This window comes from Dipodomys merriami, unplaced genomic scaffold (genome assembly GCF_024711535.1).
Source record: "Dipodomys merriami isolate MVZ:Mamm:240054 unplaced genomic scaffold, mDipMer1.0.p SCAF_4, whole genome shotgun sequence".
In the NCBI taxonomy this organism is placed as follows: Eukaryota; Metazoa; Chordata; class Mammalia; order Rodentia; family Heteromyidae; genus Dipodomys; species Dipodomys merriami.
The window spans coordinates 81,080,680-81,139,609 of record NW_027205603.1 but is presented as its reverse complement, the minus strand read 5'-3'; the positions used below and the strand labels follow the sequence as shown (position 1 = coordinate 81,139,609).

The 58,930-nt window shown below is 43.7% G+C and overlaps 2 protein-coding genes across 3 annotated transcripts; both read left to right on the top strand.

The window, feature by feature from the left end:
* Positions 1-13,665: 13,665 nt before the first annotated feature.
* On the top strand, positions 13,666-40,225 carry Zhx1 (zinc fingers and homeoboxes 1). 2 transcript variants are annotated; one of them, XR_011365701.1, is made up of 5 exons: positions 13,666-14,018; positions 24,973-25,088; positions 31,404-34,255; positions 35,031-35,355; positions 38,398-40,225. XR_011365701.1 is itself a non-coding variant. In XM_069991355.1 (4 exons), exon 3 carries the CDS (start codon positions 31,629-31,631, stop codon positions 34,248-34,250), a length of 2,622 nt encoding a protein of 873 aa, XP_069847456.1. In that variant the 5' UTR covers positions 13,667-14,018; positions 24,973-25,088; positions 31,404-31,628; the 3' UTR covers positions 34,251-34,255; positions 38,398-40,225. The 2 variants fall into 2 exon arrangements, 1 of the variants encoding a protein (XP_069847456.1); XM_069991355.1 differs by lacking the exon at positions 35,031-35,355 and having other exon boundaries at positions 13,667-14,018.
* Positions 40,226-46,425: 6,200 nt separating this feature from the next.
* On the top strand, positions 46,426-57,314 carry CUNH8orf76 (chromosome unknown C8orf76 homolog). Its single transcript, XM_069991840.1, has 6 exons — positions 46,426-46,566; positions 48,227-48,319; positions 49,576-49,719; positions 51,493-51,944; positions 54,038-54,170; positions 57,024-57,314. Exons 1-6 carry the CDS (start codon positions 46,450-46,452, stop codon positions 57,219-57,221), a joined length of 1,137 nt encoding a protein of 378 aa, XP_069847941.1. The 5' UTR covers positions 46,426-46,449; the 3' UTR covers positions 57,222-57,314.
* The last annotated feature ends 1,616 nt before the right edge of the window (positions 57,315-58,930 follow it).

Below are 58,930 nucleotides of genomic sequence, written 5' to 3'. Positions count from 1 at the left end.
AAAATACACACATGCACACACAACCTACCAGAGCCATTTTTCAGAAGAATATCACATTTTATATATGTTTGACTTTTTATCCAGCTGCAGAATTTGTTAAATTTCTGTAGGATTAAAAAGTCAAGCACTTAAAAAGTGATATTTTTATGCATTAGCAATGAGCAATTTGAAAAGTAAGTTAAACACACCATTTCATTTGTAATGCTTTCTCTTGTTATGACAAAATGAAAATAAGATTTTTAGAGGTTTCAGACCATGGCTGACTCCACACTTAGGACTTAAAACAAGGCAGAAACAGGAGGAAGGAGAAGAAGCTGCTTGCCTTATGGCAGCCAGAAAGCAAAGATAAACTCAGAATGGCCATGTCCTCATTTGGAGACTTAGCCACAAAGCTACACTAATGAAAGTAGTGTGGTACAGGCACAAGGACAGACATAAACATCCATGTGCTTTGCACATGCTAAGCAAACCCCCTAAAACGCTTGAGCTATGTCCTCATACAGGAGACAGGTTTTTATTTTTAATTTTTATTGTAAAGGTGATGGTGATGTACAGAGGGGCTACCATTACATTTCTTTTTGAACAGTGTCACCTCTTTCCTCATTTTCTCCCCAGTTTTCTCTCTCCTGACCCCCTTCCCTCACAAGTTGTATAGTTCATACATACAATAAATCAAAAGCAGTGACAGGGAAAAAAGGTAAAATAACAAAAACCCTTTTTCACTTCTTGGAATTCATTTTGATAAACATTTTATTTGATCATACGCACATTAAGCCTTTGTGTTCCTCTCCTGAGAATATCCTCCTTTGGTCTCACAGTATAAATGTTTGGAGTCCTGATTAATTTATTGTGTCTAAGTAGTTTTTTGTCTCACCCTCCATTGTAGATTTGTAGACACATTCTAATTACTACAAATGAGGGAAAACAGGCAACCTCTGTTTCTTTGGTTCTGGCTTATTTTGCTTAATATAATTTTTTCCAAGTCTTAACCATTTCCTTATGGATGGGGCGATATCATTTTTTCTGATGGAAGTGTAAAATTCCATTGTGTATATATACCACTTTTTTTTTTGGGGGGGGGGGGGGTCTGGTCAAGGGCCTGAACTCTGGGCCTGGGAACTATCCCTCAGCTCTTCAGCTCAAGGCTAGTGCTCTACCACCTGCGCCACAGCGTCACTTCTGGCTTTTTTTTCTTTTTGCTTATGTGGTGCTGAGGAATCAAACCCAGGGCCTCAGGCATGCAAGGCAAGCGCTCTACCACTGAGCCACCTTCCCAGCCCTATACCACATTTTCTTAATGCATTCATCCACTGAGGGTCATCTGGGTTGATCCCAATCTTGGCTATGGTGAACAATGCTGCAGTGAACATGGTTGTGCCTGGTAGCCTTAGTGTGGCCTGGGTTGTGGTCAGTTGGATAAATGCCCAGGAGTGGAATTGCTGGGTCATAGGGAAGCTCTATGTTTAGTCTTTTGAGTAACCTTCATACTGTTTTTCAGAGTGGTTGAACAACTACATTTCCATCAACAGTGTAGTGGTCCCTTTTCTCCACATCACCACCAGCATCTATTATTGAGTTTTCTTGATAAGGGCCATTCTAACTGGGATGAGGCGGAATCTCAATATTGTCCTGATTGGCATTTCGTTTATGGATAGAGATGTTGGACATTTCATGTGGGATACAGTATTTTTGATGCTTAAGATCTCTAACAAGCCTTACTTAGTATGCTGCTTATAGGTAATGAAAGCTGGTAAGGATCTACTAGATGCTTGAGCGCACAAGTGTATGATCAAATGTTATTTGACAAGAATTTTCTTTTTTTTTTTTTTAATTGTATTTTATTTTATTTGAGAACATACTGTACAGAGGGGCTACAATTACATGGGCAGGATAATGCATACATTTCTTACCAAGCATTGCAGCCTCCTCCTTTGTTTACCCTTCACTTCCCTTCCCCGCCTCTCCCCTCCCCCCACCCAATTATACCCCCCTCCCCCCCACACACCGACATTGTAAAGCTGGTTTTGACATGACATTTTGTACTTCTCATTTGACAAGAATTTTCTTTGGAAGACCTAGCGAAATAGAGGCCTGGAAAGTCAGAGGGTGGCAAATGAAGGCATTTTTAAAGGAAAGCTTAAGACGTGCTTTTGAAGATGCAGTACACATTAAGGTAATTCCACAATTGAGGACAGGCTCTCAGGGAGCACTAGGGACAATGACAGTAATAGAGAAAAGTTGCCATTTTCAGGCTTATGTTGAATACAGTTGGGAACATCTGGGAGTCGGGCAATATAGGCATGCTGAGGGAGCAGCAGGGAATATAGTCTACAAATCAGATTTTACACATAACCTTTGTATGTGTACAAATGACCCTCCCTTTTCCCTAATCCCTGAAACCTGTGGGGGGTTCTTTATACAACAAGAGGGGAGGTCATTTTAGATAAAATTAAGGATGTTGGGGCTGGGAAGGTGGCTCAGTGGTAGAGTGCTTGCCTTGCATGCATGAGGCCCTGGGTTCCATTCCTTAGCACCACATAAGCAGAAAAAGCTGGAAGTGGTGCTGTGGCTCAAGTGGTAGAGCACTAGCCTTGAGCTGAAGAGCTGAGGAGCAGCGCCCAGGCCCAGAGTTCAGGCACCATGACTGGCAAAAATAAATGAAAAATAAATAAAAATTAAGGATGTTGAGTTGGGAGGTTACCCTGGATTATTCTTTCAGATCCTAAATGCAGTCACATGCACCTTTATAAGAGTTAAGCAGAGGAAGCTTTTACACAGAAGGTAGGGCAAACACAGATTAACATTGTGGCTCCCAAACCCAGAAATGCCAGCAAGAAGCCATCAAAAATGAAGTAAGAAATGATTCTCCCCTGGGTCCTCCAGGGGAGTTCAGCCCTGTAATTGCTGTGATTGGGAACTAATATTGATTTTAGGTTTCTGGTCTCTTGAACTACTGAGAGAATGATTTTCTGTTGTTCAAAACCATTGACTGGTAATTGTGCAACATGCAGTGAAAGCAATGCTGATTAATACAATCTTAACCAGGTACTGGTCAGTGGTTCATGCCTATACTCAAGAAGCTGACATCTGAGGATCATGCTTCAACTGGTCTCCAATTAACCAGCAAAAAAAAACTGGAGGCATGACTCAAATGCCATAAGTCAAAAATCTGGGACAGCACATGAAGCCCTGACTTCAAGCCCCAGTACTACACACACAAAGAACAATGGAATATACCAACAGGAAATCTGGTGGTATTATAAATGTAATAAATTTTCTACCCTCTTGAATTTTTCAGACTAAGGTCCTGAAAGACTTCCTTGATTTCCCAGGCTCAGTATTAACTATGCTGCTGGTGGTAGAGCCATAAGCCACCAACCTGAGAACCAGAACTGTAAGTCTGGTTTCTAAAGCCCAGAGCAGTAGTCCCTCAGCTCTCAGGGTTAGGAGCAATAAGCTGAGTCTACCAGTCTAGCCACTAGGCTTGGTCACTCAAGTGTCTAGACTACCAACCCTGGTAAAGCTTTTATTTTCCTACTCACAATTCCTATATGGATAGGACAGAAGGGCCCTAGGCAGATAGTTGATAAAGCTATGAAAGAATAAGCTTTTGGTTTGAGCTGCTTATAGTTAATTGTTTATATATTGTTACATATTAAGCATCCTAGTGATACTGAAATTCATCTAATAGCAAAAATCTAAGCTTTGCTAGCAAAAAGATTGCAGGAAGGACTACAAGATTGGGGATTCTGCTCTTTACTGGTTCTGGGCACAAGTACAAAACAAATAACTATGCATAAATGGTGATGAAAAGGTACCAGCCATCCATTCAATTGTTAAGAAACAACTGGGTTTTATTTGGCTAAGAGTCTTAGGTTGCAAGTAACAGGAAGCACATTTTTGTAAGGATATGAATTACCTCATGGGTAGTTGGAAAAATCAAAAATCAGTGGAAGAGAACCCTGGCAGGAGTTCTTAAAATAGTTGCCTCTAAGTGTGATTCAGCAAAGCCCAACCATCCAGCCATAGTGTTTTTGAAGTCTCTTCTCCCCACCAAGAAGACTGGATTCTTCCTGATGTCTACCCTAACTGTCCAGAGGCCAGGACTGTATACCATAGACATGACAGTTTGTGATTCACATTGTAACAAAATGTCCCACAACCAACCCAAGCCTTGTCTGTCCTAAGGGAACAAAACCATATGGACTAACGTGAGCCTGTCTTGACATTCATTTTACAAATAAAGGAACTATGGCTTAGATGGAGTCATTTCCTGAAGTCCACACATAAGTAGTTGGAAGTAGGGTTCAAACTAGGTCTGTGAAACCACCACATCCCTTGCAGCTACCTTCCTCCTCTCTGGCATTCCACGTTCACTGTGGGCCAATGGTCATCTGCGAGCATGTGCAGCCTGCCACCTAATGGGCTGATGTGATTCATTTGGCGGTAGGCTGCAAATGATGGGATCCCCACCCCTATGATGCCTGCTGGACAGACAAGAAGCGGTGAATAGTGTCATTAAGCAGTGTTCTGAATTGTAGATTCCCCATTGAAGCAGAAGCCATGTTTGGATTTCCCTGGGTTCTCTCCTGCCTCCCTGCTGCCCTGTAGGGACAGTTACCAAACAAACCACTTACTCTCACGGTCATTTCTTAGAGTTCATTTGAAGGGAAGCCCAACCTATGATCCTCCCTCCCTTTATAAAAATTGAACTGCTTTAATGGCAGCTCTTTTTATTAGGTTTCTCAGTTATTGAACCTCACGAACCACCATTAATTCCTTCAATAGCTTATAGTGATTACATTACCCTTGTTTTTTTGAACTTCTTCCCATTGTAAAGATTTGTTTTATTTTTGCAGAAATGCTGTGTTTTTATTCTGGGGTGTGTGCGTGTGCGTGTGCGTGTGCGTGTGTATGCGTGTTTAAGCAGAAAATTTGGGCTGTGTAATCTTGGTGTGTGTGTGTGTGTGTGTGTGTGTGTGTGTGTGTGTGCGCGTGTTTAAGCAGAAAATTTGTTTGGGCTGTGTAATCTTGGTGTGCAAAGGTTGGAAATGAAATCACTACATTTTGAGCAATTAGCTCTGCCAACATCTAAGCTCTGGCTTAGAGTCAGGGAACAGCACTTAACATGCAGTGAGAGGCTCTTGGAATACTCCCTTCCAAGCACACACCGAATCAAAAAATTTAATTGTCCAAAAGATACAGGACTAAGACACTTCATGGAGCAAAGACAGCCAGACCTGGTATCCTGGACATGTGGACATTGTGATCTGCAAGCATTGATTTCAAAGGCCATTGAACTTCAAATGGCTTGAAGGTTGACTTGGGGCAAGGAAAACAAGGGGTTCATGGCAATAGATAATGTATTCATGAAATAATTTGGAAACTGATTACGTGTGATGAATCCTAATTATAGCTATTTACTGTTGTGAATTATTTAGGAAAATCAGGATCTTCAAAATAAAGACCAGCTTTTGCTTTCATTATTTTAGAAGGAAAATGAGTTACTACCCAATCTCAGGTTCTGCAATTATTTTTCCTCATTCAGTTTCCATGTTTTTATATTTAGGATCACAGCATATGTGTCTTCTCTGTTTCTTCTTTAAAAATGTTTTCCCCAAACTCTTACCCAACCCTACTAGGAAAAAAATGTAAATTACCACCATCACTGAAATGAACCCCCTGGTTTCTTCTAAACCTTCACCCCACAGCTGTGGTGTGAAATGAAATCACTACAATGCCAGCCAGCTGAAAATGTCTATCCAAAAAGAGAGTTTCCTAATATCATTAGACCAAATAACCTTGCAGAAGAAGGGGGGAAAATAACATTTTCTTTCATCTAAAAATAGCAACCTGCAAACACTAAAATGCTAACAGTGGCTAGCAAGGAGAAAACACAGATCGATTCTTTCCTCTATTTTTAAGTTTCTGCAGTGAGTGATAATCTCCTTTGGTAGTAAAACATTTTACAGACGATAAAAATTACTTTCCTAGCTATAAAAATTAATTGTATAGCTACAGAATTTGAAATACCTAGAGGGAGGCTACAAAAAATAGCATTGTGCATCTAAACTGAAGAAAATTTTTGTTGCTCCTCAAGTGTTAAGGCATTTTTCAAGAAAGTTGTTACAAGTCTGCACATCTTTCTGTATAATCACAAGGCTTTTAACCATTGTCTATGCGTGTAAGCATATTACGTGCTATAAACTGCATACCTTTCATCAGCTATAAAACAGGAAAGAAATATGTGTCTATATTACAAATTGAGAAATTATCTCACTGAGGTCCAAGCTAATTAGTCTATATTTTCAGTGTATAACAAAGTGATGACCAAAAAAATGAACACTAACAAATTATTAGGATACATTAGAACCATTTGTATTTGCTGAATCTCTCTCTCTCTCTCTCTCTCTCTCTCTCTCTCTCTCTCTATATATATATATATATATATATACATATATATATATATATATATATATATACACATTCAAGAGTGAGGGAATCAGGGTCCACATCCCTCCCCAAGGAAACATAAGAAAAGCAGTCCAGGGCTGGGAAGATAGCTCAGTGGTAGAGTGCATGCCTTGCAAGCATGAGGCCCTGGGTTCGATTCCTCAGCACCACATAAACAGAAAAAGCTGGAAGTGGCGCTGTGGCTCCAGTGGTAGAGCGCTAGCCTTGAGCTGAAGAGCTGAGGGACAGCGCCCAGACCCAGAGTTCAGGCCCCATGGCCGGCAAAAAAAAAAAAAAAAAGAAAAAAGAAAGAAAGAAAAGGCCAAGCAAGTGCCACAGGCCCCAAGTTCAAGCCCCGAGTGCTGGCACAAAAAATAAAATTAAAAAAAAAAAAAAAGAAAAGCAGTCCAGCCTCACTTCCCACCCATGCAAATGTATCACTTTAGGACTGGAGAGACCCTACAAACACATCATCAACATGGCTCATGTTCTCTGAGAAACAGGATAAGCTATATACTTAAAATGTGACACAACAACTGGATCATCTTCATTTTACAGAGGAGTAAAAGTAGATGGAGATAGGTAAAATACAAAATCTGCCTTTGGTGACACCGTGTGGGAAATTCAATGACAACAATAGCACAGTCAACTTTAGCAGCTGCTCTCAAGAGGTGGAATTTGGGCTAGCTTTATGACTGGCTTAGCCAATAGAATTGTAGCAGAAATGACAGCATGCTAGACCTGAGCTTCAAGAAGTTCTTAAGGCTCTTCCTCGATTTCTTGGAATCCTGTGGCTGCATAAAAATGCACCTGTGCTAGTCTGCTGGAAGATGGAAGACCCTTGAGAAAGTTACCCCTGTGACCCACAGGCAGCCTGCCACTGCAGCAAGGACTACGGCTATCCTAGAGGAGCCAGTTCCTAGATCCACAAATGAAAGTATCTTGGACCAGGCAGCCCTCAGATAATCCACCTGCTAACCACAAATGCAGAAGCAAGTCTAACTAAGACCAGCCAATCATGATTCAGATGAGTAGACCCAGCTGACCTGCTGATGCGTGAGCTAAAGAACTGCTTAGTCTTTTAAGCTGCTGGAGTTGGATTTGTTATGTAGAAAACAGTTTGATAGACTTAACATGTGGCAGAAGAATTGGAGCTTCAACAGTAATACTTAACTTTAATACCAGAGATGTCTTCAGATTCCATCTACACTGTAGTTTGGTTAATGCAATACCTTTTGTCCTAAAAACTGTTTAGAGCATTTTTATTAAGTTGTAGGATTGACCGGGGTGGATTAAAACCCAGCATATTCACCTTGGGCAGGTGAATATGCAAGCCTCAGTAAACAATATCAGCAAACTTCACAAACATAGCAGGAGGATGAATGATACAGGTCACCCAAAGTGCCCTGAGGTTAATGAGTGAGTGGTCTTCAGGGGGTAAGAAATGCTTCTTGAGGGGCTGGGAAGGTGGCTCAGTGGTAGAATGCTTGCCTTGCATGCATGAGGCTGGGTTTGTTTCCTCAACACCACATAAGCAGAAAAAGCCAGAGGTGGCACTGTGCCTCAAATGGTAGAGTGCTAGCCTTGAGCTGAAGAGCTGAGGGACAGCGCCCAGGCCCAGAGTTCAAGCCCCACAACCAGCAAAAAAAAAATGCTTCTTGATTTCCACAGAATTTCCTTCCCAGTGTAGATGCCCATGCTTTAGAATGGATAACTCAGCTCAGAGATACTGACTTATTGTAGGGTGTAACCTTTTGTTAAGTCTACAAGAATGCAATAAGTTTTCTTCCAACTATTGGTTTAGACCAGAATTTCTCAACGTGGTCTGCAGGTCATTTATGGAAAGGTTACCAGGTGCATGTCAAATGCATATTTACCACCTCTTTCCAGATCCACCAAATTGGATCTCTCAGAAGTGGGAAGGGTCTATTTTAAAATAAAGATCCAAGCCAAGTGCAAGGGGCTGACACCTATAATCCTAGTTATTCAGAAGGCTGAGATCTGAGGGTTGTGGTTCAAAGCCAGCCCAAGCAGGAAAGTCCATAAGACTTTTTTCCCCAGTCCTGGGGCTTTAACTCAGGGCCTTTGCTCTGACCTGAGCCTTTCTCTGCTCGAGGGAGCTCTATCACTTGAGCCACAGCGCCACTTCCAGCTTTTTCTGAATAGTTTATTGGAGATAAGAGTCTCATGAACTTTCTTGCCTGGGCTGGCTTTGAACCATGATCCTCAGATCTCAGCCTCCTTAGTAGCTAGGATTATAGGTGTGAGCCACTGGTACCTGGCTCCATGAGACAATTAACCACAGAAAAGTTGGAAATGGCTCTGTGGCTCAAGTGGTATAACACTAGCCTTGAACACAGTGGGCCAGGGACCGCGTCCTGGCCCTGAATTCAAGCCCCAGGCCCAGCACAAAAAATAAAAATAATGTAAAATTCCGCAATAATTTTCAGGTGCATTAAAGTTTAAAGACTACTACTTAGATTTCCTCTGTTAGGCCTTTGAAACAGAGTTAATCATTGTATTTTCCCACTCCAGTATTGCATCCTAGTTGTGTGTTGCCTAGAGTTGTGCAGACTAAAGCTCTAATTAATTAATTAACTAACTAGTTTTCTGGACCTCACAATGTTCATATAGACACTAAACTTTTGAGCAAAAATCGAGTTACATACCAATGAATGAACCAACCTAAGGGCCACCACAATTAAAAGATAAGGTTTATCGAAATCAAACTGTGTATTTCTTGTTTGGAGGTGGTATGGACAACTGCAATCCCAGCTTCTCCCAGCTACTCAGGAGGCAGAAGGCGGAAGAGGGTAAATTTGAGGATAGCTCAGTAATCACTAGCATGGCTGTATCTCAAAACCAAAATACAAAACAATAGAAAAGTATAGCTTAAGCATCAAAGTGCTTGCTAGAGACCCTGGGTTCAATCTCCAGCATTCTCCAAAACAAAAGTTACTCCTTGAATCATATTGGGAAATCAGTTACTCCTTTTTTTTTTTTTTTAAATCCTCGAATCTTTTTTTTTTTTTTTTTTTTTTTTTTTTTTTTTTGTCCAGTCGTGGGGCCTGAACTCTGGGCCTGGGCGCTGTCCCTCAGCTCTTCAGCTCAAGGCTAGCGCACTACCACTTGAGCCACAGCGCCACTTCCGGCTTTTTTCTTTTTACTTATATGGTGCTGAGGAATCGAACCCAGGGCCTCGAGCATGCAAGGCAAGCACTCTACCACTGAGCCACCTTCTCAGCCCTCGAATTTTATATATGTGTTCCTATGGTACATATAGAAAAAGGGGAGGAATGTGAAGAGAGTGTGTTTTACAGGTACCAAGAACATTGATTTTTTTTTTTTTTTTTGGTTGGTCATGGGGCCTGAACTCTGGGCCTGGGCGCTGTCCCTCAGCTCTTCAGCTCAAGGCTAGCACTCTACCACTTGAGCCACAGTGCCACTTCTGACTTTTTTTTTCTTATGTGGTGCTGAAGGAATCAAACCCAGGGCCTCAGGCATGCATGCACTCCACCACTGAGCCACCTTCCCAACCCCAACATTGTTTTTTTGTTGTTGTTGTTATTATCAATAATGTTATTATTTTCACATAGCAAGTGCTAACAGGAATAGGAAAGGACTTGACCTGAAATTGACTTTGAAAGTTTGTTCAGTTGAGCTCCCTTTAGCAGGAACATTTTTGTTCACTGTCTGAAGTAGCCATTAGAGAAAAATGTGGCCCCTTTCCTCGAGGACTAAATTCTCGGCTCCCCTAACTACAGGTAGAAGCCAAAGTGTCTTAGTTTGATGTCTTTTTTGGCTGATCGGTTTCATGGTGTCATATTTTTTTAACTATTTTTTTCTTTTTTGGTACTGGGGATCGAACCCAGGACGTTGCACTTGCTAGGCAAGCACTTTGCCACTGAGCTACATCCCAGCCCAATGGTGTCATATTTTTAAAAGGACTTTTCCACACAAAGTGGGGGGAAGGAAAAATAATCGCAAAAGAAATTTCAACAAAAAGTGCTGTTGGAAGCCTTTCCTCAGATGATGTTGGCACTTAGAACTTTTTACTAAAGCTCTTCATTTCCTGCAAATATTTTTTTTCACAGTTCCAAAGGTGGAAGAGGCTCTGAAAAGCAAAAAGTTCTGTGCTTTTTTTTCCTTTCCTTTTTTTTTTTTTTGCCAAGAGTGGAGCTTAAACTCAGAGCTAAGTCTTCTTACTTAGCTTTTTCACCCAATGTTGGTGCTCTACCACTTGAGCTACTCCTCCGTTTTTGGCTTTTTTTGTGGTTAATTGGAGATAAGAGTGACAGACTTTTCTGCTTGGGCTAGCTTCAATCCATGATCCTCAGATCTCAGCCTTAGTACTTGGGCTCAATAAATGCTGTGCTGTGCTTTTTAAAACCTGTTTACTTCTGTGTCTTAACTGCACTGAAGTTTTCCATACCCGGCTGTGTATGACAAGCTGCAAAGCATACATAATAAAACTAGACTTCTAATTATGCCAATTGATGGGTAAAAACTTACTTCTGGGTCCAAACAGCTGTTAAAATCCATCATATTTACAATTTTTATAAATGAATTTATTTTAATAAAAACAAGTTACTCTGTGAGCATGATCTCTAAACAGATTTATGTGGGCTGACACAATCTGCTATGCTAAACATATATGCATATTGCTTAAGTCTGCAACCTTTTTTTTTTTTTGTAAAGTGGTGTTAACAGTCTTGCTTTGTGCAAGGATATCAAATAATTGGCAGCACTTGGGTTCAGGACACTGTTCTCAGCACTGTGCTATTGAAATTGTTTTCCTGGACAGAGCTGCCTTGTGGGTGTGACCCTAAATTGAGAGGCTTCTGGGTTGCTGGCATTGGGCAGTGAAGCAGGCAAACAGCTTACAGAGAGATGTCTATAAACTGGTGCTAAAGAGGAATTAGAAAAGGAAGTTAGGGAGAGAGGAGCGGGAGGGAGCAGGGAAGATGACAGGAAGAAGGAAGAGAAGGGAGGGAAGAGAAAGGGGAAAGACAGGGAGGGGCGGAGGGAGGGAGGCAGAGAGAGAGGCAATACACACAGACAAACACATAGAAACATAAACAGAAACACAGAAAAAAAACACATACAGAAACTCACAGAGAGAGAAACATGCAGAGAGAAACACATACACATAGAAATACACTGAGAGACACTCCACATTTCCACATCCCTAAGGCCCTCAGTTTCTCCCTTGATGCCTTCTTACCTTTTATTTTGATACATCTTTGATACATTTTTATTTTTATGTTCATGGCTAAGGGACCACTAGCCCATAAGCCGGCAGACAGGAATATAGTCTGGTCTTCTGGGTCCACCAGGTCTACATTGATGATTCAACCAACTGTGCATCAGAAATGTTTGGGGGGAAAATTTTTCCTTTGTACTGAACATGTGTTCACTTTTTTCTTGTTAGTCCCTAAAAAAAAAAAAGTCCTTCAACCAACTATTTACATTCCATTTACTTTTCATTAGGTATCACAATAACCTATACAGATGATTTAAGGTGTATAGGAGGATGCATATAAATTGTATGCAAATACACCATTTTATATATGGGACCTCAAGATCCCTCTTTTTTTTTTTTTTTTTTTTTTTGGTGGTCATGGGGCTTGAACTGGGCCTGGGCGCTGTCCCTCAGTTCTTCAGCTCAAGGCGAGCGCTCTACCACTTGAGCCACAGCGCCACCTCCGGTTTTCTGGTGGTTTATTGGAGATAAGAGTCTGGCGGACTTTCCTGCCTGGGCTGGCTTTGAATCGTGATCCTCAAATCTCAGCCTCCTGAATAGCCAGGATTACAGGCTGAGCCACCTGCGCCCGGCTGATCCCTGTTTTTTGATATCCTGGAGGGTTCTAGAACAATCCCCCTTTTGGGTACCAAGACACTGGACAGCCTTAGCTATGTTTCTATCAGTTGTTTTGTTTTGTTTTTTTTCCCCACAGCACCCGGTATAGTGCTCACAAAGGTGGTGGTTAAGTGAAGGAAAGAACAAATTTCTGTATTCTAGGTGGGCACCACATTGACTGGGGAACACACAGAAATTATATGGGCACAAGTTCCGTCTTCTAGCTCTTTCAGGCATCAGAGTATTTACAATCTGAAACCCTAATCTTTAAATTGCTATTGGTATTAGCCCAGCATTTTATTGCAAAGGCTTTCCTCTCCTTTTTTTTAATCCCTGTGTTAGGAAAGCATTATATTGGCTTCTTGAGATCGCTTGTATAAATAGCTCACCTTATGAATTCAACTCCGGGAGCCTAAAATGCCGTTAAACTTGCGCTGGAAGTGCGGAGTGCTGGGCAGAACTGCGTGTGTGATTAAGCCCGGGCATGCCCAGGTTCTGGCAGTCGCAGGTGCCAGCAACCGACGCGGACTCCAGCCGTCGGACTTTCACTTTAAGCAACTGCATATTTTAGGATTAATGCGGTGGGGGTGGGGGGCGGGCACGGCTGTCACTGCACAAAGGTCCCGGCCGGGGAGGGGTGGGGATTCCGGGACCCTGACCGTGCGTCCAGGACTTCGGAAGGCCAGTCGTTGCCTTGCTTTTGTTTGCATTTTTCGTGCTCACAATGATGTGGGGCTGAAGGGAAGGGGCGGTGGGAGGGAAGATGACGCCGTCCGGGTTTTCGACAGCTGCCCGCGCTGGCGGGACCGGCTGGAGCGCGGGGGTCGGGGGCGCGGGCACGCGGGGAGCGGGGCTTCGTCTCGCAGGGCTGTCCAGAGTGGGGGTAAACTGCACTTCTGGTGTGGGCGGCTGGGGGCGCGGCCGGCGGGGAGCTGCGGCCGGCGGCTCCGGACTGCGGGGATGGGGGTGTGGGGCGCCGGCGCCGGGCAGCCAAAGGAGCGCGGGGGCGTGGCCTCCGGCGGGCGTGGCTCCCGCCGAGGGGTAGGGCTGGGGGAGTCCCGCCTGAGGGAGGTGGGGCTTTGGATAAAAACGGGGGCGGGGCGGGGCGGGGCGGGGGGGTTGAGCGGAAGACAGCACGCCTACCCTGCGACCTGGCGGTGACAGCAGGAGGGCGGAGCGCCAGGAAGGCGAGGCTGTCTTCCAGCCCGACTGGAGAGGGACCAGGCTAAGCGCGGCAGTGGGCGGAGCTATCGGCGGCAAGGGGCGGGACCGCGGCGAGGCAGAGGGGCGTGGCATCGAGGGGCGTGGCTTCTGGTGACAGGGGGCGGGGCGCGTCATCCCGTCCCGCGTCGCGCGGATCCCGGGGAGCGGCCTGGGTCGCATCCTGGGGAAGCAACGGGGTGTGGGAGTGGGGAGCGCGGCGCGGCGCGGCGCGGGGGGCCTGTGGAGGACCCCCGCCTCGGTCGGCTCTGTCTCCTCCCCCTCCGCCCCGGGCCGCCGCTGGGGCTTACGCCACTTCTCACGCTCTTACCGTGGGTCCCCGAGCTCCGTGGGGGCTTGTGGAGCTGCGAGGCCCGTCCGCGGGCCGGCCGAGTGGTTCCGGGTGTAGGGTTCACAGGTCAGAGTTGACTCCCAAAAAAGTGCAGTCGGTTTGAAATGCAAGATGGCGGCGGCGGGTGTCTGAGAGGCGCGGCGGCCCCTGCAGGTAGCGGCGCGAGCGGGCTGGGCGGCGCGGGGCCCCGGCGGCGCGGGCTGGGGTGGGAACCTGCGCCGAGGCCGGCGGCCGGCGCGGGGAGCGAGCGCGCGGCGCGGGCGGCCGGAGGGAGGCGAGCGGGACGCGGACCGGGGGGCTGAGCCCGCCCGCGGCGGCGGGCGGTGGGCGGCCCCGGTGCGGGGCATCCGCGGCGCGGGACCGGGCCTGCCCCGGTGGCGGGGAGACCGACCGCGGGGGACCGACCGCGGTTCCTCGGCGTCCTCCGGCCGGGGGGGGGGGGGGGCGGGTCTGGCTGAGGGCAAAAATCTCAGCTCCTGGCTTTGCGAGGAGATGGAGCAACTTGGGGTTGTGCGGGGGGGGTCGAGGTCCGGGCCTCCGGGGGGGGGCGGCGTCTGGGACTGGGGGTCCCGGGCCGCAGTGCGGGCCTGGGTCTGGGGGGCGTGCGGCCGGCTCGCGGGGTCGCGGTCTCCAGGGTTGGAAGGTCTGCTGGGAGCCGAGCGCTGGTTTGGGGTGCGAGTTCCGGGGGAAGGAGAAGGCTGTGCACCCCCTTTCGGGGCGAGGTCGTGCCCCCACTAGGAGTTGAGTCCTTAAGAACTCTGCGACGATTTTGAGGGAGCCCCGAGTGCTCGGGGGAGAAGTTAGTTCGTGAGGATGGAAATGTCCTCTGCCTTACAAGTAGACCGCTCTGGGGTGTGTGTGTGGTGGGGGGGTAGAAGAGGGCCCAGAAGAATCTCTGAGCCCTGGGGCCCGAAAGAAGCGACCCGTAAAAAGGTCGGACCCACTGGAAGCAGGAAAGACCCACTGATGATTGGGATGAAGGACAAGAAGAGGGTGTGAGAGGATCGTGGTCTCATCGTGATGTCCTTTCCCTGCGGTGTGTCTTTACACCAAAATTGAAGCTAAGGGATTTGACGTCCTTTGTGTCAGTATGTCTCTGATCCCTTCCACGAGTGACAGTAAGGAAAGAGCAAACTCCAAGAAGGCAAAGATCCGGTTTGATTCCCTTAGCCAAGGTTAGTGAGGGATCAAGCCTCCGGGAAGGCTTCAGTGAAACACCCAGGGCCACGAATTAGGAAACTGGGAATGGGGTGATAGGAGAGGAAGGCAGACAGAGCAGATGGCCCACAGCACTTTACCATACTCAGCTCTGCACTTGCAGAAAGAGAGGGAGAGATAGGCAGACAAGAGACAGCGAGAGGGAGAGAGAGACAGAGACAGAGGGAGAGAGATGTAAGCGTGGCTGGTAGGGACTTTGTGATGTGATTAGATGGGATTCCATGTAACTTGAAAGGAAGGAGTAATTCTTTTAGAGATTAACTTGATTTTTTGGGGGGGAAAGGAGAAAAAAGAAATAAATCTCACGATGGGGACATATACAGTGGCTCAGGAATAGGGAGGTTGATCAGCTTCCAGGAAGTAATTAAAGTGACTATGTGTTGGACTGAGGTGTGTGTGTGTGTCTGTGTGTCTGTGTGTTACACACACATAACTGAACCTGTAATTTGAGTTGGTAATTGTTTCTTCGACTTTGTGTTATGTGGTGCTACATACATCATCTTTGTTTCTGAAAATCTTCTTAAGAAGTCGTTTGTTCTTAAACTGGTAGTGAGGATTAGCAAGAATTAGTTTTACCAGGGAGGTAGGCACTACTGTATTTATAAATAATTTTGATTTCTAATGTAGTAATTCCAACTCCTGATTTTAAGTAAAAGAAGAATGAGAGCTGCCAATGACAATAATATGGTAATAGGACATCAAAGCAAAAGGGCTTTCATGAATGATTTTTCCTGTTTTTCTCTCCTTCCTCTAAGCATTTTAAGGTTACACAGATTAATTTTAGGAAGGAGAAAAATACATATTCTTGACTCTTTAATATAAAATGATAGCATCTTTCTTTTTTTGTAGAAGTACCTCCCCATATCTTTACTTAACAAGATTAAAATGAGAAAGCAAATAATCCAGTAACCCATGATAGCTATGATTCCTGCAGATTTCTTGAGCCTCCTTCATTTTCAAAACAGCTTTAGCATCTTCACTGGAAATGAAACCATACAGTTGAAGTATAAACTAGTTCAGAGCTTCATATTTGGAACATTATTATACATGTGTGCCATCCTCTGGCTCCATCAAAGTGCACATTGCTCTAGTTTCATATTCAGTTTTGAACAGATTAGGCTGGGTGAACTAGGGAGGCATGGGTACCAGATGGTTTGCAAATATGCTAAGGCCGAAAACATAAATGTGCCTGTGTGGAAGATGCTCATTAGTTGCTTTATTTCCTTTATAGCTGAGCTAACTAACTGGATTTGCACATTCTTTTTTTTTTTTTAAGGAATAACATTTTCTAGTTATTAGTAAAATTGATAGCATAGACGTAGTTCACTTAGGTTTTCTGTCTTTTGTATCACCTTTCATAATCAGATGGAAAGATGATGTGATGATATATAATAATAAACAAAATGTGATATTTGACACTTAGTTTTCCATAAATTGTAGCTTAATACTTTACATGAAAATGCTATTAAAATAATTAAACTGATCTCAGCTATAGTTGAGGGAATAGCCTTTTTATTTATGCTGCAGCAGTGTAGATTTGGGCTAAGAAGATTGCTTATTGGTTTTTTGTTGTTGTTGTTGGTCCTGGGGTCTGAACCCTGGGCCTGGGTGCTCTACCACTTGAGCCATATTGCCACTTCTGGCTTTTTCTGTTTATGTGGTGCTGAGGAATTGGACCCAGGGCCTCATGCATGCAAGGCAAGCACTCTATCACTGAGGCTTATTGGAATTTTAACAGTATAGAAAGTTCTGTACCCTAAGCTATTTTCTAACTTAATGTCATAGTCAATGCACTTATTCATGGAAGTGTTAGAACTTATTTACTGTACTGTTTGTGGTAATAACCAGGTATTACATTTTTTTTTATCAGCATACATTAGCTATACGAGGGAGGATTTTATTCTGACATTTCCTCTTAACAATGTTTTCCAGTCAGTCCTCCCTCTATTCCTCCCCATTACCCTCTTCCCCTTCCTGATAGAATAGCAACAGGTTCACTGTTCTATTTTCATACATGCGAACCATCTGTTTCTACCATATTCATCCTCACTCACTCTCCTTGTTAACCCAACACCTCCCATTAATACCCAAGCCTCCTCAATGGAGCCTGTTTCTCTTTCCTCATTCCATCCCTCCCTGTTGATCAACAGCTTTCATTGAGGTTCTTTATGCCATTTTCACATGTAGTCACATTGTATCTCAAAATTATTCACCCACTGTGTTTTTCCCTTTCTCTTCCTGGATAGTCCCCTAGACTTACATGTATGTTTATTCATTCAGATATGTACGCGTACCTATGTTTGTTTATGTCTGTGAATACGTCTTTTAGATCTAGCTTCCACAAATGACTCAGGCCTAGTTTTCTTACTTGGCTCTTTCATTCACCTCTAGCACTCTACCCCTTGAGCCACACCTTCCATTTGGCATTTTGCTGGCTAATTGGAAATAGAGTCTGTCATGGTTTTCTACCCTGGCTGGCTGTTACTCATGACTTGGATCTCCGCCTCCTCAGTAGCTGAAATCACAGTCAGGAGCCACCAGTGCTGGGCCCATGTCTTCTCTTTTGAGCTTATCTTATCTTGCTCAGTATATTTTCCCATTCCATCCGTTTTTCTACAGTGACATGGGGTCATTTTCTTTCTCTTTTTTTTTTTGGGGGGGGGTCCAGTTGTGGGGCCTGAACTCTGGGCCTGGGCGCTGTCCCTCAGCTCTTCAGCTCAAGGCTAGCGCTCTGCCGCTTGAGCCACAGCGCCACTTCCAGCTTTTTTCTTTTTTGCTATGTGGTGCTGAGGAATTGAATCCAGGGCCTCATGCATGCCAGGCAAGCGCTCTACCACTGAGCCACCTTCCCAGCCCGGGGTCATTTTCTTATGTCTATGTAATAAGCACACTTTTTTTTTTTTTTTTTTTTTTTTTTTGCCAGTACTTGGGTTTGAACTCAAGGCCTGTGCTTGCATGGCTAGTATTATTACCATTTGAGCCACCCTTTCAGTGTGGCTTTTTGCTGGTTATTTTGGAGATGGACTGTCATAGCCTTTTCTGCTCTGACTGGGTTTGAACCTAGTCCTTTGAATCTCAGACTCCTGAACACTGAGGTGTAGTACAGATGTGAACACCAGAGCTTAGCTAGTACATTAACTTTTAAGTTTTTGAATATAAATCCCTTTTTATAAATAATCCTATGTGCTTTGTGCTGGTGGCTCACACCTGTAATCCTAGCTACCCAGGAGGCTGAGATCTGAGGATCACGATTCAAAGCCAGCCCAGGCAGAAAAGTGCCTGTGAGACTCTTACCTCCAATTAACCACTGAAAAACCACTGGTGGAGCTGTTGGTCAAAGTGATAGAGTACTAGCCTTGAGCAAAAGAGCTCAGAGACAGTTCCCAGGTCCTATGTTGAAGCCCCTCAACTGACAAAAAAATAAATTAATTAAATAAATAAATTTAAAAATAAATAAATTAAAAAGTAATCCTATGTAACTTCAAAAGTAAGATATTTATTTATTTGTTTTGTTTTTGTTTTTTTTTTTTGTCGGTTGTGGGGCTTGAACTCTGGTCCTGGACGCTGTCCCTCAGCTCTTCAGCTCAAGGCCAGCGCTCTACCACTGGAACTACAGCACCACTTCCGGTTTTCTGGTGGTTTATTGGAGATAGGAGTCTCACGGTCTCTCCTGCCCGGGCTGGCTTTGAACTGCGATTCTCAGATCTCAGCCTCCTGAGTAGCTAGGATTACAGGCGTGAGCCACCGGCGCCCGGCTTAAGATATTTATTTAAAAATTTGATACTGTTCTTGAATAACAGCCAACATTTCTGTAATATTATTGAAAGATTTATTCAATTCTTTTTTTTTAATTTTTAATTTTTTTTTTTTTTTGGTTGGTTGTGGGGCTTGAACTCTGGGCCTGGGCGCTGTCCCTTAGCTCTTCAGCTCAAGGCTAGCGCTCTACCACTTGAGCCACAGCCACTTCTGGCTTTTTTCTTTTTGCTTATGTGGTGCTGAGGAATGGAGCCCAGGGCCTCGGCATGCAAGGCAAGCGCTCTACCACTGAGCCACCTTCCCAGCCCCTATTTATTGAATTCTTATTGTTCTATCAGTAACAAGATTTGCATGACTGAAGTTGATGATTTATATTATAATCAAGATTTATATTTGAGCTTACATTTTCTAGATTATATTTTATTTTATTTTTGTCGGTCATGGGGCTTGAACTCTGGGCTTGGGTGCTGCCCTTGCGTTCTTCAGCTCAAGGTGAGTGCTCTACTGATTGAGCCACAGGGCTACTTTCGGTTTATTTGAGATGAGTCTCACGGAGTTTCCTGCCCAGGCTGGCTTTGAACTGCGATCCTCAGATCTCAGCCTCCTGAGTAGCTAGGATTACAGACAGGAGCCACCGGCACCCAGCTGAGGTTGTATTTTATATAATTTATTTTTAAAATAAATATTAACATGGAAGTTGCCAGATATTGCCTGTTTATTTTGTCAGTCATGGGGCTTGAACTTGGCCAGGGCACTGTCCTGGGACTTGAGCTCTTTTTGCCCAAGGCTAGTGCTCAACCACTTTGAGCCACAGCTCTACTTCTGGTTTTCTGATGGTTAATTGGAAATAAGAGTCTCACAAACTTTCCTGTGTGGGCTGGTTTCGAACTGTGATCATCAGATCTCAGCCTCTGAGTAGTTAGGATTACAGGCATGGGCCACTGGTGCCAGCTTCAGATCCTTTTTTGTTATTGGTGTGTGTACACACACATGTACACACATATGCCAGTACTAGAGCTTGAATTCTGGCTTCTTGCTCTCCTTTAGCTCTCTTGCTAATAGCTAGTGCTCAACCACTGGAGCCATGCCTCTTGTCTCACAATATTTGTTGGTTATTGGAGACAGAGTCTCCTGGACTTTTGTTTCCTGGATGGCTTCAAACTGTAATCCACCAGATCTCAGTCTTCTGAGTAGCTACAATTACTGGTTGAGCCACTGGCATCTGGCCTCCATATATTATTCTTTTTGTTGTTGTTGTTGTTGGTTGTGGGGCTTGAACTCTGGGCTTGGGTGCTGTTCCTATGCTCTTCAGCTCAAGATGAGCGCTCTACCACTTGAGCCACAGCACCACTTCCGGTTTTCTAGTGGTTTATTGGAGATGAGAGTCTCATGGACTTTCCTGCCTGGGCTGGCTTTGAACCGTGATCCTCAGATCTCAGCCTCCTGAGTAAAAATATCTGTCACTAAAGATTTGGGATGTAATACTGCCCATATAATTTCTGACTTCCTTTATCCTTCCTTCCTTCCTTCATTTATTTGTTTACTTATCTATTTATATATTTTGCCAGTCTTGGAGCTTGAACTCAGGGCCTGGGCACTGTCACTGAGCTTTTTTTGCTCAAGTCTAGCACTCTACCACTTGAGCCACAGCACCATGTCCGGCTTTTTCTGTTGATGTGGTAGTGATGAGTCAAACCCAGAGCTTCATGCATGCTAGTCAAGCGCTCTACCACTAAGCCACATTCCCATTCCCAGACCCTTTATCCTTCTTTTTTCTTTTTTTAAATTTTATTTTATTGGGGGAGGGGGGAGGCGGGGAAGGGAAGTGAAGGGTAAACAAAGGAGGAGGCTGCAATGCTTGGTAAGAAATGTATGCATTATCCTGCCCATGTAATTGTAGCCCCCCTGTACAGTATGTTCTCAAATAAAATAAAATACAATTAAAAAAAATTTATTGTAAAGATGCTGTACAGAAGGGTTACAGTTACATGAGTAAGGTAATGAGTACATTTCTTATCAAACATTGTTACCCCCTCCTTTGTTTTTTTTTTCCTACTATCCCTTCCCTTCCTCACCTCCCCCCTAAAGTTGTAAAGTTCATTTCCAACACAGTGTCTTGTGAGTATCATTGTTGCAATGGGTCATCCTCTGTCCTTGTTTCAGCATTTTATTATTCCTCTTCCCCTCCCCAAATTAGATAAATGTGTATATACAAGATGCAGGGTACCAAAATCAAACAGTGACAACAGGGGATATACCATGGGAAGAGGAACATACAAAAGAAAAAAAAAATCACATAGTACATTAAAAACAACAACAAAGCAAAACCTCTTGTGTATATCGTGAGGTTTATCCTTTTTTTTTTTTTTTTTTTTTTGGTCGGTCTTGGGGCTTGAACTCTGGGCTTGGGTACTGTCCCTGCACTCTTCAGCTCAAGGAGAGCGCTCTGTGGCTTGAGCCACAGCTCTACTTCTGGTTTTTGAGTGGTTTATTAGAGATAAGGGTCTCATAGACTTTCCTGCCCAGGCTGGCTTTGAACGGTGATCCTCAGATCTCAGCCTCCTGAGTAGCTAGGATTACAGGTGTGAACTACTGGTGCCCGGCCTTATCCTTCTTTTAAAGGTCTTTTCCTATTTGGTTGTGTTGAAAAGTTTTGATATTTCTAAGTACTTCACTTATAATTATCTAGCTTCTGTCCTAAATCTACTCTCTTACAGCCCAGTATTTTCAAAAATTTTATTAAAGCTTCACTAGGCATTGATTTTATTTGGGAGGGTGAAAGAGAGAATGAAAACAACTTCTCCTAATATAGGATTCTTTATGTGAGCAATTTATTTTATGAAATACATTAATGTTACATTTTGAAGCCATGTTGTGTGTGTGTGTGTGTGTGAGTGTGTGTGTGTGTGTGTGTGTGTGTGTGTGTGTGTAGGGATTAAATTATGATCAATATCTGCCTATTAAAGCCAGTTTATTCCAGCATGGTTTAATATATTCAGAAGCATGAAATGAGAAACAGTGTATTAGTTTGGTTTATTGTTACCTTGATTGTCGAGACAAAAGACTCTCTTTGTAATACAACTTGAAATTTATATCTTAAGATCAGAACTAGCCTATAATCCTAGCTACTCGGGAGTCTGAGATCTGAGTATTGTCGTTCAAAGCCAGCTCAGGCAAGAAACTCTGTGAGACTCTTATGTCCAGTAAACGAGGAGAAAACTGGAAGTGGCGCTGTGGCTCAAGCGGTAGAGTACTCACCTTGCGCTGAAGAGCTCAGGGACAGCACCCAAGCCCAGAGTTCAAGCCCCACGACTGACAAAAAAAAAATCAGAACAATCTAACAATCATAGGTGCACAGGTAGTAAGTGAATTTGGTTTGTTCCAGAGCATAGGTTCCTGAGTCTTTATAGTCTGTATACTGCCACAAAGAACATCTTGTTCTATTTGATTATTTAATGTACATGGTTTGAGATCAGCTCTTCAGTTTCAGAAATCCACTCACCCTAAATTTTTAAAAATGCTCCGAATTACAAAGAAATGTTCTAAAGGCATCTCAATATCAGGAACTGAAATAGCATCACACAAAGAAGATTTTCATTGAAAATATTAAGCGCTCATTTGTTGCATGTCTAGTTGCTCTGTGTCTATATGCGTTTTAGCAGCTCTTCTCTGGAGATGCTTGTTTAATAAAACATTTTATATTTGCTATGTAATTTAAGAATTGATTGAAATAGGTTAGCAATTTCCTATAACAATTCATTTCAGAATATCACCTCCCTTTTTGGCAGCTGTTTCCTGTCTTCTAGTCCACATCCTCTAGATGGATAGCTAAGGAGTAACCTCCTAGAGGTAACAGGAAATGAAATTTTAGAATCTCAGACTACAGAGATAAGATCTTTACTGTCCCTACCAGGAAACCGCTCTTTTGGTTTTCATGAAAATACTGTGATTATTCAGCCTAAGATTTAACTTAATTAGGAAGTATTTCACTAGCAGACTTTTCTTTTTTTTTTTTTTTTTTTTTTTTTGGGTCCGGTCATGGGGCCTGAACTCTGAGTCTAGGCGCTGTCCCTCAGCTCTTCAGTTCAAGGCTAGCGCTCTACCACTTGAGCCACAGTGCCACTTCCGGCTTTTTTCTTTTTGCTTATGTGGTGCTGAGGAATTGAACCCAGGGCCTCATGCATGCAAGGCAAGCGCTCTACCACTGAGCCACCTTCCCAGCCCCTAGCAGACTTTTCTTTCCTTTCTTTTTCTTTTTTCTTTTTTTGTTAGTACTGGGGCTTGAACTCAGGGCCTAGGTACTGTCTCTGAGCTATTTTGCTCAAGGCTAGAGCTTGACCACTTGAGCTACAACTCCATATTTGGTTTTTTGGTGGTTAATTGAAGATAAGAGTCTTGAAGGGGGCTGGGAAGGTGGCTCAGTGGTGGAGTGTTTGCCTCACATGCATGAGGCCCTGGGTTCAATTCTCCAGCACCACATAAACAGAAAAAGCTGGAAATGGCACTGGGCTCAAGTGGTAGAGCACTAACCTTGAGCTGAAGAGCTGAGGGACAGCTCCCAGGCTCAGAGTTTAGGCCCTACAACAGACCAAAAAAAAAAAAAAGTCTTGAGGACTTTTCTGCCCAGGCTGGCTTAGAATTGCCATCCTCAAATCTCAGCCTTCTGAATAGCTAGGATTACAGACATGAAGCACAAGCACCAGCCTAGTAGATGTTTTGATGTACTTAATTATTTCATGGCCTAAGAAGGCTTATAAACTTGTATGTATGTAATGTTAGCAGTAACGAAAGAACAGGGTATAGGGGGGGATCATCTTCCTTTATTCACTGAATTTAGTATTCATGCTTCAAGAACAACAAACATACTGTTATCCTTTATTTTTGGTCGGTCATGGGGCTTGAACTCTGGGCAATGTCTTTGAGCTTTTCAGCTCAAGGCGAGCGTTCTACCACTTGAGCCACAGTGCCACTTCCGGTTTTCTGGTGGTTCATTGGAGATAAGAGTCTCATAGACTTTCCTGCGTGGGCTGGGTTCGAACCGAGATCCTCAGATCTCAGCCTCCTGAGTAGCTAGGATTACAGCATGAGCCACCAGTGCCTGGCACAAGTATGATTTTTATTAAATTTCCTAAGTTGTTTACCTACTTTGGGTAAACCAAACATTTTTAGATATTAATCTGAATTTTCAGAGATAACTTTTTAAGTTTTGGTTATACAATACCAGTAGTGGCGCTGTGGCTCAACTGGTAGAGCACTTGCCTTGAGCTGAAGAGCCCCAAGCCCAGAGTTCAAGCCCCATGACTGACCAAAAAAAAAAAAAAATACTAGTATTTCACAACACACTGATTGTAATACTATTTGGGAGTAGCCATCTAGTAAGAGCTAATTTAAACTCCAGCTACTCTGTTAGGCAATTTCATGTTCAAAGGGTAGACTACTAGATTCTTTAAAGTTATTATTGACTTATCTTGCCAACATTAATAATTCTCCCTATTCCAGTTAATACAATTACGAGTAAGTTTATGTGTAAACACATAAATGTATACTCTTACTCTTGGCTCTTAGTTTGACTAAGTTACCTTAAAATTAAATTTTTTATTTAAAAAAGCTAACTTCAGTATTGATTTTTCACATTATAGACTATATATATTCACATTTTTAATTTTTTTTTTTTTGGCGATTGTGGGGCTTGAACTCTGGGCCTGGGCGCTTGTCCCTCAGCTCTTCAGCTCAAGGTGAGCGCTCTACCACTTGAGCTACAGAGCCACTTCTGGTTTTCTAGTGGTTTATTGGAGATAGGAGTCTCACGGTCTCTCCTGCCCGGGCTGGTTTTGAACTGCGATCCTCAGATCTCAGCCTCCTGAGTAGCTAGGATTACAGGCGTGAGCCACCGGCGCCCGGCGACATTTTGAATTTTTTGAATACAGTTTAATAGTTATTTGGTTGTTCTGTATTAGTAACATTTTTAATGTGCTGTTTTGAATTTGGGCTACCTTTCAATATTGATTTTTTTATTTCTATGAGGTAATATTTTCTCCCTGAAATTAAATTTTCATAAGGTCACGGCATAAAGTATAAAATCTCCTAAGTTTAACTAATATTGAGAATAATAAAAAAATACTTTTTTTTGTAGGCGAAGACTACGAGCTACTTCAGAACTATAGTAATGATGGCCTGAGCTAACCACCTAACTGGAATGAAGGGTGCCCTTCCGTGTGAAAGAACACAATGCTGAGAAGGCCATGGCAAGTATGTGTTTGAGACAATTTATAAACCTCGGATCCAGTCTGCTCATGTTAAATTCCATGACACTCTGTCTGGTTAATGATAAAACTCTTTCTACTTTCTTTAAAATGTACTTTCAGCCTTTAACAACCATGAGAGAATTGACCAATTTTCAAAGGAAAAAAATCACACTTCATAATAAATCTTAACATGGTAAATTGATCATTGATTTTTAAATTAATATTTGTTGAAGTCTGTCATGTGTCAGTCATGCTACTGGGTATTGTGATAACAGAGTAAACAAGGCAGATGAAGGTCCTGAGGACAGAACTTGCAGTGTGCTGAAAATGGGTGCGAAATTTTATTATTCTTTACCTATTTCTAGAAGCTCATTTGCCTATTTCTAGAAGCTTATTTCTAAAAAATAAGCTTCAAGACTTACATGAAGAGTTTCTGAAAATGTATTTTCAACATGTAGGCTGCTGTTAATAACTAGTCATCATTATAAAATTAGGATCTTGAGTACTTTCAAATTAAATTCATATATGTTAACTATACTAATATTTATATATTTGACTATATTTTACATATGTTCATTTTTACCTGATTAACCAGTCTTTGTAAGAAACATTATATACTATGTTTCAAATTGTGTCTCAGTCCAGTTGTTACTTGAAATGATTTTACAGAGAACTAAGAATTAGTAGTTAATGAAATAGTAGTTAATGTAATAATCACTTTGATTTTAAAAAATTGAGACTTTAGAGTTCTTAAAGTATTACCAATATTAATTACTATTTCTTTCAAAGTTTTGTTTTTGTTTTTGTTTTTTTTTTGTCTGTTGTGAGGCATGAACTCTGGGCCTGGGCGCTGTCCCTCAGTTCTTCAGCTCAAGGCAAGTGCTCTACTATTTGAGCCACAATGCCACTTTTGGCTTTTTCTGCTTATGTGGTGCTGAGGAATCGAACCCAGGGCTTCATGCATGCAAGGCAAGCACTCTACCACTGAGCCACCTTCCCAGCCCCTCTTTCAAAGTATTTTTATACATTCAGTCTTTATGTACTCAGTATATAACGTTTATAATATCTATAATAAATATATATATATACAATGTTACACACACACACACACACACACACACACACACACACACACACACACACACACACACACACACACACACACACACACACACACACACACACACACACACACACACACACACACACTTGGACTCAGGAAGCTGAGATCTGAGGATTGTAGTTCAAACCCAGCCTAATTGACCACCAGAAAACTGGATGTGGTGTTGTGGCTCCGAGTGGTAGAGAGCTAGCCCTGAGCAAAAGAAGTCAGAGACAGTACCCAGAGTTCAAAGCCCCACAAAAAACACAAAATAAAAAAAACCTACTCCCTCCATTCCTCTCCCTATTAACACTCTCCCTTCTTAAAACAGTTTCAGAAAATTTTATTGTTCTATTTTCATACATGCAAATGAACTACTTTGAGTATATTCATTCTCATTTACCCTCTCTGTTAGCCTTCTCTACTCCAGATGGTAATGCATTTAGATCATACTTTTTATTATGTTTTAATTGCAAAGCCACCTAAATACTCAGTTGTGCAATTGACCTTTTATAGGTAAGTAGTATACGTTTTCCCAAACTGATTTTTCTTTATGTGTATATCAGTCCTGAGGCTTGACCTCAGTGTCTGAGCTCTCTCCTTAAGTTTTTTTTATTTTGCTCGAGTCTACCACTTTACCACTTGAGCCACAGCTCCACTTCTGGCTTTTTTGGTAGTTAATTGGAGAAAGTATCATCGGCTTTCCTGTCTAGACTGGCTTGAACTGCAATCTTCAAACTCCTCAGTAACTAGGATTATAGGTATGAGCCATGAGTGCCCAGCTCTAACTTGATTTTGAGCCCTGTTTTTAGTAGACCTTCAAATAGAGCTGGGCTACCTGTCCATCCACAGTAGTGGTCGTTTCCTCCTCCTCCCCCTCCTCCCTCCTCCTCTTCTCTCCCTCCCCCCCTCCCACCTCTTCTCTGGGCACCAGTGGCTCACACCTGTAATCCTAGCTGCTCAGGAGGCTGAGATCTGAGTATTGCGGTTCAGAGCCAGCATGAGCAGAAAGTCTGTGAGACTCTTATCTCCAATAAACCACCAGAAAACTGGAATTGGAACTGGCTCAAGTGGGTAGAGCACTATCCTTGAGCTGAAGAGCTGAGGGACAGCACCCGGGCCTAGAGTTCAAGCTCTATGCCCAACCCCGACAAAAAAACTTCTTACATTTTTGCTCTTGCTTTTTCATTCAATATGTGTGCCTTTTTAGACAAGTTGCTTTCTCAAAAAAAACAAAAAACAAAAAAAAAACAAAGCCGGGCGCTGGTGGCTCACGCCTGTAATCCTATCTACTCAGGAGGCTGAGATCTGAGGATCGCGGTTCAAAGCCAGCCTGGGCAGGAGAGACCATGAGACTCCTATCTCCAATAAACCACCAGGAAACCAGGAGTGGCGCCATAGCTCAAGTGGTAGAGCGCTCGTCTTGAGCTGAAGAGCTGAGGGACAGCGCCCAGGCCCAGAGTTCAAGCCCCACGGCCGACCAAAAAACCGAAAAAAATGAGAAAATATGTAATTCTAAACAAGTAATATTTCTTATTCTCCTAGAAGCATTTTTCAGACTAGAAAATAGTGTCAATTAGACTCTGTGTATCAAATGCATGGGTAAAGGAAGCATTATTACTTGTTCAGCATTATTACTCTTAGGCAGTTACATGTTCCTATTTCCCACAGGAAAGCCTTCTCTGCCACTTTGCTAGAAGCTTTCTGCAAATGTGCGCCTGATAGTTCTGACTACTTCTCTTACTGCACTGATTGCAGTTATTCTAAATGTTGCTTGCTTTGTTAGACTAGTGTCTGACAGAGTACAGACGATCTGTATTGGTCACCACTGCATTCCCAATGTCAACTCAATGCCTGGCACATGCTTGACATTCCATAAATTGTTGTTATATGGATTTCTTGAAGGGTCTTGGTTTTATAGGTGAGGAGCCCGAGGTTGAAATTGAGTAGCTTTTCCAGATACCACAGTGACAAAAGGGACTTCAAACTGTATGGTTTAATCCTTTTTTTTGGGGGGTCCAGTCGTGGGGCCTGAACTCTGGGCCTGAGTGCTGTTCCTCAGCTCTTCAGCTCAAGGCTAGCGCTCTACCACTTGAGCCACAGCACCACTTCCGGCTTTTTTCTTTTTGCTTATGTGGTACTGAGGAATCAAACCCAGGGCCTCAGGCATGCAAGGCAAGTGCTCTACCACTGAGCCACCTTCCCAGCCCCTGTATGGTTTAATCCTATACCCCAATGTCTGACTAAATTAATTACCTTGAGCCTAGGTTTAACTTCCATAAAATGGTGCATTGCATTAAGGTCCTTGTTTCCTCCAAAATTATGACTATAATAAGAATCCTGGTCATACTTTATTTTTTTCTTTGTCAGTTATGGGGCTTGAACTCAGGGTCTGGGTGCTGTTCCTGACCTCTTTTGCTCTAGGATAGCACTCTACAGCTTTGAGCCAAGCTCCACTTCCTGTTTTCTGGTGGTTAATTGGAGATTGGAGTCTCACAGACTTTCCTGTCCAGCTAGCCTTAATCCTTGATCCTCAGATCTCAGCCTCCTGAGTAGCTAGGATTATAGGTGTGAACCACCAGTGCCTGGTTTAGGGATTCTTATCTGTTAAATAATATACTGTGTCTAGTTTTGTTAGGAAAATCATGGAGAACCTGAAGATAGATTGTGCCACACAAACAGTTTTAGAAGTAAAGAAGAATTGTATTTCTCATAGCTACATAGTTGAATGTGGAAGTAAGCGGAGGTTGAAGTAGTCAAAAATACACGAGCTAATCAGGTTTTTGTTTGTTGGGAGTTGTCAGTTTTTTTAGACCAGGTCTTGATCTCCACTATGATGAGCTGAAGCCTTTTTTTTTTTTTTTGGCAGGGGTTAATCCCCTAAGTAGTTTCATTAATATTTTTTCTACAAATTGTAGGGGTTTATAAGCTAACATGCCCATTTACGTGTACAGTGCGTCCTAATTACAATCGCCCTTCCCCTCACTTCCTCTCCTGGCACCAGCTGCCCCTCACCCACCAGTCACACCAGGTTTCCACTTCCTTTGTCACATGTTGATGTTTAGTATTACAGTTGTATTTGTCCAGCATTTCCTTGTCCCTTCATCACCTTCTCCCCTAACTCCCACCCCACTCAAAACATATTTCATTCTCATTTTGTTAAAGTTTCTGTCTGCTGTCTGGGCTTGGGCGCTGTCCCTGGGCTCTTCAGCTCAAGCCTAGCACTCTACCAGTTGAGCCACAGCACCACTTCCAGCTTTTTCTGCTTATGTGGGGCTGAGGAATTCGAACCCAGGGCCTCATGCATGCAAGGCAGACACTCTACCACTGAGCTACCTTCCCAGCCCTCTAGGGAGGATCTTACCACTTACAAAGTCAAGTATGCAGCTCTGTTTCTACAAAAATGTCTCTCATTTAATAAAGTCTGTTGTATCTTCTCATAAGGACCTTTTTTTGTTCCATACTCTTTGGAGCAAGCTTTTCTCTTTACTTCACCTAGCAAAGATGCTAGTAAATGAAATCGTTTTAAATTCTGGTGGGAAATGAATTAGATCACTTTTTGCTCATTTTGTTCATTTGGATTCACTTAAAGGTTGACTGAATTAGCACCAAAAATTATTTTTGATGGTGCTGGGGTGTGAACTCAGAGCATAATGGCTTGTTAAACAGGAGCTTAACTACTTGAGCCATCCTTCTTGCTCAAAATTTAAAATAGTTTGATTGCTACATTTATTAATCTTTCAATGATTTAAGATCACTTTGTAAATTTCAGCAATTGTCGCTTATGATGATATCCCTGGGCCCTGTTGGAGTTTGTAGGACTATTTTCCTATTCCTGTTAGTTTAATTAAATATTTAGGGATTACTTGCTTGACTCGCCTTCTCATACTCAATGGAGACAACAGACATGAGTGAGATTTCAGACAAAATAGTTCAGTGGGAAAGTGTTACATTGAAAATATAAAGGTGCTTTGCTCATTGGAGTAAGACTATTGGTAGGAAAAAGAAAACTGCATGGTACATAATATTAATAAGGAGACCACAGGTATAAATGGGGAAGTAGGGATGGAAACGGATAATTGCTTTGCTACTATATGGTAAGTACCATAATAGAAATAAACAGGAAACGATGGGACCAAGTTAAAGAGAATGAATGTTCTAAAATGGATAGAAGGATCATCACATCAAGTGAACAAAGTGACCTAGCATCAAGAAGAATGGGCTGAGTAAAGTTCTGAAAATGGGTTAAGTGTTTCAGGAATGGCAATTACTTAGGTGGAAAGAACATAGTAGTAAAAAGGAAAAAGTTGAGATGTAAATCTGAGGTTGGGGTGGGCTAGTCAAGGCAGTTACGTATGCTGTAGGGAGCTAGAACTTTATTTCTACACAGTGACCCGCAGCAGGGGCATGGTGTGAGTAGACATTTTATAAATTCTACTAGTATTGTACAGAATGATTAAGTGTAATGTTTCTGACACTTTGATCATTCATCTTCCATTTTTGCTATTTTTTGCCATACTTAAACTTGCTTCTGGGCAAATGAGCCAGACCAGTAGGAAGAAAACAAGTGACAGATTGAATTACTTACACATATAATGACCATCTTTTTTTGTTATCTGTGGCTTCTTTTATGGTTTGAAAGATCCTTTCTTGTTAACAGTTTGCCATTTTACATTGATGGTATTCTCCTTGCCAAAGTAGGCCCTTTTCCTCTTCCTTTCTAATATCTAGCCAACTAAAAGATTCAAACAAACAAGCATGGGTTTGACCATGAGTTCCACACAAAATCTTCATGGAGTTGGTTTGGATACAACCATTTATGTTACCTAATGTGTTTTCTTTTTTTGTTGTTGTTGTTGGTCGTGGGGCTTGAACTCTGGGCCTGGGTGCTGTCCTTCAGCTCTTCAGCTCAAGGCGAGCACTCTACCACTTGAGCTACAGCGCCACTTCTGGTTTTCTGGTGGTTTATTGGAGATAGGAGTCTCACAGTCTTTCCTGCCCGGGCTGGCTTTGAACCGTGATCCTCAGATCTCAGCCTCCTGAGTAGCTAGGATTACAGGCGTGAGCCACCAGCACCTGGATCCTAATGTGTTTTCTGATTCTTATCTTAATGTAGATCTTTATGACTGAGCTGTACAACAACTTTAAATGAGTGAAATATAACCATAATTTGCTTCAAGGATCATTGCCACTCATTTTAAATTTATTTCAATGTAGGTGATTGGCGTTGTGCTTCAAAAATTTCAGCAGTTCAACAGTATTTTATCTGTCAACAGTAAGCTCTTTACTTGATTGCACCATGAAAAAGCTGCTAAAGAGACTTGTTGAGCACAAAAGTGGACTTGAAGAACCACAAGCCATTGTTTTCAAATGAAGAATCTTGAATAGTTTTCAGCCTCAATGCTTTTCAATCAGCACTGAGATTTCGCCCATAACATCAGAATGGCAAGCAGGCGAAAGTCAACAACACCTTGCATGGTCCTGGCTAGTGAACAGGATCAAGATCTTGAGTTGATATCAGATTTGGATGAAGGTCCTCCAGTACTAACACCTGTGGAAAATGCCAGAGCAGAGAGTATCTCAAGTGATGAAGAAGTTCATGAGTCTGTGGATTCCGACAATCAGCAAAATAAAAAAGTTGAAGGTGGCTATGAATGTAAATATTGTAGTTTCCAAACTCCAGATTTAAATATGTTTACTTTTCATGTGGATTCAGAACATCCCAATGTAGTACTAAATTCATCTTATGTTTGTGTTGAATGCAATTTTCTTACCAAAAGGTATGATGCACTTTCTGAGCATAATATGAAATATCACCCAGGAGAAGAGAATTTCAAGTTGACAATGGTGAAACGTAACAACCAGACAATCTTTGAACAAACAATAAATGATCTGACCTTTGATGGTAGTTTCGTTAAAGAAGAAAATGCAGAACAAGCAGAGTCCATAGAAGTTTCTTCTTCAGGAATCTCTATCAGTAAAACACCTATCATGAAAATGATGAAAAATAAAGTAGAAAACAAACGGATTACAGTCCATCATAACTCATCTGAGGACACTCCTGAGGAGAAAGAAAATGAAATCAAACCAAACAGGGAAGAAAAGGTAGAAAATGCAAATTCTTCAGCTCCAGAATCTACCACCAGTACTTCCGTTGTAAACAGAATACACGCAAATACTGGCAACACAGTGGTGACCCCCGCAGCAGTTCTTCCTGGGCTATCACAGGTCATAACCGCCGTGTCTGCTCAGCAGCACTCAAACCTGATTCCCAAAGTCTTAATCCCTGTTAATAGCATTCCTGCCTACAATGCTGCACTGGACAACAATCCTCTCCTACTGAACACCTACAACAAATTCCCTTATCCAACAATGTCAGAGATTACTGTTCTTTCGGCTCAAGCAAAATATACAGAGGAACAGATCAAGATATGGTTTTCAGCTCAACGCCTAAAACATGGTGTTAGTTGGACTCCCGAAGAAGTAGAGGAGGCGAGAAGAAAGCAATTCAATGGGACAGTGCATACTGTACCTCAGACCATAACTGTCATCCCGACCCACATTTCCACAGGGAATAATGGTTTACCATCTATTTTACAGACGTGTCAAATAGTTGGTCAGCCGGGTCTGGTCCTTACTCAAGTAGCTGGAACAAACAGCTTGCCAGTAACAGCACCCATAGCCTTGACAGTGGCAGGGGTTCCAAATCAAACAAGTGTCCAGAAAAGTCAAGTCCCTGCTGCTCAGCCTGCTGCAGAAACGAAGCCTGCCAGTGCAGCACTTCCGCCCCCCCAGAATGCCAAACCCGAAACTACGCTGGCAAACCCCGATTCATTTGGTATTCGGGCAAAAAAGACAAAAGAGCAACTAGCAGAACTAAAGGTTAGCTACCTTAAAAGTCAGTTTCCCCACGACTCAGAAATTATCAGACTTATGAAAATAACAGGCCTCACAAAAGGTGAGATTAAAAAATGGTTCAGTGACACAAGGTACAACCAGAGAAACTCAAAGAGTAACCAGTGCTTACATCTCAACAGTGATTCCTCGGCCACCATTATCATAGACTCCAGTGATGAGACCACAGAGCCCCCACCTGTGGCAACCTCGCAGCCTAAACAATCCTGGAATCCCTTTCCCGACTTCACGCCCCAGAAGTTTAAAGAGAAAACCGCAGAACAACTTCGGGTCCTTCAGGCAAGTTTTCTCAACAGCTCCACACTTACAGAAGAAGAATTAAATAGGTTAAGAGCACAAACCAAACTTACGAGAAGAGAAATTGATGCTTGGTTTACAGAGAAGAAGAAATCAAAAGCTTTAAAGGAAGAGAAAGTAGAAATCGATGAAAGCAATGCAGGTAGTTCCAAAGAAGAAGCCGGGGAAACTTCTCCCCAAGAAGAATCGATCACCCCCAAGTCAGGGAGTACGGGCAAGATATGCAAGAAAACCCCTGAGCAGTTGCACTTGCTAAAAAGTGCATTTGTTCGAACACAGTGGCCATCACCTGAAGAGTACGACAAGTTGGCGGAAGAAAGTGGACTCGCCAGGACAGACATTGTTAGTTGGTTTGGCGACACCCGTTACGCGTGGAAGAACGGAAACCTGAAATGGTACTACTACTATCAAAGTGCCAGTTCAGGCAGAATGAATGGTCTATCTTCCCTTAGGAAAAGAGGGAGAGGGAGACCCAAAGGACGTGGAAGAGGAAGACCTCGGGGGCGACCCAGAGGCGGCAAAAGAATTAACAACTGGGACCGGGCACCGTCATTGATAAAATTTAAAACTGGAACTGCCATACTTAAGGATTATTACCTGAAGCACAAATTTCTTAATGAGCAAGACCTGGATGAACTTGTCAACAGATCACACATGGGCTACGAGCAGATTAGAGAGTGGTTTGCAGAAAGACAGAGACGATCCGAGTTAGGTTTAGAATTATTTGAGGAAAACGAGGAGGAAGAGGAAGTTGTTGAAGATCAGGAAGAGGATGAAGAAGAGACAGATGATAGTGATACTTGGGAACCCCCACGACATGTGAAGCGGAAGCTTTCTAAATCGGATGACTGAAGTGTGTAAGTGTTCACCTGAGTGTGTTATAACTGTGTAAAGTACCTTATTGGATAATGTGTTTTCTAAAATACTTTTCCATAATAAGAGGACTAGATGTCATTAGGCTAGCCAAGACATATATGAGTGATGATCAGGTGTAGTTTGATTATCATATTTAGTTTTAATATTGCTTTAATGACTAATGTTGCTTTTTTTCTTAAGTGCCAGTCCTGGAACTTGAAATCGGGGTCTGGATGCTGTCCCTGAGCTTTTTTGCTCAAGGTGAGCACACTCTGTCACTTGAGCCACTTCTGTTTTTTTGATGGTTAATTGAAGATCAGAGTCACACAGACTTTCTGTCCGGGTGGCTTCAAACCTTGATTCTCAGATCTCAGTCTCCTGAGTAGATAGGCTTACAGGTATGGGCCTTTGGCACCAGGCATTTTTTTAATGTAAAATAATCTTCAGGGTTGGGAATGTGCCTTAGTGTTAGAGTGCTTGCCTAGCATGTGTGAAACCCTGGATTTGAGTTCTCAGTACCGCATAAACAGAAAAAGTTTGAAGTGGCGCTTTGGCTCAAGTGGCAGAGGGCTAGCCTTGAGCAAAAGAAGCTCAGGGACAGTGCGCAAGCCCTGAGTTCAAGTCCCAGGACTGGCAAAAAATTTTTTTTCAGTTTGTTTCAAAGAAAAGTTATTCACCTGTAAGATAGGAGACAGGGAATTAAACACTGAAGGTAAATGAAATGTAGTTCTTGTGACCTTCCCTTCATTAAAGCTTTATTTTTTTTTTCTATTTAAGGAAAGGATTCAAAAACTAAAACTAGCCGGGCGCTGGTGGCTCACGCCTGTAATCCTAGCTACTCAGGAGGCTGAGATCTGAGGATCCCGGTTCAAAGCCAGCCCGGGCAAGAAAGACCGTGAGACTCCTATCTCCAATAAACCACCAAGAAAAGTGGAAGTGGTGCTGTAGCTCAAGTGGTAGAGCGCTCGCCTTGAGCTGAAGAGCTGAGGGACAGCGCCCAGGCCCAGAGTTCAAGACCCACGACCGACAAAAAAAAAAACAAAAAAAACTAAAACTAAAAAGAAGGGGAAAAGTATACTGAAGGAAGGAGACTTACTACAGGGTGAGGACTGTTCAATGTTAGGAAACTAGGTCAAACAAGTATAGTTTTTTTTCATTATATTGTCTCAAAAGTATTCAATTTTTAGCTAGAGTTTAAAGCACTTTTATGTTAAAATTATTCAATATCTTTTGTCTTTTAAAAGCAAAGCTCTATAAATTCATGTTTCCTTATTAGGTACCTCTGTGTTTGAGAAGCTGCAATAGAAATGATTTCTTAGGCAGAAATAATTGGCAAAAGGAAAATAATAGATACGATATTAAATTAACTGTTTATATAAGATATATTTTCGGGGCTGGAAAGGTGGCTCAGTGGTAGAGCGCTTGCCTTGCATGCCTGAGGCCCTGGGTTTGATTCCTCAGCACCACATAAGCAAAAAGAAAAAAGCCAGAAGCGGCACTGTGGCTCAAGTGGTAGAGCGCTAGCCTTGAGCTAAAGAGCTGAGGGACAGCGCCCAGGCCCAGAGTTCAGGCCCCACAGCCGGACCCCCCCCCAAAAAAAAGATATATTTTCATTCATTGATATAAAATAACTGTGTTCCCAGTACAAATACTATGTTTGGTTAAAAACAAAATCTCTGGCCAGGTGCAGTAGTACATACTTATAACCCCAGCAGTTTGTAGGAATAGACAGAAGATGGGGAGTTATGATCAGTCTGGACTACATGGTGAGACTCTCAAAACAAAATAAATGAATAGCCTTAAAAGTGGAAACAAATATAGAATAAATATGTAAGGTTTTAGTATGCTCCTTAATACATTACCCATTAGATTAATCAAAATTAAAGGTTTAGCCAGGCATCGGTGACTCACGCCTGTAATTTTAGCTACTCAGGAGGCTGAAATCTAAAGATTGTGGTGTGAAGCCAGGAAAGTTTGTGAGTCTCTTATCTCCAATAAAGTACCAAAAACAAAAAAAAAACAAAAACCAGAACTGAAGCTGTGGCTCAAGAGGTAAAGCTCTAGCCTTGAGTATAAAAACTCAGGGACAGTGTCTAGGACCTGAGTTCAAACCCCAGAACAGGCATGTGTGCGTGCGCGTGTGCGCGCACGCACGCACGCACGCACGCACGCGCACGTACACACACACACACACACACACACACACACACACACACACACACACACACACACACACACACACACACACACACACACACACACACACACACACACACACACACACACGGTATAATTGTAAATCTGTTACCTGGTTTGGAATTAAGACTTCAGTCCTTAATACTTTTGAACAAAGAACAGGTTTTATTCTTTTCTGTTTTGTATTTGGGATAAAAGCACATGGTTTTGCAGACAACAAAGTTTTCATGAAATTTGTGTGTGTGTCTGTGGGCTGAATAACATTATGGTAGCAGAATTAGTGCAAGTAGGGAGGAAATGAAGAATAGACCTTCATGATTATTACATATAAGCATACTTATTTCCTCTTCTTCCTACATCTGTAACCCATTGTTCAGTTCTTAGGTTCTCTTACTCTACATAATAGTAACTTAATTCCTCCATATCTTTCCTCTGACTTGTTCATTTTAACAATTATTTACAGAGATCTTAATATGTGCTAGGTGATATTCTTCTTAGCTAACATTTTTGGGAAGAACAACAGATGAACTAAAATGTACCTATTTTAATAAGCGGTACAAATCTCATCTTAGGTTTTAAAGCATAATATAATCATTGTAAGTCACAAAAAGCCAAATGGTTTTTGTACAGTTTTATTCTGAAGTCCCAACTGTCTACCTCCTCATGTCAGCAAACTTCAGGACAGGCGTTGTTCTGACCCAAATGCATAAGATATTTTTTAACAGGCCTTTTTTTTTTTATTGCTAAACACAAGAATGCACACTCAGCTAAGATTAAATCAACAAATTTGTTTCTGCAGTGAATTGCTGTTATAACCTCTGCAGTGATTTTCTGGGGAATTGTAACCTTCTATAAAAATAAGGTGAACTTTTCTGTATAGTGTACTAGAAACTTAAATTTAGAGGATAATTCTTGTGTTTATATTAACACTCTTATGGATACTAATTACAGGAAAAAAAATTCGCATAAATCTTCAGCTTTTAAAAAATGGTGTTTTAGCCTAACCTGATTCCAGGCTAGCCCAGGCAGAAAGCTCACCTGATACCTTCTTGACTATTAGCTGCTGCGGCAGTGTCACACAACTATCATCCCAGCTATGTAGGAGGCTAAGATTTGGTGGGTCTCAGTTCCTGGCCAGCCTGGGGAAAAAGTATGTGAGCCTTTTGTCTCAACAGAAGCGGAGTCGTGGCACACGCCTCTCACCCCCGATATTTCAGAAAGCATAAAATAGAATGATCGCAGTCCAAGCATGCACACTAGGCCAAAAGGGAAGCCCTGTCTCAAAATAACCAGTTCCAACAAAGTCTGAAAGCATGGCTACACAGCAGCGCACTTGCCACACAAGCAGGAGGCCCTGCGTTCAGAGTCTCACACACACTACCAAAACAACCCAAAACAGTGTAGGTTTATTCATGTACTTTTTGGTAAATATAGAAGGTTTTAAACAAGAGCGTAAAATTATAAATATTAATTAGTATGTCATTGTTGCAATAAAATACTTTTTCACTTATAGAGAATTCATCATAGATTTCCTCCAAGCTTTTTTTCTTCATTTAAAATAGGGTTCAATTTACAAAATTACCAAAATCTTTCTAAAGTAGCCACTGTACTAAGTGGAGGCACATATATCTTTAATACATATATCTTTTGCACATGCCAACCTAGTATAGAAACATTTTGTAATTTGATAATTACAAATACTGACAATGGAATATATATTTCTTACTAATAATTTTTTGTAAACAATTCCAGAAAGGTGATAAATGTCTGTAAGCAAATCATACACACAAAGTCTAGTGAGATGTATGTGGTAGGTGATCACAGTGTCAGTAAGAAAACAAGATGTGTTGTTATTGGTAATTTGTATCATTTTTGCTCTTAAAAGTAGTAAAAAGTAAAAAATAGTTTTCTTTAAGTTTCAGCTTTTTATGATGTTTTTCTTTTATAGCTGCTTAAAATGTTGAAGGAGAATTAATTCTTCAACTCAAGATGTCTGAGTTACTGTGAATGGGGCCAATCTTTGGTGACACTGAGAAATGTTACAAGGCATACACACTCTGAAAAAAAACAGGATCCAGTATCCAAAAGAAATGGACTTAATGTGCCAAAGTTAAACTACTGCAGTTGGCGGAAGTTCTGCAATGTAAATAGAACACTAATGAAAAAACAACTTGTAAAAATTCAGATTTTAGTACAGTTCGTTTTTATTCTGCTAGGATGGAAACATTCTGAATCTTCAACTTTCTGAAGGGGGTTGATGACCACTAGCACTTCTCATTTTCAGTGCAGCTTACTGCTTTGTGTCTAGTTAAGACAGGCTGGACTGCCCGCATTCTTCCATATATGATGAAGCTTACAGCTTTTGAGTGACCAAACATTTTACAAAGTAAAAATTACTTAGAAATGGGAGAGGAAAAATGCTGATTTATTTCTGTAAATTATTTATTTGTCTCTGCACCAAGATTAAAAGTTGTACAAGGGCTTAAAAAATTTCAAGTGTAAAAATATACACATACTGGAAGAGAAAGATTTGTGGTATCACTGGCCCTTAAGGATTAGATCTTCCATTAAGCACACTCATGGGTACCACTATTTCTACTTAGTATATGTGATTTTTTTCATTAGATGCGAATTTGCTTTGTACTAAGCTAAAAATAATGCCGAAGAAGGAAAAGAAACTGGTGTAAGTTGAATAGAGTGAAATACCATGCCAAAAAATGTGAAAAAGAATCATGTAGTAAAATACTTGGAAGGGGATGGCTTTTTTTTTTTTTTACAATCATGTGGAAATCAGGAATGTTCATATTGGATCAGAATTTTCAAGAATTACCTTTCAGTGGAATTCCACCTTGTGTAACACTTTCAGGGATTAGAGGAAAAAAAATTCTGAACTGATCCCAATGAGTTAAAAGTTAGCTGTTTACTTAGAATCATGGGAATGCTGTGAACTCTTGCTGAGACTGAAGGTTCACAGGAACTTACAACTTTGTAAAGACAGGTGCTGTTCATCCCCAGTGAGAAGGACCTTCTCTTTTCATAGGACCACTTTGCATAATGGGCTTTCTTCATAGAGGAAATGTTCAGATTCATTAGCTTTGAATTTTTAAAATGTTTTTCTGAATGATCACATGTAGTGGGCTTGGCCAGTTTATCTAATTTAATGAATAATAAACATTAAGCTCTTGGTTAAATGTCAGCTAATGAAAATGTTATGAAAAAGCATGCTGCTTTCATTTTTATAAACTTTTTATTTTTTAACGATAGCTTTATTAGTAACTCCAAATGCTGCAATTTAGCTGATTCTTCCCTCAGACAGCTGGCTTTGTGGGTGGCTTTTTTCATACTACTGGTAACTTTTTTAAAAGAAGCAATGTAAAGACTGTAACAATTGAATGCACTAAACTGTTTTTTTCTTTTATATATTCAGAACTTCTTAAAGCACTCTGTATTATAATGATTAAATTGCTCCCTTTTTTAAAACCATTGCTGATGTGGTCTGAGTTTTGTTTGGCAGTAATTTTTATGTTTTCAAACATCTGAAATGTCAAGTATTAGAAATGAAACCTTTGAATATATTTATATTATGTTTCCCTTGTAATATGTTAACTGTATAGCTGTAAACAACTACTAATACAATTTCCCATCACTTTTATAGGTTTGATGAAATTCTGCTCTGATGTTCGCTAGCTTTAAATATATTTATTTGACAGAGCAACAGAACCTTTCCCTCCTGGTTGACTGTGACCTTGAATACAAAATAAAAGCAGTGATGAGTAGTTTTCAGTGATTTGTTTTCATCTTTAACTGAGTCGATTTTTTTTTTTTTTTTTTTGTCAGTGGTGGGGCTTGAACTCTGGGCCTGGGCGCTGTCCCTCAACTCTTCAGCTCAAGGCAAGCGCTCTACCACTTGAGCTACAGCGCCACTTCCGGTTTTCTGGTGGTTTATTGGAGATAGGAGTCTCACGGTCTCTCCTGCCCGGGCTGGCTTTGAACCGCGATCCTCAGATCTCAGCCTCCTGAGTAGCTAGGATTACAGGCGTGAGCCACCAGCGCCCGGCCTGAGTCGATTTTTTTTAATGGTGGTAAAATATACATAAAATTGGCAATTACACTCATTTTGAAAAATGTCCAGTTTAAGCAGGGCTATGGTAACAACTCAGAAGCTAACAACTCAGAAGCTGAGATCTGAGGATCGTGGTTCAAAGCCAGCCCAAGCAAGAAAGTCTGAAAGACTCTTATCTCTAATTAGCCACTAAAAAGCTGGAAGTGGAGCTGTGGCTCAAGTGGTAGAGCTCGATCTGTGAGCAAAAATAGCTCGGAGACAATGCCCAGGCCCTGAGTTCAAACCCCAGGACCAGCACTCACAAAACGTGTACAGTTTAATGGCTTTAAATTATATTCACAGTGTTGCACAACCATCACTTTTAAAAATATTGCATCACCCCAAACAGAAACTTGTATCCATGAAGCAATAACACACCATTTCCTCTAGCTCCTGCTAAACTCTAATATACTTTTTGTCTTTATGAAGTTGCCTGTTATTGATATTTCAAATAAGTGGGATCAAACAGTATTTGTTACTTAACACTGTTTTCAAGTTCATCCATATATATATATATATATATATATATATATATATGGAGATTATCTATCTATCTATCTATCTATCTATCTATCTATCTATCCATCTATCTGGAGGGAGAGACCACATTTTGTTTCTCCACTCATCTGATAGACACCTGGGATGTTTCCACCTTACTGTGAATATTGCTGCAGCACAGAGACATGCAGTTACCTGTATGGGCCCACGTTTTCAATTCTCTTAAGTGGTATGGTAATTCTTTTTTTTTTTTTTTTTTTTTTTTTTGTCGGTCGTGGGGCTTGAACTCTGGGCCTGGGCGCTGTCCCTCAGCTCTTCAGCTCAAGGCGAGCGCTCTACCACTTGAGCTACAGCGCCACTTCCGGTTTTCTGGTGGTTTATTGGAGATAGGAGTCTCATGGTCTTTCTTGCCCGGGCTGGCTTTGAACCGCGATCCTCAGATCTCAGCCTCCTGAGTAGCTAGGATTACAGGCGTGAGCCACCAGCGCCCGGCTGGTAATTCTTTTTTTTTGGTCCAGTCGTGGGGCCTGAACTCTGGGCCTGGGCACTGTCCCTCAGCTCTTCATGGTATGGTAATTCTACCTGGAACATTTTTTTTTTTTTTGGTCGGTCGTGGGGCTTGGGCGCTTGTCCTTGTGCTCTTCAGCTCAAGGCGAGTGCTCTACCACTTGAGCCACAGTGCCACTTCCGGTTTTCTGGTGGTTTATTGGAATAAGAGTTTCACAGACTCTCCTGCCCAAGCGGGCTTTGAACCATGATCCTCAGATCTCAGCCTCCTGAGTAGCTAGGATTACAGGCGTGAGCCACCAGTGCCTGGCTATGTGGAACATTTTGAAGGCTCACCAAACTGCCACGGTGTCACAGCATCAACATTTTACATTTCACCAGCAATGTATAGTGTTTTTTTTTCAGTTTTAAGTAGTTATTATATAATGTAATGTAGATCAGTATTGTGGGAGACAAAAATGATAGTCTCCTTTAGTAAGTGAAGGTGGTATTTCACTATTTTTTGTGTGCGTGCTGGTCCTGGAGTTTGAACTCAGGGCCTGTCACCTGAGCTGTTTGTGCTCCAGGTTAGCATTCTACCACTTGAGCCACAGCTCCACTTCTGACCTTCTGGTAGTTATTTGGAGATGTGAGCATCACAGGCATTTCTTTACTTCCTGGGCTGGCTTTGAGCCATAATCCTCAGATCTCAGCCTGCTGAGTGGCTAGGATTACAGATGTATGAGCCATTGGTGCCCAGCTCACTATGGTTTTTGATCTTTATTTCTTCCTGTCATCTTTTCAGGTGGTTACTGACCATTTGTCAGTTTTTTTTTAAGTGTCTGTTCATGTCTTCTGCTTCTTGTTGAGTTTTAGGAGTGTTTTATATATTTGGAATGCTACTGTCTTATCAGATAGATGACTTGCGAATATAATCATTTTTGGATTCTGCATATGCAAACTTTCCTACTCATTAAACATTTTTTGTGGCCTCTAATCTATATTCTGTCTTCATGAGTTTGCCTATTCCTTTTTTGTTGGTGGTAGTGGTCAAGGGGCATGAACTCAAGGCCTGGAGACTGTCCCTGAGCTCTTTTGATTAAGGCTAGCACTCTACCACTTTGAGCCACAATGCCACTTTGGTTTTCTGGTGGTTAATTGGAGATAAGAGTCTTACATATGTTCCTGCCCTGGTTGGCTCTGAACTGCTATCCTCAGATCTCAGCCTCCTGAGTAGCTGGGACTACAGTCATGAGCCACCAGCACCTGACTAACATTTCAAATGTGTTATTGTATACTACTTATCTTTGTGTTACTACTCAGGGCCACTGGAGTCATTCCTGCCCATGGTCAGAATGGAAAACAATTTAAGTTGCCCAGTATGCACTGTCTGGCTGAGGTAAGGCCCAGTGACGCTGTTTTTCTTGTTGCGGCTTACATGCTGTAAGGAGGCATCTTTTTGCAATTGTCTTAAGTGTCATGTTTTCTGTAGTTGTGTTTATTGCTGGTGATTTCATTGTCCCCAAGTAGTGCTGAGGTGCTATTTAGTGTTCCTAAATACAAGAAGTCTATCTTATACAGAAAATATGTCAGATAGAAGTTAGAGTATAAGCATTATGTTAATTAGTCAACAATATATGTTAATTAAGTTAACTTTATACAGAAACACATAAAACAAAGTTAGACACTGATTGACTGATGGTGACCAGAGGCGCCCCAGATTAGCTCTGGGTGTATTTATTATTTCTAATTCAGTGTTCATAGAGCCTTTTTTTTTTTTTTTTTTTTTGTCGGTCGTGGTGCTTGAACTCTGGGCCTGGGCGCTGTCCCTCAACTCTTCAGCTCAAGGCAAGCACTCTACCACTTGAGCTACAGCGCCACTTCCGGTTTTCTGGTGGTTTATTGGAGATAGGAGTCTCACGGTCTCTCCTGCCCGGGCTGGCTTTGAACCGGGATCCTCAGATCTCAGCCTCCTGAGTAGCTAGGATTACAGGCGTGAGCCACCAGCGCCCGGCTTTCATAGAGCCTTTTATAGACAGTCACTATGAACAATAAAAATTGGTTGGCTGGGTGTTAGTGGCTCACGCTTGTAACCCTAGCTACTCAGGAGGCTGAGATCAGAGAATTGAGGTTCAAAGCCAGCCCAGGCAGACATATCCTTGAGACTTGTATCTCCTGCAAAAAGCCAGACATGAAGGTGTGGCTCAGGTGGTAGGGTACTAGCCTTAAGCAAAGAAGCTTAAGGGGTTCAGGAAATGGAACAAGAGGATTTTTCTGTTACTGTTTTTATTTTTGTATTTTTTTTGTTCCTTTATCTGTCTTTGGGAAAGTAACGGGGGCACAGAAATGGAAGGACAAAGGGAACAAATACAGCAGTGGTATTCACTAGCTCCTAGGTTGAAAATGAACTGTACAATTGGGAGGGGGGAATGGGAGGTGACACAGTCCCAAGAGAAATGTATTCATTACATAACTTACGTAACTGCAACCCTTCTGTACACAATCAACTCTATAATAAAAAAGTTTTAAGCTTAAGGGACAGCACCCAGGCCCTGAGTTCAAGCCTCAGATCCAGCACTAAATAATGAAGACTAAAGAAATAGGCAACACCTCAGAATGGAAGAGGATGGAAATTCCAAGAACAATCTGACTTAAAAAAAAAAAAAAAAGCTACCTCTACTGCTGCATAGCTCCTACTGACCTGAACGGCCCCATGGTCTGCCCCAGCCTGCCAGTTAAGGGATCACAGGAGTACACCCCCATGCCCAGGGGTGGAGCAAGATTTTGGAATAAACATTATGTGAACCTCTTGCTATCTGATAGGCACTTTGTGTTAGTCAATGCCTGTTTCACAAATTGGGTGGCATAGCTGGTAGGTAGGGATTATGAGACCTTCAGTATTATGCAATATTGCCTTTGACTTGGCAGGGGACATATGCTTGGGGTGTATAACCATCTTCTTTGAACTCATTACTTCTGGGTGATGTGTTTTTTTGTTTCCTTTTTCTATGTTCTTCAAGCTTTTCCTATAATCCTTCAAGCTTTTCCTAGTATTATATTGTTGTTGAGAAAATGAAAAATACATTTTCAAAATTTGCTTTTTTTAAAACGCACTTCCCTGGATGAATTCGTCAGTCCATGGCTGTCCAGGGGGACCAGTGGGGTAAATGGGCTGAAGAGTATAGGATGGGGAGTAGTTGTCCCACAAATGAGTTCTGAAACCTGGGAGCAGTGGATCGGATTCTCCAAGAATCTTGACAGACAGGTGGCTTAATAACTAGAGGGAGTTAGGAAAAACAGAAAAATGGCGAAAAATGGCGGGGGGGGGGGGGACTATCGCCCACTGTGAAACACGGTCCAATAAGACTGAATTGTGAACAGTATTTTGTCCACCATCTCTTAATTGCCAGTTATCAATGAATGTCTTCAAAGTCTAAAAATTCCAGTAAATATTAATCTTAGGATATGAGATTTGATGTTTTTCTCCAAGCAGAAGAAATTTTCCCTGATCAAGCCCCTAAATTTCCATGTCTTCTGTGTTATAAATGCATGTACGAGTCTGGTTCCCGTTTCAGGCGCTGTGTCTCTTTTTCCAAACTCCAATTTATTTCCCAGCTCTGTAGTCATTTAACTACTTCAGCCCAGTATCTTCATTTACAAAGTGGGAATGGTTGTGCCTTTCAGAAGGTTGTTAAGACAAAAATGAAAAATAAAATGCTGCTAGGCACAGGTGGCCCACGCCTGTAACCCTAGCTACTCAGGAGGCTGAGATCTGAGGATCGTCGTGGTTCCAAGTCAGCCCGGCAGGAATGTCCATGAGACTCTTCAATTAACCACCAAAAGCCAGAAATGGAGCTGTGGCTCAAGTAGTAGACTGCTAGCCTTGAATGAAAGAGCTCAAGGACATGGCCCAGGCCCTGAGTTCAAGCCTCAGGGCAGGAACAGCAAATATACTTACTGTGGTTTAAAATTTGGTGTGTGTGTGTGGGGGAGGATCGGGCAGTGGGGGACCTGGGAGGGGTATGGGAAGGGATGGGAAGGGTAAACAAAGGAGGAGGAGGCAACAATGCTTGATAAGAAATGCACACGTTATCTTGCCCATGTAATTGTAACCCCTCGGTACATTATTTTCACAATTTAAAAAAAAAAAAAAAAAGGACTTAAAAGCCTGGAGCCTGTAGTGACTCACACCTGTAATCCTAGCTACTCAGGAGGCTGAGATCTGAGGATCACGGTTCAAAGCCAACCCGAGCAGGAGAGTCCATGAGACTCTTATCTCCAATAAACCACCAGAAAACCGGAAGTGGCGCTGTGGCTCCTACCTTGATCTGAAGAGCTGAGGGACAGCGCCCAGGCCTAGAGTTCAAGCCCCATGCCCGATCAAAAAAAAGTACTCAAGCCGGGCGCTGGTGGCTCACGCCTGTAATCCTAGCTACTCAGGAGGCTGAGATCTGAGGATCGCGGTTCAAAGCCAGCCCGGGCAGGAGAGACCGTGAGACTCCTATCTCCAATAAACCACCAGAAAACCGGAAGTGGTGCTGTAGCTCAAGTGGTAGAGCGCTCGCCTTGAGCTGAAGAGCTGAGGGACAGCGCCCAGGCCCAGAGTTCAAGCCCCACGGCCGACAAAAAAAAAAAAAAAGTACTCAAGAATTTGGGGCAGCTATCCTGACGCCAGGGCAATTCTTGATGCAATGCAGGTAAGGAGAAATCAAGACATCAGTCCTGGGCCGGGAAATCTGTGGTCAGAGAAACAGCTAGGTTCAACTTCCCTTCCCCAAAAGCCACTGGCCACGTCCAGCGCGAGGACTACAACTCCCAGCATGCCTCGCAGCGGCGTCGGTACGTCCCTCCCCCCGCTTCCGGGCCGGCCGCACGCGGGCGCCGCCTACTCTCCAGGCTGTGCGCCCGCGCGCCATGGATGCCGGGTGCTGGGTGGTCGGCGGCGAGTTCGAGGACTCGGTGTTTGAGGAGAGGGCAGAGCGGCGGCGCGGGCCGCCCGCGCCCTACATCGCCAAGCGCTGCGAGCCGCAGGTGAGAGCGGGCCGCTTGCCTCGCGGGACCCTTGCGCCCGGAGCCTGAGAGCGGAGCCCGGCTGCGGGGCCGGGGTCGAGGCCACGCCTGGAGTCCCCGCAGCCCCCCGCGCACCCCGACTTCACATCCTCGGTGTCCCCTGCCCGACGGCCGCCCCGCGGCCCGCCCGCTCACCCGCGGGTCGGTGGAGCAGTTACCGGGCGCAGGCTCCACGAAGGCTCCTGAATCTTTGACTGCGCTCTCCACCCAGGGATCTTAACCGATGCCTAACCGGCTTCAAAATAGGAGCGTCGTGATGGTTCTAAATTAATAGGATAGTTGTGAATCCGTCTTTTGGGGTTCACAGTTATGACGGGAATAAAATGAGATAATGCGTGTGAAATACCTCGTCCGAGGCGCAGTGCTGTATACTTACAAAGCCAGGCGCTCACACCTTTAATCCTAACTACTCAGGAGGTTGAGATCTGAAGGAGCTCTGCCAGCCAGGGCAGAACAATCCTTGACACTGCTGGTTCATCTGCAGTTGACCAACAAAAAGTTGCAAGTGGAGGTGTAACTCAAGTGGTAGCGCACCGGCCTTGAGCAAAAAAGGCAAGTGGAGATGGAGATCCTGCCTTCAGGCTCCAGTACTGGCACACACGCACACAAACCCAACCAGCCAAGGAAAAGTAAAACACGTTTAAAGCTTTATGTGTAATGTATTTGCTATATGAATATGACAAAACCCAACTCAACTCCCAAACTCAACGTTTTATCCGAGCCTTGTTGGTTTTACTAGTGTAAAGCTAGTCCCAGTCTGCTTGGGACAATCAGGGATTTGCCCAGTCCCTACATTCCCTCCCTTATTCGCGGGTTCTTCCAGCCTTCCTCTTATCAGAGAGGGTATTGCACGGTATCAGCTGCCTGCATGCAGAGCACACAGGTTGTGTGAGAGAATAAAAGTAATCAGCCTGTGTTGCTTTCTCATTTCCCAGTGGGATGGTGAAAACTGGATGGAGGCCATAGGTTGTAGCTGAATGGCTGATCTAAACCGTCCCATGCAGCATGTGACTCCACAGCAGTAGAATACAAAGGACAATCAAGGGTCAGGTACATGGTGTTGAGTGACATTGGAGGGGAGGGGGGAGAGAAGAGAAAAACTGACTCGTGGCTTTCTCCACTCCAGTGCATCAGGCTAAGAGAGAAATGGTTTTGTAAAGTTAACCAGGGCCTTGATGCTCAGGTGGCTTTTAGAAGTAGACCCTAGCAAGATCTGGCATTACTTGTGGCTGCCTGGGGAACTGTAGGTAGGAGGATCATGGTCTAATGCCAGCCCCAGACAAAATGTGAGACCATGTCTGAAAAGTAACTAAAACAAACAAACAAAAAGGACCTGGAGAGGTGGCTCAAGTGGTAGAGCATCTGCCTAGAATTGCAGAGGCCCTGAGTTCAAATGCCAGTACTGCCAAAAAGAAAAAAAATTAGAGCCAAACAGTTATGATAGGCGAATCAAGGGAGATGTGCTTGGATCAGGAGTATTTAGGGATAGAATTTCTTTAGCCTCATTGTGTTGTACTGTGAGTAAAAGGGAGCATAAGATCCTCCTTTGGAGCTGAGAATCTGCACACACACACACTGCCCTTTCTCATACCATGTGTGCATCTACGTCTATATTATTCAGTGGTTTCATGAAGAAACAGAGAAGAGTGATGATGAAGTTCTGACTCTAAAGAAGTTCCGCGGGGACCTGGCCTACCGACGGCAGGACTATCAGGTAGTGTGAATGTGTTCTTGAAATGGGCTCCTGTTGCATCAATTCTAGTTCATCGAAGAAGCAGTGTGCTAAGTGATGAGTGTTTTGTTTGTGAAGATAGTTTAATCTCAGACACCTCCCCTGACCCCAAATTGCTGTCCTTTTTCTATTCTTTTTTTTTTTTTTTGTCTGTCATAGGGTTTGAACTCAGGGCCTGAGCACTGTCCCTGAGCTCTTCAGCTCAAGGCTAGCACTCTACCACTTGAGCCACAGCGCCACTTCAGGTTTTCTGGTGGTTAGTTGGAGATCAGAGTCTCACGGACTGTCCTCCTAGGCTGGCTTTGCACTGTGATCCTCAGATCTCAGCCTCCTGAGTAGCTAGTGTACAGGTGTGAGCCACCGGTGCCTGCTACTGTCCTTTTTCTTGTGGCTCTCTGCGATTTGTTTCCTATAACACCTCCTATGTGCTGGCCTCCAGCAGACATCTCTCAGCACACAGCATGGAAGAAAAGAGAACAGACCAGTAGGGACGAGGTGGCTTTATCTGTGTATCTGGTTTCCTCTTCCTGTAATGAGCACTGATGAAAAAGTAGGGCAGCAAGGGAGCATAGAACCAGGAGACTGAGCTTGGGCTGTTTGGCTCCAGAAAGTTCTGGCTCCTTCCTGACAGGTGCTTTTCATGATTATAGTCATTAGATCCCAGACCATTCTGTCTCTGCCTCTTAGAAAAATCATCTGCTGGGTACTGACGGTACTTGCCTGTAATCCTAGCTACTTAGGAGGCTGAGATCTGAGAATCACAATTTGAAGCCTTTCAAGATGAGTCTAGTGACTATTTTATGTATGTGTGTGCTGGTCCTGGGGCTTGGGCTCTGTCCCTCAATTCAAGGCTAGTGCTCTACCACTTGAACCACAGCTCTACTTTCTAGAGACTCTGATCTCCAATTAGCCAGCAAAAATCTGGAAAAGGAAGTATGAATATGTAGCAGTGTCAACCTTGGGTAAAAAAGCCTCAAGAGCAGTTGGAGGCATGGCTCAGTTGGTAGAGCACTACGTAATGAGTGAAAGTGGCAGGTACCAAGTTCAGATCCCAGTCTCAGAAAGAAAAAGCCTCAAGAGGTCCTGAGTTCAAGCCCCAGTACCAGCACAAGAAAAGAAAAATACTTCTGACTAAAGTATCAAGTACATGACTTCCACCTAGGAAAATTCTCTCTACTGAATCCTTTCCCATGTCTTTTCTTTTCTTGTTTGTTGGTCTTTTAACAAATAATTGCCAGAAAGCACTGCAGGAGTATTCCGGTATCGCGGAACGATTGTCCTCTACCAATCTTGCTGTGAAAAGGGACGTCCAGGAAGGCCAGGCGCGGTGTCTGGCTCACTTGGGAAGGCATGGGGAAGCGCTGGAGATCGCTGCGGATTTGGTGAGTTCTTCCATGGCTTGTTTTCATATATTTTGCCTCTTGGGTGAACTCTGGGCCTGGGCGCTGTCCCTGAGCTCTTCTACTCATGGCTAGTGTTCTACACTTGAGCCACAGCACCACTTCCAGTTTTATGGTGGTTTATTGGAGAAAGGGGTCTCACAGACTTTCCTGCCTGAGCTGGCTTTGAGCCTGGATCCTCAGATCTCACCCTCCTTAGTAGCTAGGATTACAGGAATGAGCCATAGGCACCCACCTTATTTTCTTAGACTTTTATTAGCTTTATTTCCAAATATCTTTTTTTTTTAATTTCTAGAATTTCTTTTTTTGGGTCCAGTTGTGGGGCCTGAACTCTGGGCCTGGGCGCTGTCTCTCAGCTCTTCAGCTCAAGGCTAGCACTCTACCACTTAAGCCACAGCGCCACTTCTGGCTTTTTTCTTTTTGCTTATGTGGTGCTGAGGAATTGAACCCAGGGCCTCAGGCATGCAAGGCAAGCACTCTACCACTGAGCCACCTTCCCAGCCCCTAATTTCCAGAATTTCTACATGAAACAATGTAGTATTTCTGTAAGTTACAAAAACATGACTCAATACCATCCCAAGCTTGGCCTTGGTATCGTCCTTTTTATTTACTTTATATTTGTGCTGGTCATGGGGCTTGAACTCAGAGCCAGGGCATTGCCCCTGAGCTTTTTTTTTTTCCCTCAAAGCTAGCACTCTATCACTTGAGCCACAGCTCCACTTCCAGCTTTTTTTTTTTTTTTTTTGGTCGGTCGTGGGGCTTGAACTCTGGGCTTGGGTGCTGTCCCTCAGCTCTTCAGCTCAAGGCGAGCACTCTACCACTTGAGCCACAGTGCCACTTCCGGTTTTCTGGTGGTTTATTGGAGATAGGAGTCTCATGGTCTCTCTTGCCCGGGCTGGCTTTGAACCGCGATCCTCAGATCTCAGCCTCCTGAGTAGCTAGGATTACAGGCCTGAGCCACCAGCGCCCGGCTCCACTTCCAGCTTTTTGCTGGTTAATTGGAGATAAGCATCTCATTGACTTTCCTGCCAGGCTGTTTTCAAAATGTGACCCTCAGATCTCAGCCTCCTGAATAGCTAGGATTGCAGGCATGAGCCACCAGCGCCTGGCTCCTTTTTATTTTTTATTTTTTATTTTATTTATTTATTTTTGCCGGTTGTGGGGCCTAAACTCTGGGCCTGGGCGCTGTCCCTCAGCTCTTCAGCTTAAGGCTAGTGCTCTACCACTTGAAACCACAGCACCACTTCTGGCTTTTTCTGCTTATGTGGTGCTGAGGAATCGAACCCAGGCCCTCGTGCATGCAAGCCAAGCACTCTACCACTGAGCCACCTTCCCAGCCCCTCCTTTTTATGTTTAAATAAGACTTGCATAATTCTTTAAGAGCCTCAGAAAGACAGTTCTTTGTAATTGTGGATTCGGTTTGCTTGGTTTTAGATTTAGATATTTATGGTTTACTTTGCTTGATATTTGCATAAATTTGATAGCGGAGTTAGTCTAAATTGGCCAGTCCTTGTATATGATGAGTTTTCTTTTCCAAAGGGAGCTGCTGAGCTCTGTGGACTGATCATGAGGCCTGTGGGTGACCGGAAGTCAGCCTGCAGCCCATGCAAATGAGCCTGCATCTCCCTGCATCTCATTAACTGGCAGGAAATCCTCACCCTGGTCAGCCCAGAATCTGGCCCCAGCGTCTTCATTTTTATGTAGAAAATGTTTTGCATCTTAAGGGTTTCTTTTACCTTCTTTTTTTCTCCTCAGGAAAATAAAGCAACTAACACAGACCACTTAACCACGGTGCTCTACCTCCAGTTTGCTATTTGTTCAAGTTTACAGAATTTGGAGAAAACAATTTTTTGCCTACAGAAACTGATTTCTTTGCATCCTTTTAATCCTTGGAGCTGGGCCAAATTGGCTGAGACTTACCTGAATCTGAGGCCAGCATTTTCAGCATCATTTACGTCATCTCACACACAGAACCGTTTCACCTTACAGGGCGTAACTGTCACGCCTGCCTTCTCAGGAAAAGACCATTTGGCTTATTTTCCTGAGCCCGGGCCCGAGAGCTCGGCATCTCCCAGGGAAGTGAGTGGCAGCGGGAGCCAGCAAGCTGCGATCACACCTAGAAATGGTCCCACCCGTGCAGCAGGAGAGGGAGCAGCCGGGTGGACAGAGGCCCAGGTGAAAGCCTGTGCCTCTTTGATCCGAGCCAGGTAAGCAGAGCCAGGCAAGCCCGGTGTGGAGGTGCCCACACCTGAGCTCAGTTTAGTCTTCAAAAAATCTTATTAGGAGCTGGGCACTGGAAGCTACCTATAATCCTAGCTACTCAGGAGACTGAGATCTGAGGATCGCGGTTCAAAGCCAGCCCGGGCAGGAGAATCCATGAGACTCTTTATTTCCAGTTAACCACCAGAAAACTGGAAGTGGCACTGTGGCTCAAGTGGTAGAGCCCTCACTGAAGAGTTCAGCTGAAGAGTTAAAGGATAGCGTCCAGGCCCATGACCAAAAAAAAAAAAAAAATCATATTAGGTACTTGCTATATGTTTTTTAATTTTTTCCTGTGACCCATTTGGAGCCCTTTGAACACATGCCATTTCTGTGTGTGAAATTTAGAGACATCTATGTTCAAGAATGTTTTATCCAACCTATAGGATGAAAGAAAATCCTTACCAGCTATTCATTAAGTAAATGATTACTGTTCCAATTTTACAAAAAGCCCAAGAAAAGAACTCCAGAAGAACAAATCCTCCAATATTAAATGAGCAGCTTCATGGAACCAATAATTCTCTGAAGAAATACCCATGGCTAGGGCTGGGAAGGTGGCTCAGTGGTAGAGCGCTTGCCTTGCATGCCTGAGGCCCTGGGTTTGATTCCCCAGCACCACATAAGCAAAAATAAAAAAGCCGGAAGTGGCTTTGTGGCTCAAGTGGTAGAGCGCTAGCCTAGAGCTGAAGAGCTGAGGGACAGCGCCCAGGCCCAGAGTTCAGGTCCCATGACTGGACCAAAAAAAATAAAAAATTAAAAATAATTCTCTGAAGAAATACCCATGGCTAGGGCTGGGAATGTGGCTTAGGGGTAGAGTGCTTGCCTAGCATGCTTGATTCCCTGGGTTCCATACCTCAGTACCACATAAACAGAATAAGCCAGAAGTGGCACTGTGGCTCAAATGGGACAGAGCGTAGGCCTTGTGGTCAAGCTCTAGGATAGGCACAAAAACAAAAAGGAAAGAGGGTACACATAATAAGTTCTATAATTTATAAGAGAAGACACAGAAACTCATGAGAATAGAGATTATTTTTTCACATAAAGAAGCCAAGAAATATTTTTTGTGCCAGTGCTGGGACTTCACCGCAGGACCTCCTGCTTTCCCTGTGGCTCTTTCACTCAAGTCTTACACTTTATCACTTGAGCCACACCTCTACTTCTGGTTTTGTGCTGAGTAATTGGAGGTAAGAGTCTTGGATTTGTTTGTCTGGGCTGGCTCCAAACCTCCATCTTCCAGTTTGTCTTGTTCATTCTGTAATCTGCCGGGTAGGCACGTGGTGTAGAGGAAAGCACATCCCAAAGGGACAGAGGAGCAGGTGTGGAAGAGTCTCACAGTCTGGTGTGAACATGCTGGTGGGAGCGCAGGGGACACAGGAAGGAGAAGTAGTACTTGTAGTCACACTGTCTCAGTGCCAGATGTGTCTCTGTTAGTGTGCTGTTGTCATAACAGAAGACCACAAACCGGACAACTTATCAAAAAAAGGAGTTTATTTCTTGGACTGGTAGAGTGCTTGCCATGAGCAGAAAGAGCCAAAACACGAGCATAAGGCCCTGAGTTCACGTCATGGTACTGGCGCATGCACACACACGCACACGCACACACATGCACCACATGAGTAAAGACTACGTAAAGCCAGGAAAATCACTTCAATACTATTTTCTATGGCCGGCATGGAAAGGTCATTGAATGCAGGCATCCCAGGAGCGAACCCAGAATGCCGGGTGGGCAGGTGTCTGCCTAGAAGCCTGTTCTTACATCGTATGTTCTCTGTGCCCAGATACTTGCCTGCCACAGGCAGCTCCTTTGTGACATTGCTTCTAACTTTGTGAGGAGTTGGTTCTGAGTGTTGGGGAAGATGACTCTCCAGTGGGAACATCGGTTTGTTTGGAGCAAGGAGGTGTCGGGATGTGAGCAGACCCTACCTAATAAGCCAGCCCTGGGCAGACCTCCGCGCGCCCGGCCTGACCTGGTCCCCGCTGTTGGCCTGCAATGGAGCCTGCACCTTAGCACATTGACTCTTGCGACTTCCTGTGTTTGCAGGCTCTTGCTTCAGTTCACCCGGTCGCAGCAGATCTCCTTCGCTTTGGAGAGGAACCTGAGGACCCAGCAAGAGATTGAAGAGCAGCTAAAAGGATTCAGCCTTGGGGAGGACACCCTGCAGTTGATCACGGAGGTGAGGCGGTCCCCAGGTTGACAGAGATACTTGGTCTGGCTCCTGTACCATTTCCTCAAAGTCTCACCGCTCAGTAGTTACCAAAGCAACCCCTTCTCCATCCTTCCTGCCATGTGTGATGGCAGGGCCTACCCTTCCTGTGCTTGTCAGCACTACCTAGCACCTGCCTGCTTGAGCACCCTAAGTGCTGAGTGTTAAGTGGTAGTTTGTACACTTGCCCTCTCCTCAGCCGATGGCTGAGGTTGGGACAGCCAGAGATCAGCTTTTCAGGGGCTCTGCTGAAGGCCCATGGAGGGCCTTCCTGAGAGCCTGTATCATCCCCATTCCTAGATTTCTTCTCTCTTTTCCCTTCCCCCAGCCCTTCCTCACCATCCTCTTCTCTACCTTCGCCTTGCCTCCCTTGCAGGAAAATTCTGAGTTGTGGCTACATAGTAAGTTCTAGGCCAGACAAGAGCCACAGAGCGAGACCCTGTCTTAAAAAAAAAACAAAAACAGGGCTGGGAAGGTGGCTCAGTGCTTGCCTTGCATGCATGAGGCCCTGGGTTGGATTCCTCAGCATCACATAAACAAAAAGCTGGAAGTGGCATTGTGGCTCAAGTGGTAGAGTGCTTCAGAGCTGAGGGACAGCACCCAGGCCCAGAGTTCAAGCTCCATGACCAACAAAACAAAAAACAAAAAAAAAACACAAAAACAGCCAGGCGCCAGTGGTTCACACCTGTCTAGCTACTCAAGAGGTTGAGATCTGAGGATTGTGGTTTGAAGCTAGCCCAGGAAAGTCCATGAGACTCTTTATCTCCAGTAAACTCAGAAAAAGTTGAAGTGGCTCTATAGCTCAAGTGCTAGAATGCTTGCCTGAGCACAGAGTCTCAAGGACAGTGCCCAGGACCGAGTTCAAGCCCTAGGACTGGCAAAAAAAGAAGAAGAAAAACAAAAACTTGCCTGTGTTTGATTTTTACTATAAAATACCAATTTTATATAATTCGACATAATATTATTTCTTTTATAATTTTCAATTTAATAGGTTAGAAGATCTAGCTATTATGTAGCTACACATATATTTCATAAATTATAGTATTTTATAAATATTAATGCTTATTTCTTTGATTGCTATTAAACAAGGTTTTGTTGTTGCTATTGCTTTGTGATGATATTGGGACCTGAATTCAGAGCTTTGTGCTCTCTGCTTTTTTGCTAATGCTGGTGCTCTGCTACTTGAGCCAGGTCTCCAGTCTGAGTTTTGTTTTATTTTGAATGATGGTACTGGGGTTTGAACTCAGGGCCTCAGTCTTGTGAGACAAGTGCTTTCTAGAATTTTTTAAAGATTCTAATGTTATTCCTACCCATGTACTTTTAGATGGGGTCTCACTGCTTGCTCCAGGATGACCTTGAACTTTCAGTTTCCCAGATAGCTTTTTTTTTTTTTTTTTTTATTTGCTTATGTAGCCTCGGCTGGCCTTGGACCCTCTGGCCTCTGCCTCTACTTTCCAAGAGTTGGATTTAACAGCATGGACCAACCTCCCAGCACTAGTAGCTTTTTTTTTTTTTTTTTTTTTAAAGAATGCTTTTTGGTGTTTGATCCCAGACTTAAAAATACCCAATTTCATTGATGCCATCAGTTGTAAGGTCTGCCATTATTTGATGTGCCACTAAGGGAAAAATAAGGTGCCATTTACAGTATGACATACCAGTGTTAGGTTTCAGAGACACTGAAGGGATACAATGATAAAAAAATTCCTTTAGATCTGATGAAATAACAATGCTTTAATAAATACCCCGCATCTCACTGGCAGTTTCCTAAAAAAAAAAAAAGTAATCTGTGATGATTCATACCTGCAGGAAATGATCCTGTTTCTAACTAGAGTTGTCATGAACACTTTAGATCTCTGGGTTGGCAAGAGCCATAGAAATCTAGTCTAAAACCATGTGGCAAAGTCTCTTCCCAATATCCAGCTGGACAGACATGTAGCTCATGCCACATGGGTGACACGTTTTGGAATGTAGTTTCAGTCCACCATCATTATCAAAGGTGGAGCTGACTGCTGAGTGGGTTCAAGTATCTCTAGAACCTAGCTCTGTGATGATAACTCAGAATCCGAGGACTTGGCCCTGGTCTCCCCGGGGCCTGATTCTGGCCAGTAGGGAGCAGTCTTGTGCCTTCACTGGGTCTAGGGTGTAGATCCATCCTTAAGAGCGTCTTGACTTCAGAGGACTCTTTCTGCTCTTCCTGGGCTAGCAAAGGATAGGCTTAGCAGCTTGCTACTTGAGTGTAGTTTACTTTTGTGTGGAACTTGTGAAGATAGCACCGACCTCCCGTACCCCACCTACAGTCATAATCTACCCAAGCTGCCTGCCCTTTCACCTTTCACCAGCAGGGAGACTCTGAGTCTCGTTCTTATCAGTGGAGTGTGTCATTGGTTATGGAGATTGGCTGAGTCCGAGGGAGGGCTAGGCACACTGCTCGGGGACCGTGTCAGGATGAGTGGAGCACCAGCCAGCAGCTCTGGCTGGCAGCTCTTCTTCGGCATGTTGGACGGTCCTCGGCTGCCCAGCCACTGTGATGACTACCTCACGCTTCCATGCCCGCATCTGCTCTTTCTTTCACTGCGACAGTTTCTTTCCTTTTGTTTTTGTTTTTTTTGCCAGTCCTGGGGCTTGAACTCGGGGCCTGAGCACTGTCCTGAGCTTTCCAGCCTAGCACTCTACCACTTGAGCCACAGCACCACTTCCAGCTTTTTCTGTGTATGTGGTAGTGAGGAATGGAACCCAGGGCTTCATGCATGCTAGGCAAGCACTGTACCACTAAGCTACCTTCCTAGACCCTTCATTTTGTCTTTGCTTTTTCTCCTGCTACAGGTTATGGGAGAAGATATTATCCCAGAAAAAATAAAAGATGAACTTCACTCAGAGGTCAAGTGTGTGGGTCCCGAGGCCCTGGCTGCCTTGGTGCCGGCGACCTTGAAAGAATTTGAAGACAAGTGGTTTGGAAAGATCAAGGACCATCTCTGTCCTTCGGAAAATCAGTTGCACACACAAATACAGATCTTGGCTTAGCAACAAAACCATCCTCCACTGTAAAATTGTTCTTGTTTCCTCGTTTACTTCAGATAGGATCTATTGCTTAATCATGGAAAACAGTGAATTAAAGTTGAGTACTTATGTTTTATTTTTTTAATGGCTTCTCTTTGAGATTATTCTGGCTGTGTTCAGTGTTTGTTTTTTTTTTTTTAGCTTTGTGTGTGTGTGCACACACTCATACTGGGGCTAGAACTCTCCTCTGCCCTCTCTCCTCTCCTCTCCCTCCCCTCCCCTCCCCTCTCTTCTCCCTTTCTCCCCATTCCTTCATCTTTCCTCCCCTCTCCTCTCCTCCCTTTCTCTGTCTCTCCTTCGCTCTCTCTTCTGCCCTCTTTTCCCCTCTCCTTCCCCTCCTCCCCCTCCGTGGCAGCAGCGTGTAGATACAAGTGAGAACCCGGCTCTGCTCCGCTGCCGCTCGCTGCGGGTCAGGAAGGGGCACCAGGGGGACAGGCCGGGCAGGCGGCTGAGCGCACCGGCCCTCGCGGGACGCGCGCTCCGGCCCAGCCGGCCCCTGCCAGCGCTCCTGACCTGCATTTCCTTTCTCCCGCTGTCTTCGCCAGGCCCGCGGGCTGTGTGCTGTGTGCTCCGGCCCAGCCTCGCCTGCCCTGCCAGCGCAGCCCGCTGCGCCTCTCACGCCCGGCTTTGACCCAGCCAGTTACGGCAGCTCGCCAGGGCCCGCGCCGCCCCTGGCTGCCTCAACGTCCCTCCCTACAGAGGCTGGGCCGGCTAGGGCGCCCGTGGGCAATCAGGTGTTGGGGACGGGGCTGGAGAGTGGCCAGACTCCGCTCCCAGGCCGTCCGTCCCCTGGAGGGGCCGCGGGACAGACGGCCTGGCTCCCAGGTCTCAGTGCTCCTGTCACCTTTCCCCAGTCTCAGACCAGTGAAGCCCGGGGCAGGGGACCACACGCACTGGGGGTAGTGAGCGCTGAGGCAGAGCTGCAAGGCTGTTCCCTGGCACACTCAGGCCACGCTGGAAATGTAATGAATACCTGTATCCAGCCCTCTGCGGCAGAAGGCAAGGCTGGCTCCGGGCCCAGACCTGGGGAGCCCCGCCTCCCTGCGCTGTGGCCCCGCCCCACCCCTGGCCCCGCCTCCCTGCGCTGTGGCCCCGCCCCCGCTTCCTGGCACTACCTTCCCATGCCTGTGGCCCCGCCCCTGCTTTCTGGCCCCGCCTTCCCATGTCTTTTTATTTTTATTTTTGTTTATTTTTTATTGTGAAAATACCGTACAGAGGGATTACAATTACATGGGCAAGATAATGAGTACATTTCTTATCAAGCATTGTAGCCTCCTTTGTTTCCACTTCCCATCCCTTCCCATCCTCCCACCGCCCCCCCATCTATTCCTTCCCCCACCCCCCCCACCAAAGTTGTAAAGTTAGTTTTCGACATAACGGCTTGTACTTTTCATTGTTGCAACGGGTCCACCTGTATCCTTATTTAAACGACTTGTTTTTCCCCTATCCCTTCACAAATTATACCGACATCAAATACAGTGAAAGCAGGGGTTATACTGTGGGGGAGGGACATACAAAGCAACAAAGAAATAATCTTATAAATGTGTTAGAAACGATCCCATGAAAGAAAAAAAACATTTGAATACATATCTTAGGGTTCATTTCCCTAACATCAACTTATCTGACCTTTTCTGCTTGACTCAGACATATACTAGATATTGCACATAAGGGAA

What these genes read in the sequence shown, in the direction of transcription:
- CUNH8orf76 (XM_069991840.1), top strand. Translation starts at nt 46,450, where the DNA reads ATGGATGCCGGGTGCTGGGTGGTCGGCGGCGAGTTCGAGGACTCGGTG. An exon ending in ACCGACGGCAGGACTATCAG is followed by an intron (nt 48,320 to 49,575) that starts GTAGTGTGAATG and finishes AATAATTGCCAG; the next exon opens with AAAGCACTGCAGGAGTATTC. An exon ending in CCCTGCAGTTGATCACGGAG is followed by an intron (nt 54,171 to 57,023) that starts GTGAGGCGGTCC and finishes CTCCTGCTACAG; the next exon opens with GTTATGGGAGAAGATATTAT.
- Zhx1 (XM_069991355.1), top strand. Translation starts at nt 31,629, where the DNA reads ATGGCAAGCAGGCGAAAGTCAACAACACCTTGCATGGTCCTGGCTAGT.